This window comes from Quercus suber, unplaced genomic scaffold (genome assembly GCF_002906115.3).
Source record: "Quercus suber isolate HL8 unplaced genomic scaffold, Cork oak 2.0 scaffold_439, whole genome shotgun sequence".
In the NCBI taxonomy this organism is placed as follows: Eukaryota; Viridiplantae; Streptophyta; class Magnoliopsida; order Fagales; family Fagaceae; genus Quercus; species Quercus suber.
In genome coordinates, this window is record NW_027069890.1 from 563,382 (window position 1) to 635,470 (window position 72,089).

General features: G+C 34.1%; 1 protein-coding gene and 1 long non-coding RNA gene across 2 annotated transcripts; one reads left to right on the top strand and one right to left on the bottom strand.

Annotated features, from left to right (window-relative positions):
• Positions 1-10,822: 10,822 nt before the first annotated feature.
• On the bottom strand, positions 10,823-14,615 carry LOC136062678 (uncharacterized). Its single transcript, XR_010624406.1, has 2 exons — positions 14,133-14,615; positions 10,823-11,188 (listed from the first exon to the last, which is right to left on the bottom strand). It is a non-coding gene; the product is annotated as an uncharacterized LOC136062678 (long non-coding RNA).
• A 4,200-nt stretch (positions 14,616-18,815) lies between these two features.
• On the top strand, positions 18,816-31,912 carry LOC112025305 (ABC transporter F family member 3). Its single transcript, XM_024057957.2, has 18 exons — positions 18,816-19,249; positions 20,277-20,492; positions 20,672-20,861; positions 24,359-24,567; positions 24,713-24,871; positions 25,919-26,047; positions 26,143-26,244; positions 26,375-26,521; positions 27,082-27,144; positions 27,366-27,412; positions 27,541-27,600; positions 27,889-27,971; positions 29,357-29,451; positions 29,793-29,879; positions 30,381-30,468; positions 30,722-30,807; positions 31,372-31,434; positions 31,560-31,912. The coding sequence occupies exons 1-18, from the start codon at positions 19,046-19,048 to the stop codon at positions 31,677-31,679; spliced, it is 2,148 nt and encodes a 715-aa protein (XP_023913725.1). The 5' UTR covers positions 18,816-19,045; the 3' UTR covers positions 31,680-31,912.
• The last annotated feature ends 40,177 nt before the right edge of the window (positions 31,913-72,089 follow it).

Here is a 72,089-nt window from a genome sequence, read left to right on the forward strand (position 1 = left end):
CATATGAGAAGAGAATAAATTAATCAAGTAGCACATGAATAGACTTGAGCTTGTTAACAAGAAAATAATCCAACCTTAAATATGTAATCTTGTTTAGTATAAGAAGCTTGAACTCAGCTCATGTTCAAAATAAAATTAAATAAACAAATCTTAGCTTTTAAGACTTGGCTTGACTCAACTCATTTACAATCCTACTTTGTGACAAATTGAACCAATTTTTTTAATTTTAAATTGGACTCTCTTAGTAATAGCAATCTAATCCCTCCATCCATGACTAAAAACTACTAAGAGTCTTAAAAAAAAATGTAGCTTATTTTACTTGAGGAAAATTTTCGTGGGTATCTATCATACACAAACAACAACATTGTCTTATGACCAAGATACTTTCTAATGTTTCAATTGAAATGTTCATAGTTCAAATCATCTCTCCCCAATTATCATATTAATAGATGTATATATTGATGTGATTGATTTGGAATACAAAACACGATAAATATAAGAGATAATATGAGAGAGAGAGAGAGAGAGAGAGAGAGAGAGAGAGAGAGAGAGCCTTTAGTCATGGTTGTTATTGAAAAATATATATATGAAGAGAGTGAGCGAGAGTGTTGTAACTTAAGTAGCATCTTTTGATATTTTTAACTAAAACATTCAAAGTTCAAATCCTCACTTTCCAATTATCGAATTAGCAACAAAAAATAACATGGAGAGGGTGATTAGATTATATGCCAAGAGTTTTGTAACTTAAATGTCACTAAATATTTTTAACAAAGATGTTTAGGATTCAAATCCTTCTAATCCAAGTTGTTTAAATTTTTTTTTTAAATGGTTTGATTATAATGAATATAAAATATCAGGTTTAAAATTGTAAAATTAAAACAGTTAAGGATTAGTTTCTCTGAATTTTGTCCTAAATTGTATAAAAGGAATAATAGGGGCGATATGGTGGGTTATTACAGCAACAAGAGTCTGTTGGTGCGATGTAATTATATTACAGCAGTACTTTGGATTGGACGTCAACATTTTTGACGCTTTTATAAGTCTCAGTTTTTTTTTTTTTTTTTTTTTTTTTTTTTTGAGAATGTTTACGAGTCTCAGTTGATAATATATGACTTCTGACTTCTTTTTTTAATTGAATTTCAAGTAACTTTCCTAAAGTTGTTTTTTAGTTAAGATTCAAAGTCTTTTATTTCCAAAATGAATTGTGTTGAAAAGACTATGAAACTTTCCAAATGGTGAATGAATTGTGGAATATCAAATATGGAATATGGAATAGAAACCTGCTTGAGTGTTCGGCAATGACTTGTGGCCGGGTAAGCGTATAGTGTCCGACGGGTTCAGATTCTTGGAAAAGCAGCAAAAAATATTTTACCAATAAAATAGAGGCGATTTTTTTGGCTATTTAATGAAATTAGCGAGTGTAAAATTCGTTACCAAAGATACCATTATTGCAGCGATGCTTTGGATTTCATCTTTAAAATGCAAATTACTTTCTAAACCCCATATATAATATTTAAATCATTTTAAAGTTTAAACCCCGCATTGAACAATTGGTTTTAAATTAAAATCTCTATTTTACTATAAATTTCAGTTAGTTCAATATGATAACGTCTCTGATAGTTGAATAAGAGATATCATTAAGACTATAGGAGCACTAGCCAAGGCACATGAGAGTGCTGACGTGGCTAGATCCAGACCCTACACGTGGAATAGCTGTGCAAAGGAAAGGAAACGTTGACTAAAGAAAGGGATCTTTGGCCCAGTCCAATGGCGTGACCATCTTAGGGAAGAGTAAGATTTGCACCTGATATGGACACCCAGTACTTGCACAAAAGGGAGATAGTGACCTTCTATGGTCAAATGCTATAGAACACTCCTTATTGGTTGAGCCTGTATTGGATCACTGTTGAGGACATGTGTATCACTCTTAGTATCCCTGATGTTCTTTTTCCTTGTTCAAGGTTTGCTCCCCACGTAATAGTAGAGCCATCCATCGTTCCACTACCATGACATTGGTGTGCTTTCTCTCTATTCCGACCATAGCATAGTACAATAGTATATTAGGGTTTGAAATCAGTGAATAAGGGTTTGACACCTGTCTTAATGTACCTCACAACATTCCTCGTATTATAAGAGGAACATGTTGTTGAACAATTAGGGCAAGAACCTAGGGAAAACAAGAGAAAGAGCAAAAAGTTTGTATAGGAAAGTGAGGTAGAAAAAAGGCTTTCTTTAGGAAGAATATCACCCCTATTTTAAGGCTTTCGTTTTCACATAATAGAGAGCTCTAAAGAGTAAGGGACAATCTCCCCTTACTCACTTGTGGTTTTTCATCCCTTCCAAAGGGGTTTTCATGTATTTTCTTATGCCTTCTTTACTTTCCATGTTATGCTTTACATTTCTCTATATGTTAAAGTGACAAAACTTTCATTTTTATTGTTCTTAAGCTTTTCCACTTAAATGTATTGTTAGATGCATCATCCTCTCTCTCACATAGTCTTAAAAATCTAACTTACACGTACAGATGTCATAGGTTGAAACTCTCTAAAAAAAAAATCCCCATTTTACTCAATCCAAAACTTTTTAATTCAAACTATAATCAAATATACGAAGAGGCTATCAATGAAATATTCTTAAAAGAAAATAATAATGTATAATTATTTTTATGGATGACAAAAATTCTTTGTAGATGGTAATTTAAACCCACACTAGTGGGTACCCGTCGCACCCGTCCTTACTGGACGGATTTTACCCACCCCATATAACAAATTGGGCGGAGATGGGGGTTAACATTTTCCTCCGCACCTGCCCTGTTTATATTTAATTAATTAAAAAATATTTTTATAGGTTTTGTTATAAGACATATGTATGTGTTTTTAGATTTCTAACTTTAAATTTATGGGTTTTTATTTTCTTTTTATTTTTTATATTGTACTATTGGATTTATAATTTTATGTTTTAATATTTACGTTGTTTATATTTTTTAATTGTTGTATTGCTATGTATGAATTGTTTTTGTATTTCTTATTACTTGAATTGTTGTATTGTTAGAGCTTAGAAAAAAGTTTTATGAGTTTAATTTAATGTGTTTAAAATAAACTTTATAATATATATATATATATATATATATATATATATATATAAATTTGGGTGTAGTGGGATGGCAACAAGGAGGGGAAAAAACTCTGCCCAAAAGCGGAAGTGGGGCAGGGGTGAGGAATAGAATACCCACCCCATATCCGCTTTGTTGTCATTCCTAGCCGCGCTTGACATGCCCTATCTTACTCAAGTTTATTTATTTATTTTTAGAGTTATTTTTAACGAGGCAACTAAAAAGTTGCCTCAATTAGATTGATTTTTTAAACCTTTGTTGGTTTTCTTTTCAAATGGGTTTTAAAATAAAGAAGGGGCATAATAGGAACAGTAGTAAATTAATGACTTTTAATTTTATAAATAGGACAATATTTTGAGATATCCCAAAATTGAATAGAGAATAAACAAATTGGGACGGATGGAATATATTTTTAAGTCATACTTTAATCTCTCTTATACACATTCTATATATAATTTTTTTGGCAATTTCTATTAATATCCTTTAAAACATTTGCTCTTTGTATAGTATTATTATTATTATTATTATTTTGAGGAGTATAGTATTATCTCAATTGTCTATCTACCTTTTTTTTCATCTCTACCTTATTAATATTGAAACTATAAGTATGACCAAATACTTTCAATTTGACCCCAAACCCACTATACCTCACATAGATTTTTCTTGCTCTTAAAAGAGAAGGAGGGACTCATGAGTTTATGATCCTACCCTATCCAGCCTCATTGTCATCCCTAATATTTTCAACACACACATATACATTGGATATTATTTCATTCCAATCGACACAAATTATATTTAGAAGCATATACTTTATTTAAAAACTTGTGAAAATTGAAAAACAATATGGGGTTTAATTTAAAACCATTGCTAAATTATGAGATTTGATAAAAAGAGAAAGAAAAAAAAAGGACAAATAGAATTAAGGCTATAAATTGTAATTATAAAAGAAGAAGAATACTCGTAGGGCTGTAAATGAACAAAGTCATTCATAAAAAAGCTTGGGTTTGATTCAATAAAAAGATTTTTCACGTTTGTTTAATTATTTATAAATAAGCCAAGTTTAAGACTTAGTTTTAGGCTTGTTTAATAGATGAGCCAAACCCAAGTAAAAAAAATTGTGAACAAGTTTGCGAACAAAAAGACTTGATAAAAAACAACACAAGCCTAGACTTGTTCATGCCTGGTAATAAACTTGACACGAGACTGAAAAATAAACTCATATCTCACAAATAATTTAATTAATTGGGATTTGGGGCCATTTGATCAAACCAAATGAGCTTAATAACATGCTTATTATGAGCTTGATAATGTATTTATGCTGGATCTTGACATTAAGAGCTTGATGTCGAACTTGTGCTCGACTTAATTCACTACTCAAGTCGAGCTAAGTTGAGCTAAAGGTTTTTGATTTTTTGATGAGTTCGAACATTATTTTAGGCTTTCAACATTTTATTTTTGATGTCAAACCGAGCTCGAGCATTTAATACTCGACAAAATTTGGGATTTTTTTTTCCAATTAACCTTAAATTCCTAACAATTTCGTTAGTTGTCACGTTTCAAAACTATCTGGGAAACTAGCATCTCGAGTTTTTAAAACTCGAGATCAATGTAGAACTCAAGTTACTAATACTCGAGTTCTGGATTTTTTCATACAATGACGTGGACAAATTTTCCACATGGATGGAGCCACTTTACCACATAGAAATCGAGTTTATAATACTCACTTTTAAACTCGAGTTATAGAAACTCGTTTTCTGATCGATTAAAATCAAGCTTTCAAACCTTACTGTCACTCTCAAACTTTCAAACCTCACTCGTCACTCTCAAACTTTCAAACACAAACTCACTCTCAAACACCCAAATTAGTCACTCTCACACTCACTCTCAGACACCCAAATCAAACACTCTCATTGTCAAACACTCTCCTCCCTCAGACACTGAAACCCACCCAAATCACTCACTCTCACCCTCAAACATTGAAACACTCTCACCCTCAAACACTCTCCTCCTTCAAACACTCTCCTTTTTCAGACACCGGCGGCCACACATTCAGACACCCAAACACCGGAGACGCTCACTCACTCTACTGGAGAAGCTCTTCTCATCGGTAGCCCGAAGATCCTTAGTCAAAATCCTCATTTCAACATCCCACCAACGAAAGTTTAGATTTTTTCCATAGAGTTTAAGATATGTTTTTTCATTTCTATGTTCATTTATAATTGGACCCAATTTCTTTGTTCTTCTAATGGATTTTATTTGGTTTGTACCAATTTTTGTTTGGCTGTTGTTAATTGGTGTGTTTGATTGATGAAAAAAATGTTGGAAAGAAATGATTTTGAGTTGGGTATTAGAGTTTCTTAAGGTATAGTATTGAGTTAGCTTTTTAATTTTCATATTCTTTATACTTTTTAATTAAATTAAGGTTTTGGTTGATGAAATATTGTAGGAAACAAAAAGAAAATTATTTAGATATTAGATTCTTAGGGAATAGATGCGATTATGTGTTAAGTGCTAAGTATTCAAATAGATTGGAATCATCTTTGAGCAAGACTACAAAGCTCTACTCTACTAAAAAAGAAAGCTGGGATTTTTGAAGTGGGTTATGCTAAGATAATGGAGTGCATGAATAGGAGTTTATGTGTGGTGGTCTGTATTGGGTTGGTGTTGATTTCACTGCCACATTTTGTGTTGGGCTCACTGACCCAACTGATGGTAAAGTGCAAAATCACATTTTTCTGTTTATGTTTGTTCATAGTGTTCTTTTAGTTTGTTTGGTTCTCGGGAATGTGAAAAGGAAAGTTACTTGCAGAAAGTTATCTGCAAGTAAGCATAGAAGCAATTTACCATGTGGGGATCAAGAGAAACTTAAGAATTCATTGTGGGAATTGCAAAACTAACTCAAGGATAGTAGTTCAAGATGTGAAGGAACATAATAAAAAAAAAAAAAAATCTATTCAAAGCTGTGTTTTATGTTCCTTGTGGAGAATTCTCTTCTTTGTGTTTGAATCCTAAATGTATAGAAGCAGTTTGTTGCCTGATAAGGTAGGTCTGTAGCTAGTGCTGCTTGTTTTTGAATATTTGTTGCTTTATTGTGTTGTATGAATAAAAATTTTTAATATAAAAACTGTCTACATTGATTTGCTAAAATGCCTTTATGATCCCTAATATAGTAAACATTACTATGAATTTCATGAGTTACAATTGCCCAACTGCCGTGCAGAATAAATTAGATGCTTGCAACACGAATCTTATTGTTTTGCATGGAAGAATCTGGGCAACTTGACTAAAAATAGAATTCAGAACAACTATCATAAAATGTAAGTCATACTTTATTCAATATATCAGACAACTCGAGTAACTTGTAATCAAGGCACACAAGATTTCTCCTTACAGAAAAGTTTAGTATTTAGCATGTTGAGTTCCCACATTAAGCTTAACCATTTTTCCTCTACATAAGAGTACATCTCTTTAAATTGATGTAATTAGCATAGTCTTTCATTTTTTAGACATTCTCCTTACTTTGTAAAATCATCGATCATTAATGTTACGATATGTTTATATGATCTCACACTAGCACTCTTTGCAATATGGATCCTTGGATCAGTGAAGAACCAAAGATTGTGCACCCTGGTTCCATTGATGCCTCAGTTGTTGGAAAAACATGGTTTGTATCTCATACAAAACATATGCAGTGGAAAATTAACAGATCTACTTCATTCGCAATTAATAACATGTAGTATGTAAATTTCAAAATATAAGAATAAGAAAGTGTACCTTGGTGCGGTGAAATTTAAAATCAAATATTAGAAGTACTTGGGAACACTTTTAATCTTCACTCCAATTCTGCTTGTGCTTAAGAAGTGTGATCTCTCAATCAGTTTATATGTGTGCGTTTAAGGGAGAATAAGAGAATGTCCTACACTCACATACAAAACCATTTCATTTTCTTCCAAAATTCTGTATGTTTCTCTCTTTATAACTAATTATCTAATTAGACTAGCCTTTTGGACTATTCCAATTGGGCTGTTGTATGTGGCTTAGAGTGGGACCAAAAGGAAACAAATAAGACACTAGCTCCAATGAGTTTTAGGTTTTTCTGTCAACTATTGACAAATCAAAAATTACCATTAATTATATTTAATACCAGTATATAAATATAATTGCACTCTAAGCCTTATTAAAAAATTATATCCCAAAACTTTATTATACATACAACTCCTTCATAAAATATTCGTAATAATACAAAATTATGAATGTAGACTGCCACTTTGAAGATTATTACATCTTAATCCTTGATAACCCGATTTAATCCTTTAAATTATTCATCATATATTTATGAAATCTAATTTCATAAATATATACTTTTATAACTTCTTACTAAAGTAGTTAGACCTAATATTCTGAATAACCAAACCTATTAAATTTATCTTAAGGGAATATTTTATATATCCATTAAGAAATTATCAATTTCATCTTGAGAATATATGTTCCATTAATGCTAAATGTGGTTATCCAATATACTAAGATTTTGATCGTAACTTTAGACCTCACTACTAATATATCAAAACAACCTACACTTCATGATCAAGTCCATTATTCTCTCAGGATTAAGAGTTCATGTAAATAGAAGTCGCGATATTTATTATTCATTTGACAGTCGTTAGGAGAATAATAAATCTCACAACAGTCCAGTTCAATATATCTTAACTCTTAAAACATATCAATATATCTTAACTTTTAAAACATATCAATATATCAACTAAAAGTCTCCACTTCCATGATCAAGACAAATCATCTTAGTTGATATGTTATAGTCTTCGCAGATGAAATACCCAATTTCATCACTGACTACGAACTAAAATTCTGAGTTTACAAAAAACTTGTGATTTATATTTTCTGTGACTAAATCACATAAATCACATACTATATATCTCATGAGCTATATGATAATGTCCAAATATTCATGTTACCATTATTTTAGATAATAATAAAACAACTTTATTAATTACAACATTAAGTCATACATAATGTCATACATAGCATCATACAATAGGATTTAAGGACATTAATCCTAACAATCTCTCACTCACCCTAAAGACTATTATGCACTAATCTAACTCCCATTCCCTCCAAATGTGACTTAAAAGTCCTTTGGGGCAAGATTTTGGTAAAGGGATCTGCTAGATTATTTGCATTATCAATCTTTGCTACTACTACATCTCCTCGAGCAATAATGTCTCCTTTCTTTCAATATGCTTTCCTTTTTTGTGATTCCTTGGATCTTTGGATTGTGAAACCGCTCTACTATTGTCACAAAACAATGTGATAGGGTGAGATTATGGGTTTAAGACTATGGGTATGTGCTTATTTACTAATTTATAAGAAGTTGGGGGGGGGGGGGGGGGGGGAGGTTGTAAAATGGAAGATGAAACCATGGGTTTCAAGAGAAACCTGGTGCATGTGTAAACTATTATTAAAGAAAAAAAAACTGTAAATGTAGTAATAGAATTTTCCCTCAAATATTTTTGGTAATGAACCCATTAATGATTCTTGGTGTATCTACTGCCTATTAAACTATAAAGTTAAGTTGGTATTCTATATCAATACATGTTAGATTTTTAATGTAAGTTGTGATTTAGGTCATTGGTATCTGTCTTCTTAATAGGGGTGGCAAAATTTGACACGACCCGCGAACCCGACACGACATGACACGAAATTAGCAAGTTATGGGTTAAGGCTTAATGGGTTCGTGTCATATTCGGGTTGACACGGCTGACCCGTTTAATAAATGGGTTGGTTAGTGTTGAACACATAGAACCCGTTTGACCCGTCTGACCTGTTTAATTAAATGACATTTTACCAATATACCCTTCAAACTCTAGGTATATAAACATATTAGTTGTTGTGATTTATTTTCTTTGACAAATTGTGATTGATTATTTGTGATATTGGGATATACTTTAGTTTTGAATGATTATTTGCAATACAATTATTCGTTAGTTCTGAATTTTATATTAAAAATATTTATTTGTTTGTTTTTTTGTAATTTTTTTTTTCATTTTAATAAAATCCGATAAAGAGGTCGACACGACTGACCCGTTTAATAAATGAGTCGTGTTAGGGTTGAGGAATCTTGACCCGTTTAATAAACATGTCGGGTTAGTGTTGACCTATGTAGTCGAATACTCATGACTTGACACGACACGAACCCGACACGCGAACACGAATTGCCACCCCTACTTCTTAACCTGCCATATGTTTGCTTACATATGCCATTATGTCATCATCTACATCTACAGCTAAAAATATCCAAAAAATTAGAAAAATATCAACATTCTCAATGGGTTTCTGATTCAATTCTTCTATCCACACCTTTTTTAGAATATCAACATACATACCTTTTTACTCAAGTGCTTATTGCCATAGACGACGAAGTTTACTGTTGCATTTTTTTTGCTGAATTTTGTTTCACATTTTATGATGTTATCATAATTGTTTTTTTTTTTCTTTTCTATTTTAGGTTATGTGGCAGCCATATGAGGCAAACTTAGGCCACCTTCCTGCCTTCTGTGTTGTAGGGAGGGATATGTGGAGGGCAAGGGTGCTACTTGTGTGTTTTTACATAGTAGAGACACATCACCCAAACTGTGTCCTTCGATAGTTTAGATTGGTGTAGGCGGAGCCCGTTCATGTTGACACCAATGCAAGACTGCATGCAATAGACTTGTGTGGGAAGGTGGACAAAAATTTGGAGGGAGGTACATGCAGCGTATATCCAAGAATGGGATACTTGACAATAACGAGTATCCCATGCAACTCCTCAAATTGGTGAGATGCCTAGCGGTCGAAAGTATGTCGACCGCAACAGCCCTAAATTAGATAGAATGGTAATGTGTTCTAATTAGATTTTATTGCCTTTTTTTTTTCTTCAATAGATGTAGAACGTAGAATCAATTGATTTGTTTCTTTGGATTTGGAATATTACCAATATTATCAATTAATAAGTACTAATATATACATTCTGTAATTGATATATAAATCTTTCGAATCTAATCCTACTGGTTCTTTTTCTGTTTCAGATTGAAAGCCACTTAGCGCTGTTGAAGCTGCTTCCTGTAGGCAGCCCAGGACACATGCACGTCTTGGATGTCCTAAAGGCTGTGGATGAGCTTGGCTGTGTTGCTGTAGCAAATGCGCAGGCAAACAATGGGCATGAGACTGAATCAATAGCTATTGCAAGCCTAAGCACAAATGCAGCACCCGTAAGTAGGAGCCATGGTTAGCGTGCTATTGCAAGCCCAAGCACAAGCACAACACCCATAATTATGGGCCGTGGTCGGTAGGACTGTAAATGAACCAAGCTCAAGCGAGTAGTGCCTATTTGAGCTTGGCTCGTCAGTAAAAATAAAATGCTCAAGCTTGGCTCAAGCTTAAGACAAGCCTAAATATAATGTTTGAACTCAAGCTCGTGGAAAAACCCAAAAGCTTGAGCTCAGCTTGGCTTGGTTTGATAAATTAATCAAGCCAAGCTCGAGCTTAATATCAAGCTCAAGTCAAGCTTTTTTGCTTGGAATCTAACAAAATTGCATTATCAAGTACTCAAATCTGCTTAAATCTCCAACAATCAAGTAAACAATAATAAGAAAATAATATAATATACTCATTTGTTCATGCTTCTAATTCCACCTGTGATTAGCAATTGCTCAAATTAAAGCTTTACATAATTAAATCTATCCATTCATACTTCCTTGTCTCTAGCTATAATATTTGTTCAAAATACAATTCACAAATATAATCTTCATACTTCCTTCACAAATATACTTGTCATCTGTGCAGTTATATATAATCTTCAAACAAAAAAAGAAAGACCCTCTTGACATGACATTTCAAAAGTATGCATATCACCATATGCTAAGTTATCATATGCACCATGCCATTAACAAAAAGAATATTTAGTTTTTTTAAAACAAATGACCATCTATCATTCACAAATCTAGGTCTTTCACTTTCTGCACCAGATTAGAATATATTCCACCACAAGGTCTTTAATATCCACTAGATCAGAAAACCAACAACCTACATACAAAACAACCAAAAATAATAAAATGGATATTAAAAATTATAAGGGAAGATGATAATTATAGTTAATATTCAGTAAATTAAGAGTAAATCAACTTTACATTATTATAGTTGTATTATCAATAAGCACCATATCAACATAACATGCCATTTACAAATATAAGAAAATCATAGATAAAAAAGACTATTATCAAATAACAAAGCACATACCTTACACCCTCTTGCAAATACAAAAAACTAACATCCACAACAAAAAATCCTTCAACTCATTATACTTCCAATTGCATGTAAAAGCAAATATAAGCTTTCAAGAACATTATTTAAAAAAAAAAAAAAAGAACTATAAAAAACATTTAATGAAAAAAAAAGACACATACATACTAAACAATATACTTAACATAGCATCATTTTGGAAAAGGTATGGCTATCTCCATGATGCTAGTAGACCCTAGTTCAACCTACAAAAAAAAAAAAAATTAGAAGCTTTAGATTCCAAGTCTTTTTTACAATAGACAAAAATTAAAATAAATTTAAGTTGTTTTTCGGAAAAGAATTAATAAATGTGATGAACACTTACTTTTGATTGTTTCTTAGTTTTGTTGATAAAGAAGCTCGATACACATAAATTACTCTACCCCCTGTAGAGAATGCAGATTCTAAAACTACTGTGGTGATGGGAATGGAAAGTATGTCAGATGCCATTTTTGAGAGAATACGAAATTTTAGGTTGTTAGCCTTCCACCACTCTAAAGCATCAAAGTCTAAGTCTGTATCATCCGAGCATAAAAAGACACCTTCTCCAAGTACACATCCAAATCTGATTTTGCTGGTTGTATGTTATCAATATTTCTAACAAATTAATTAAACTCCATCCTACCTCTAGTTTTAAACTTTGAATTATTGCCACCAACACTTCTACTACCTTCAGTGGATTTAGATGTACTTTGTCCAGCATTGCTTGAAGTATAGTCCACAACATATTGATTATAAAGTTGATATAAGGCATCATGAACACGATCAATGTTTCTAGCTACTTCAAACCCTTAATAAATCTTTGAAAAGGAAAAGTTTATCAAAGTCATTTTGAACCGAGGATCTAACACAGTAGCTATGGCCATTGCAAAGTTGCATTCACCCCAATATTTGTCAATCACCCCAATATTTGTCAAACTTTAACTTCATCTTACATGCCATAGCACTAATGTAATCATTTTCATCAAGTGACTTCTCATTTAAAACTTCTTTTATCTTCCAAATATCAGGAAGGAATATATTTGCAGTTGGATATTCACTTCCTGATATGACATTTGTGACTTCTTCAAAAACTGATAAAAAATTGCTCACATGTTCTGTCCTATCCCAATCTTCATTACTAGGCAGCCAATTATAACCCGCATCTCTATTTTTGTACCTAGGGAACACCCCTCTAAACTCCAAGGCAGCAACCAACATTGCATATGTTGCATTCCAATGTGTGGGACAATCTAAGATCAACTTCTTGGACGGTAATTGCAATTGCTTTGCAATCTCACCAAACTTTATAAGACGAGTTTTTGATGCAATTAGATACTTCACACTTTCATGGACATTTTCAATCACCGTTTCAATCTCACTCAATCCATCTTGTACCAACAAATTAATGACATGTGCACAACAATTTACATGAAAGATCTTGCCACCCAACATGAGCTTCCTTTTGATAGCATCTTTCAAAATTCTTATAGTTGCATCATTGTTGTTAGCATTGTTCAAGGTTATTGTACACACCTTGTTTTCAAGCCCCCAATCAAGTAAAGACTTAAAAATAGCACCAGAAATTACAACTCCAGAATGTGGAGGTGGTACATTACAAAAATTTATAATTCGCTTTTGTGATTTCCAACTAGAGTTAATAAAATGACAGGTGAGACACATATACCCAATTTTTTGTCCAAATTTCCAAAAATTTGTAGTAAGGCTAACTCTATTAACACTACCAAGCATAATCTTCAATTTTTTCTTCTCTAACTCAAAAGTAGAAATGCAATCATTCCTTGCAGTATTGTGTGAAATTTTCTGGTAATATGGAGTAGTAGTTTTCGTAAAAACATTAAAAACCTCATGCTCCACCATATTAAAAGGGTATTCATGCACAAGGATCATATGTGAAGCCTTTTCCCTGACCTTGGCATGGTCATTCTTAAAGTTTGCTATTGCCACCTCACTTTCCACCCCACCTTCATTTACAGTTAACAGTTTTTGCTTCTTATCAGCTAGTTTACGACTTAAACAACCTTTCAAGTGCTTATGGTATTGTGTTGTTGCACCATTATTACTGTAGGCAAGTCTTTTAAGGCAGTGAATACATTAAACCTTTTTTGTTCCATTAGGAAGAATAATTTCATTTAAGTCATTCCAAATCACAGAAGCCCTTTTTCTTTTCTTTTGTTTGAATGGATTTTCTTCAAGTTTGACATCCTTATTTTTTATAGATTCTTCATTCTCATCAATATTAATTACTGCATCTAGATTTTCAGTAACAGGAGCATCCATTTGTTGACTCTCCACTTTACAAATCTAAATAAATTAACATTCCAAAACATATATGAATAAACAAGAAATCAAATTTGATATCCAAAAACACATAGCACATAGCACAAAACAAAGCTAAGTACAAAGAAACTATAACATTTTTAGTAGCTAACCACAGAGGACTCTGCACCTCAGGAAAAGAAAAGTACAAACCCATTCCAAACTGCATACCAGACTCCACAACCACAATCCACTAATTACAAAGTTAAGTTACTATCAAACGAATTCAACCAACAAGATTTTTCTAAGTTATATAGAAATTTCATAAACAACCATAACTTGGAAATCAAAACGATTTTGCAATGTCAAACAAACTACAATGCAAACAACTATAAAAATATATAGAAAATTTTTAAATATGAAAATTTACCTTTGGTGAAAGAAGGCTATGAATGTTTTGGAGGATGGAGGTAGAGAGCGAAGATGGTAGTGATGCCAAATACTACACCAGATCTAGAGTTGTTGTCTGAGCTCTTTGCACACCCACTAGAACTCTTAAATTACATGGTGATTCGGTAAACACAAGACTCTAAATCCTCTTTGCTAGCATCTAACTCTTCCAAATCTAGGACTTGTTCATTTGTTGCAAAGAGAAATAGGGCAGATTTGGTGGAATTTTTTGGCCTTATGAGAGAGAGAGAGAGAGAGAGAGAGAGAGAGAGCTGATCAATTCTTTATGAAAATTTGTGGAAAAGAAAGAAACTGATGGGAAAAGAAAGAAACTGATGATAAAAGAGAGAAAGATTGAAGCTTCTCAAAGAAGCTTCGGTCTTTCCAAGATAGCCTAAGAGTTTTAGGCTGTAGACTGCATAGGATTGATATGGACTCATTGAGTGACAACTGAAAATTTCAGTTTGAATAAAACTGAATTGGGTTTTTTTTTTTGTTCAATGATAGAACTAAATTGTGAAGTTTCGGTAGAAAGAACTAAGAAGAAACTAAACTGTATTAAGATATAGAGTATTCAAATGGAAACGAGTAACTAAATGACTAAACTAACACATGAAAATAATATGAAAATACAATAAAGGGATACGATAGTGAAGTCCAGCTGTATATGAAGTATTGAAGCACTACTGTATTAGAGTATTTAGGGAACTCTAGAAGGTAGAAGTGGAGTGAAGTCCAGTTGTATGCATGAAGTACTACTGTACCAGCTAGAGAACTCTAGAAGGTAGAAATGAAAATTTAAAAAAGTGTGAATTAGAAAGTGAAGTCTCTGGTCTTTTTTTTTTTTTTGGCTAAAAAGGTTTTTTTTTTTAAAAGGGAAAGAAAAAAAAAAAAACTTAAAGTAATGGGTACTGAAAAGTTATCTCATGTGGGAAATTTTATTATTAAAATATGTGTAATGTAAAAATATTTAGTTTATTTAGTAAATATATATCAAGACTTTTATCAAGCTATATACGAGCTTAAGCTTGGCTTGTATTGTATTGAGCCTAATTGTTCACGAACAAATTTTTTTGCTCAGGCTCGGCTTGTTTATCAAATAAGCTGAAAACTAAGGTTCAAGCTTGGCTTATTTATAACAAACAAACATGAACGAGTTTTTTATCGAGCCGAGCTCGAGTTGTTCATAATCGGCTTGGTTTGTTTACAGCCCTAGTGGTCGGCGTGTTGCAACCCCTCCGGTTGTAACTAGTCCTCGGATCCTTGCAGCCATCCTGCATGCATCTCATCAGCTCGAGGTCCCTTCACCCATCCTAGATGCATATCCTCAGCTCAAGGTCCCTCCACCCACCCCACCTTTGCAGCCCAGTTTTGACCTTGGTATTGAATTCAATTTGACCCCTCCTATGCACCCCGAGACACCTTCATACTCACCCACTAGCTCTAGTGCACCCACTTTGCCCATAAACCCACCTCGTACTGAACCCATGACAATGATCCCTTCTTTTGGCTTCTATACAGAGCTACATGACCCACCTACCTCATCCTTAATCGACCCTCTAGGACCTCTAGTTGGGACTGACACTCTACAACCAGAGATTGATGTACTGGACAAGCATCCCCCTCATTAGCCCTCACCCCCACAAGGTAAACCACAACGCCTTAGAAGAGCACCCACTTGTGGGACAGGTGGACATAAAATAGGACATAAAGACAGCTCTATGGTATGATAATATTAATTACAATGTAATGATATATTTTCTAGTTGATATTATTGTTACCATTACACCAAAAATTGATTGTATGCACTAATGTCTTTGCAACATGATGATGAGGTTGAGGATGATTCCTCACAGCCTCCTCCACTGCCCAAACATTACATGAGGCTTAAAAAACGCAAAATTGGTTAGTCTACAATCTAAGATAAGGATTCATAGGTATCACATCCCTTATCGTATCTCTGAGGCATTCTAAAAACCACCCCCAATTGGATCCTGACTCACAATCCACAACGGTAAAGGAGAGAGGGAATACCTTGTTGTTAGCATTGGTTGCCATTGTGATCAACAACTTTCCTTAATATTTACCATACAAATGGGTCCCATCAATTCTGATAACTGACTTGCAATATTTGAATCCATCAATGCATGAACCGAAAGACTAAAACACATAATGCAAAAATCTAGTGTCATCTACACTAGTGGGTATGGTATGATAGAACACTCGGGTATCTGGCTCTTGATCAACATATGCCAATAGCAACTTTTACAACCTTTGGTAAGACTCTTCCCAATTTTCAAATATCTTCCCAATCGTCTTTTGTTTCGCATCCCATACCTTATAATAAGAAGACTTATGGCCATCATATTTCGACTCCATCATAGATCTAAGATGCTTACTTGGGGTAGTGTAATTCTCACCTATCTTCTTAAGGATGTTTGATACAATAAAATTAGAATCCATCATTCTACCATCATTTTGCAACCCAATTCGGTATACATGTGTAAGGACCTACATACATGGTGACCATCCATAGTCTATGGAGTTTGGGCTTCATGACTGCCACAACATACCACTTGCATGACTCATCCATGCATTTCACACAAAGTTTGACCTTCGTCGACTTACTGATTACAAAATGTTTGTTTTCCTTGTGGGCATAAATTGTTAATGCGCGTTTCACCTCCACTTTATTGTCAAAAGTCAACCCTTTGCTAGGATTCATCCCCTCTTTCCAAGTAGACACAAATGGTACCTCAATATTTGAGAGATTAACCATATTTGCCCAAGTATTTGTAGAGAAGGACAAGGTAGGAGGTGTGTAGGCATGATTGTGTTCGTAATGTTTTGGACACTAATGACATTGTCTGCATTAGTTTCACTACAGTCAAATATCTCATTGTCATGAATGTCTCTCTCAAAGTCCCCTCGTTCAATCCTTTCTTCATACTCATCTCTATCGAAAAAATCTTCACCATTAATGGCAGTCTCATCAATATAGTCATCATCATTGTCGTTGTCATCATCATCATGATCATCATCATCCTCTACATGTGTAAAATACTTATATTGAGCATTTGGAACTGTAACCTATAAGCTTGTGATTATTTATTGGATTTCCTCGACACCAACGTCTGCACACGGCTCCAACTTTATGTATAACTCAATAACACTTACTTGGGTTATTCTCTCCATCTTGTCAAACATGATCTTTACAAGTTTGTCTGCTTTTATTGCCATATACTTGTAATGAATCCGGTGCTTGAGGACTCCATGTGGAGAACGATAAGTAATTTGTATGTTGTGCATAACAGGATTCACACACAATTCTTTCATAACTATCATCTTTAATTTATCAAGAGTCTTCAACCTACGATCAATTTGAGTATAATAGCACTTTATACCCAGCCTTTCAAATGGCAATCCCTTGTTCGCATTGACATTGTTAAGCGGCCCACTGTGGTATAGGATTATATCAATTATAGTTATTGTGAACCTGTTAGAGTCAACTATACTCTGTTAGTTACAAAACATTTTATCTACTCAAAGTATACAACATTTTCTCTACTCAAAGTAAAAATTCCAATTCATTCAAAGAGCATGAATTTCATTATACATTCGTACGTTAGACAAAAAAATGTCTTTAAATTAGTTCTGATAAGACTGCACATTTCATACCCAATACAAAAAAAACCATTTCATTACACATTTCATACCCATAACATTTTATTACACATTTTATCTAGTTACATACCAATTTCATACCCAATACAAAAAAAGCTATTTCATTACACATTCAAAGGGCATGAATTGTATACCCATTTCATTACAATTCATTCAAAGGGTATGAATTTCACTACCCTTTTCGTACCTAATACAAAAAAAGAAGAAGTCAAAAACCTTGTAAGATCATGATAAAAATACATTCTTGATAAGAGCCTAAAAATGATGAATACATTTTGCTAACAAAAACCGTGCAAATAAATAGTCAAAATATTTACACTAACAAAACAAAGTTGTATATATTCACAATATCATGGTATCTCAACTAAGGTAAGTATCTACCAAATAATAGTCAAAGTCTTTAACCCATACCTAACAACGAATAATACCCAATTACAATGACAATAAAATCCCAACCCTTACCTGAGATGTTAATTTGTTGAGAGGGAGGAGCAGTGAGCCAGTGATAGAAAGAGGCAATGTGGTGTGAGATTAGAGGCAATGTGGTGTGAGAAGTGTGGGTGTTATGGGTGAGTGAGGCAATGAGTTACTGAGGAGTGTGGGGAGAGTTAGAGGCCATGAGTGTTATGGGTGAGAGTGTGTAGTCTTACTGAGGAGTGTGATCTATGTTTATAAAATTTTGCCTGACGAAAATCGAGTCTTAAAAACTCGGTTTTGCTTTTTAGAACTTGAGCCTATAAGACTCGAGATCCATGTGGCATTATACTTCCAAATCAGCAAGCTAAAATCGAGTCTTTGAGTCTCGATTTTTAGATGAAAATCGAGCCTATAAAACTCGAGATGCTAGTTTGCAATATTATTTTAAATGCATGTTAACTTCTTTTTTTTTTTTTTTTTTTTTGGAGAAGGAAATGCACGTTAACTTATTATATTCTTTCCCTCACATTGTGCAAATTACCTCCAAAATTTGGCTAGATTAATGCCTTTGATAGAATAACCTTGCACCTGCAAACAAACAGTCACCATTGCCTAACCCTTCACCTAAACGCCGCCGTTTTCGTATTCCACTCCTTCACTCACACAGAAACAAAAGGTGTAATCGGAATTCACAGAGCCAAAGCCTTTGCTTTCTTCTGGTTCTCCTAATCTCTGCAAAAACACTGCCCTATATATAAATCGGAAAGCCATTATAGGGAGGTGGTGAAGAAAATGACGGAGGTGGCGAGCTCAGTGGTGCACGAGGTCCTGGGCCAGAGGGCTCAGGATGTGGATGAACCTATCATCGACTACATCATCAATGTCCTCGCCGACGACGACTTCGACTTTGGCCTCGAAGGTGAGGGCGCTTTCGATGCCGTCGGCGAGCTTCTAGTCGCCGCCGGATGTGTCTCCGACTTCAACGAGTGTCGCTCGGTTAGTTCGCTCTCTCTCTTCCATTTTTGTGATGGATTTTCTCTTTTGCTATGTTTGGTTGCTCGGGAAGTTTGGGAAATGATGAGAATCTATAGGTTTATGATGATCGGATTTCGAATTATTTGCTCTTTTATGGTTGTAAGGATTTCGCACATTATAAGAAACTATTAGGTTTTATGATTATCGGATTTCACACATCGTTCGACTCATTTTTGCTTTTGGTCCGTTAGGTTGCTCAGAAAGTGTAGGAAAGAGCAAGGAAATTGGATTTAGGGATATCGGATTTGTGTGTTTAATCTTTTGCTATTGGTTCGTTTGGTTGAGAAAGATAAAGAAATTATAGGTTTATGGATTTGCTCAGCAGAGTGTAATCTCTCTCTTTTGTGTCTGTTTGGTTGCTGTAGTAGAGAAGGAAATGAAAAAAAATTGAATGGTGAAATGTTGGATAACTCATGATTTTCGCTATTAAGGGCTGTCTTTCGCTTTTGGCCAAGTTTAGTTGCTAGGAAATTGTAGGAAGATGAAATATTCTTTTGCTCGGTTTTGGGTCAGGGGTGGCGTAATTTTCTGAATACTATGTCCTTTTGCTTGGTTTCTCAGATGGTTACTTTGATTATAATTGTATGGTTGTCCTTGCCGGGGGTCTTAACTTTACTTTTGAGCATGCTATTCAACACCTGATTCCACAGGCAATTTTGTCCCTATATTTTTTCCATGAAACTGAATTTTTATTTTTAATTTGAATTTTTGGCTCTATATTTTTTTCGCTAAGTCAAAATTTTGTTGTTAAGTGCAGTTAAGATTATGCTCTTTTTTTTTTTTTGTTTTTTTTTTTGTTTCTAGTATGGAATAATTGAATTTTCAGGATTCAGATTTCTGAGTTATTTTTTCATTGTCTATGATTTCTTAGCAGCTATATGAAAATAAAACTTATTGTTACAGTTGTTCTGTTGAGCCCATGAAGAAGTTTTATACTTTTCTTTGCCATTCAATATTTTGATTTAACTTTTGTGGAAGTTTTTGATAGGTTTGCAGCACACTGTGTGAAAAGTTTGGAAAGCATGGGCTGGTCAAAGATAAACCAATCATGCGAAGCCTTGCAACACCATTAAGAATGAATGACGGAATGGATGAGGAGGAAGCGCCGAAGAAGAAACCTGAGCCAATAGAAGGTCCTGTTCTAACAGAACGTGACAAAGCGAAGATGGAAAGAAAAAAGAGGAAGGAAGAACGCCAAAGAGAGGTAAAAATTTAATATTAAGATACAATTATGTTGATCTAACTATTCTTGATTATCTTGTTGGCAATGCCTGGTTTTGGTATTGTCTAGGCAGAGTTTTGGCCACATTGTTTAGCCTTGTTGACACAAATTGGGTTATTAGTTTTGCACTTGTTCTAATTATTGTCTCCTTAATTATCCAGTCAGAATTCCAAATGCATTTAGCAGAAATGGAAGCAACCAGGGCAGGGATGCCTGTTGTTTGTGTAAATCATGATGGTGGTGGTGGACCGGCTGTCAAGGACATCCATATGGAGAACTTCAATATCTCTGTGGGTGGTCGTGATCTCATTGTGGATGGTACAGTCACACTGTCATTTGGAAGACACTATGGTGAGTTCTCTTTTGCTCCCTCACAACTCTTGCTGTCATTCTTAAGAGAAAAAAAGGAAACCAAAATAGAGGTATATATACATATATGCTAGTATCTTAGTTATTGCTAACTTATTTGTAATTATGTTAGCAAAGAAAAAACAAAACTTACGTTCCCAGATCTCACAATTTAAATTGATCCGAATGGGATGTGTAGTTGAACTCAGGAAAAATGATTGCAGCAGGAACTAGAACATGGGATAATGCTGGGAATTTGATACAGGTGACTGTGAAGGAGGAAATTAAAAGATTCATATTTTCATTGAATGGTAATGACCATTTTAAACAGATTAATCTGGTGTAAACCAGTTGCAGGAAATGTGGAGACTTAAGAAAGAGAAGGAGATAAGAGAGGGAAGGGTATCTGTGTGTGGATAAATGAGACTTAAGAGAGAGCACCTGTAATTTTGGGAAATAAAAAAGATTTATGACATGGTTGCTGCTTTCTTTTTTAACTGTTAGATCTAATTAGATCCAATGCCGTAAAAAAGGTGTAACTCTTAAGAGTTACATCAGTTGTAACTTAAACCTATCTCATATTATATATATATATATATATATATTCTCTCCCAGGTCACAACTGCAAGTTGGTTCTGTTGGTTCTTTATAGCGGTAAGGGGTACGGTCAGCCAATTGCCAATTTATTTTTTTGTGTTGGGGGTGGGGGCTGATAAAGTTAGTTCCAGCTTACCTTTGGTTACGTGACAGTTTTCTTCTGTATTGTTATTGCCAGTTAGTGCATTGCTAAGATCAGTTTACAGTCACTCTTGAAGAGTTGACATTTTTCCTCTGAGATTATAAGATTGTTTGCAGTTTCTAAGATCTTGTCCATGGAAGATTAACACAGTTTCTCTTTCATTTTAAAGATTTGTTTAGGCCCTGTTTGATGGAAAACATTTGGACTATTACCTTTTAAGTTGATATCTCAATATCAACTGTTGTGATGGTGTTTTAAGCATAGTTATTAGAATTGTGACTGGATTGTAGGATAGTACAATCCTACAATCCCTCTTTATCCAAATGATCCAAATTGCATGAGGATTGGCGGAGGAGTAGAATCGGAGGTTGGAGCAGGATTAGTGGGATCGCACTGATACTATCAATCCACACCTTTATGGGCTTCTTCTTTGGCTTCGGGCTAAATAAATTTTGGACTGTGTTGACTAGGTTATACTTATTCAGGTGATTTTAGCTCAAATACAACCCATTAAACATTTCTTAAACAAAAAAGAGTCATGGATGAGATCATCTTTAGCTGATCATGGAATCTCACTTCATTTTTCATCTTTGGTCTTCTGCCTCCACAGTGCAACTCCTCCAGTTTTAGTTGATTGAATTTTAGCTATGCTTTTCTTCTTCTTACATATTTCTAATTACAGCCAAATTTTTTTTGTTAATGGGTTTGGTCAAAATTCCATAATTCAGAGTCGATTCATTTGTGGGTTTGGGATAATTCAATGTTTATAGTCAAATGCGTGTAGAATATGAGCTTATTTACATGTGGGTTTATGAGTTTTCTACTTTTCTAAAGTTTCTTTATGGTGACTGCACAAATTTTTAAAGTTTGAACTTTTATGTATTTGGCTCAATAATTTGTGCAATATTTTTTCTGGCTCCTTCAGGTCCTCGTTTCATTTAGATGAATTAATATATAGGTGCTCACAAATTGGGTTATTCTGCTATTTTCCATTGATTGTTTGGTGTTTATTTTTCCCTCATATAAATCTATTTTAGTCCAATTTTTCTTATAAATTTAGTTAGGCATGTAGTTAATTTGAAATATATTTTCCTTTGCTTATGTATTGGTAATTTGGCACTTTTTTGGTAACTAATGACCTTTTGGCTAATTTTGTTTCCCAAAAAACTGTAGATAATTTAGTTAATAGAAATGTAGTAAGATAAAGTATACTTTTGGACTTATCAAAAACAAAAGTATACTTTTCGATTTTTTTTTTTTTTTTTTTTTTGGGTTTAAAAAAAGTATATCAATTTATATCTACATTTCTATTAACTAATTTTTATAGTTGTAAAAACAGTTAAAATTTTTCAATGTAGTCATATAAAGTGCCTATCAAAAAATGTAGTTATATATAGGCGGAAAGTGGTTATTGTGGATTGGTGTTGTATGTGTAAGAGGAATGGGGAGACTATTGATCACCTACTAATACATTGCCCGGTAGCCCAAGAGTTAGGGAATATGGTGTGCTCACTTTTTGGGGTATGTTGGGTCATGCCACGTGGTGTTGTGGATCTCTTAGCAAGTTGGTTAGGCAAGTTTCACAGACACAAAACTAAGGTGCTTTGGAGTATGATCCGTCATTGTCTTATGTGGGTCATTTGGAGGGTAAGGAATTTACACACCTTTGAAGGGCGTGAAAAGTTGATTCATGAGTTGAAGCTTCTCTTCTTCCAAACTTTGTTTCACTGGGCAAATGCTTTGGGTGTTTTTACTTTTAACTCTCTGCCTGATATGCTTGATTTTTGTAATTTTTTTGTTATTTAATTTTTTCTGTTTTGCCTCTTAGCATACTGCCTGTGTGCTTTGTTTTTCCTTGTAATTTCTTTTAACAATTTTCAATGTAGTTTATTACTAATCAAAAAAATAAAAAGTAGTTATATAAAGTATAAAAATACTCTATATTGAATTTGAAATTTTTTTTATGGATGATTTAATGATTATTTAACATACATAATTATTACCAATCTTCTTTTACCTTTTTCTTTAATGAAAAATCGGATCTTACGATCCTTGATCTGATCTGTAAAGCCACTCCACCAATTCTACGTAGAATCCTGATTCTAACAACGTTAGTTTTAAGTTCTTTTTATTAACTTTTCTTCCTAATGTTGTTTTTGACACAATCATGCAAAGCACCTGCACCGATGCAACCCATATCTATAATATCTGATTTATGGGTTGGACTCTATCTTGCCTTATTCATGACCTTCTACCTTTAGTGAAGTTCACCAACAAATTTAGGATTAGAGTATTAAACCCAAATCATGTAAATTAGTGTTCGATTAGTGTGGTTTATGTTTATGATTTCTTTCCCATCTAATTTATCTTAACATTACAACCCTAATTCTGAAACTTATCATGATATGGATGCTTTAAAAGGATGAAAATATCATGATTCATAGGCGGACATCTCGGAACATGTCCGAGGCATGTACCTTTATCAGAATCCATTTCAATATTTTGAGACAAATTTTACAAGAAAAAGAGAAAGGAAAAAGAAATTTAAGAGAAATCCAAAATTGTTCAGATTCAGGTATTGAAATAAGAAAAGAGAAATATACTTGTAAATAAATATTTGATGTGCTTACAACCTTTGGAAACTGTATTTGAAGTAATATATAGCTGTTGGATTGCAACTAGTTTCTTAACTCTGAGTTTGTCTGACATTTTTTCTAGGTGTAATAATTATTAAGCTTTTAACACTTCAATTTGGATGCAGGTCTTGTTGGAAGAAATGGCACTGGGAAAACAACTTTCCTTAGATACATGGCTATGCATGCCATTGATGGTATCCCTAACAATTGTCAGATATTGCATGTGGAGCAAGAGGTGGCTGGTGATAATACAACTGCATTGCAGTGTGTTCTTAACACTGATATTGAGAGAACCCAGCTTTTGGAAGAAGAAGCTCGATTAATCGCCCAGCAGGTTGAATACATACTGTTTCAATTTCGAGACCAGCATTAGTTCTGATTTTTAGCTTTATAACTGCTGTTTCTTTGTTGCTCTGTTTGCATTGAGGTTTTTGTTCTCCTGTAGTGGACCTACTGACAATATTGTGGTTGTCTTGAAGAGAGAATTGGAGTTAGAAGATGCAACCAGAAAGAGCAATGGGGAACTGAATGGGGTGATGGACAAAGATGTTATGGCACAAAGGCTTGAGGAGATATACAAAAGGCTTGACGCAATTGATGCTTATTCTGCAGAGTCACGTGCAGCCACCATTCTTGCGGTCAGTTACACAAATCTTTTGCAATTATCATTGGCTTTATTTTTTTGGGGATGAGTAACACATTTATTGAATTAGAGGTGTATAGCCCAAATACACAGGATGTGTACAGTAAGTACACCCACAATTAAACAATTAAGTTACATTGATCAATCAAATCTAATAATTAAGTTTGAAAAAAGAAAATAATCCTGACACGTCCATGCAATTATCATTGACTTAAAAAAAAATCCAGATTGACCTAAGCTTGAACTAATAGCTGGGCATATTTGGAGCTGGCTTCAGCCCTACCAGAATAGAAAAAAAGACGCAGTAAGGCATGTTTTGGACAAACAATATAAATATATATATATATATATATATATATATTTTTTACTTAGCCCCTTCGCAGTGAAAGAGCAAATTAAAAAAGGATAATGATTCAACCTCAAACCCACTTAAATGTAGCAGATAACAGCAGGGCCTGACTATTAATAATGCATATTCAAATCATAGGAGTTCATAATTGACGATATGCAAGGTGAAAATTGAAACCAGGCAAGAACAGTAGGTTAAATATATGTATAGATAATGAAATTATGAAAAAGTAGTGGGATGTGGGGTGCATAGTTGCTGTATGTGCCTGGATGAGAGAGAGAGGAGTTGGATCAAGCCGTTGTTGTTGAACTGTGGTGACCAGATGAATCACTTGAAATTCTTGACTTTCCATTAAAATCTTATGGTTGCCAGCTCTGCTAACACCTGATTAGTAAATGACCAGGAAGATCCTGCCTTTTGGTAGATTAAGCATGCCATTCAAATTCAATTGGCTTACTAGGTGGTTGGGAAGCAATAAATACATGTGTGTTTCTGTCCGTGTCCATTTTTGGTGTGTTTTCAATGTTTTATTCATGAATTATTCTCTTATGGCGAAAATGCACTTTTGGTCCTTACATTTTGGGCCGATTCTCGATTTGGTCCCTAAAAAGTGCATTTTCTGTTTCAGTATATTATCAAGACCATCAGCTCTTTTTGTCTGAGATACTATAATTTTTATATATACTATTTCAGGGCCTCAGTTTCTCTCCAGAGATGCAGCAGAAGGCTACAAAAGCTTTTTCTGGAGGATGGAGAATGCGAATTGCTCTTGCTCGTGCACTGTTTATAGAGCCTGATTTGCTGCTACTAGATGAACCCACAGTGCGTCCTGTGTTATGTTTATCTTTCATGATATTCATTCTGTTCTGTTGGATTTGGGCATACTTATTAGTTAAATTTAATTATTTTTATTTCAGAACCATCTTGATCTTCATGCGGTTCTATGGCTGGAAACTTACTTGATGAAATGGCCAAAAACGTTCATAGTTGTTTCTCATGCAAGAGAATTCTTGAACACGGTAGTACACCAGCACACCTTGTTTCTTCTCATATTAAGATATTTCTATAATTAGTTAATCTGTTTATTCTGTGTAACTTGAATCGTACAATTGTTTGAGTTGTCTCATTTTAACATCACTATATTCCCAGGTAGTCACAGATATTCTTCATCTACAAGCGCAAAAATTGACCGCTTACAAGGGGAATTATGATACATTTGAGAGGACACGGGAGGAACAGCTTAAGAACAAACAGAAAGCATTTGAGGCAAATGAACGCTCCAGATCTCATATGCAGGTATTTCCTGACTCTGATGATATCTATATATGTATTTGTGCTTGTTGGGTTTTGTTTGTTGGTATGTATCTGTGATTGTGAAGTTTTAATGATGTCTATAATTATCATATCAAGTTCAAGTTATTCTTTTGTATCCATCTTACTATTTCCATGTGCCTCTTATTTGCTTTGTGTTGATGAGAGCTAGCGTTGTACTTCTCAGGTAGTCAGTCTATGTTTATTGTTGAACAAACAGTTCTCTGTTACATTTGTGGTTTTTGTTTTATATAGCTCTCTATTCTGTTACTCTGTAAATGGACCTAATTATTAGTTCAAGAGACATTCACTTGTGTAAAGATGCATCACCACCATATTACCATGTCATGGCCAGTTGATTGCCAACTTACCCTTCCGACAGGTGTTCACCTTGATTTTTGGTTAAGTTGGAAAAATTTTCAGAATACACTGCATCAAACTTTCCATTTATAGCCCATTGTTGCTCTCTCTCTCCCCCTCCTGCCTGTGTTTTCAAAATTAAAGTAGCCATTGTTTGACTTGGAAATTATTTTCTTTTCTGGCAGGCCTTTATTGACAAGTTTCGCTACAATGCAAAGAGGGCATCTCTTGTGCAGTCAAGAATTAAGGTACTTATTATCATTACTAGTATCCTGTCTCTCTTTAAATCAAATTCTGACTCCTTTTTTTCTTTTACTTTATTTTGTTGGGCCTGTTGTGTATCACTCAAACGGTTTCAAAAGTTGTTTGTCATAATTTCCTTATGTTTCTTAGTCCATTCATCTTGGTTTTAAGCTTTTTGTGTCTTAAAGAATTTACATGTCTACGTTCTTTCTGTTGGATTCTACAGGCATTGGATCGGATGGGTTATGTGGATGAAGTTGTCAATGACCCTGAGTATGCACATCTGTCCTTTTATAGTCAATTTTCACTGATGCATGTAGAATCAATCTTTATATGAGTTTGCTCTATATCTCTTTGTAGCTTTGTGTGCTTAAAACTTATTCAACATTTTTTGTCTGCAGCTACAAATTTGAGTTCCCAACTCCAGACGACAGACCTGGCCCTCCTATAATAAGCTTCAGGTTTGCTCAGCTCATGTCGCAAAGTATTGAATTTCTGTTTTAAGTGATAACTTTCTGGGTTGTAGATTGCCTACTATGTAATTATTGTCCACATTAAATCCTTTGATTCAATATTGTTGAAGTGTTTTTAATACAATTCCGTTATTTTAAAAAAAAATATTGTTAAAAGTATTTTAAACATTAACTTTAGATTATATAGAATGTTTATTGTATAACCTTCGGAGATTGCCACTTAGTTAGATAGAATTATTGTCGAATTGTTTTGATGTTTCTCCAATGTTATTGCAGTGATGCATCGTTTGGTTATCCTGGAGGGCCCTTACTGTTTAAGAATTTGAATTTTGGAATTGATTTGGACAGCCGCATTGCAAGTAAGCATGCTAATCCTAATGAATGCTTCTATTTCTTCTCTTGTACCTCATCTATTTATGCGTTCTATGGGTTATTTTAATGGTATTGTTATTGTTATTATTATTATTTGTGGTGGAAGATGAAAATGCCATTCTGATGGTTCTCTCTCTCCCTTATCTTTTGGTACATGTAGACATTTTTGTCTGAGTGTGATATAATTATGATAAATTTGCCTTCAGTAAATNAATTAAGGTACTTATTATCATTACTAGTATCCTGTCTCTCTTTAAATCAAATTCTGACTCCTTTTTTTCTTTTACTTTATTTTGTTGGGCCTGTTGTGTATCACTCAAACGGTTTCAAAAGTTGTTTGTCATAATTTCCTTATGTTTCTTAGTCCATTCATCTTGGTTTTAAGCTTTTTGTGTCTTAAAGAATTTACATGTCTACGTTCTTTCTGTTGGATTCTACAGGCATTGGATCGGATGGGTTATGTGGATGAAGTTGTCAATGACCCTGAGTATGCACATCTGTCCTTTTATAGTCAATTTTCACTGATGCATGTAGAATCAATCTTTATATGAGTTTGCTCTATATCTCTTTGTAGCTTTGTGTGCTTAAAACTTATTCAACATTTTTTGTCTGCAGCTACAAATTTGAGTTCCCAACTCCAGACGACAGACCTGGCCCTCCTATAATAAGCTTCAGGTTTGCTCAGCTCATGTCGCAAAGTATTGAATTTCTGTTTTAAGTGATAACTTTCTGGGTTGTAGATTGCCTACTATGTAATTATTGTCCACATTAAATCCTTTGATTCAATATTGTTGAAGTGTTTTTAATACAATTCCGTTATTTATAAAAAAAATATTGTTAAAAGTATTTTAAACATTAACTTTAGATTATATAGAATGTTTATTGTATAACCTTCGGAGATTGCCACTTAGTTAGATAGAATTATTGTCGAATTGTTTTGATGTTTCTCCAATGTTATTGCAGTGATGCATCGTTTGGTTATCCTGGAGGGCCCTTACTGTTTAAGAATTTGAATTTTGGAATTGATTTGGACAGCCGCATTGCAAGTAAGCATGCTAATCCTAATGAATGCTTCTATTTCTTCTCTTGTACCTCATCTATTTATGCGTTCTATGGGTTATTTTAATGGTATTGTTATTGTTATTATTATTATTTGTGGTGGAAGATGAAAATGCCATTCTGATGGTTCTCTCTCTCCCTTATCTTTTGGTACATGTAGACATTTTTGTCTGAGTGTGATATAATTATGATAAATTAGGGCCTTCAGTACAATGATAAGTGCATCATTTTTCTGCTATATTGTTAATTCACATTCTATATTGGTTGTTTGACAAGTTACTCTCTTTGATTGGTTTTCCAATTTGTTATGCAGTGGTTGGTCCAAATGGTATTGGCAAATCAACTATACTCAAACTAATTTCAGGGGAACTACAACCAAGCATGGGGACTGTTTTCCGTTCTGCTAAGGTACCTTACACTCTTTTTCTTTTATCACCAGTAGTAATTAGTAAATGCCAATCTTAAATTCTACCAACTTCAGGTTACAAATAACATATAACAGCATTGCTCATCAAGTGATGGTAATAAAAAAAGGTCACAAATAGGATGTTTCCATGTATCCATAATCCATGTTGCTTTATTAAAGTTTTATTTGATTTGATTTTTGTTATAAACAGTTGTGTTCTTCTCATCTTTATCACATTCTTTGTAAGGCATAGAATACCTTATATTCCTCTCTGCAACTTCTTGCAAGATTGCAGTTAAGTTTATCTGCCTATATCTAATGGGGACTAATGTTTTGTTTGCAGGTTCGAATTGCTGTTTTTAGTCAGCACCATGTGGATGGGCTTGACTTAACTTCAAATCCTCTTTTGTACATGATGCGCTGCTACCCAGTGAGTTCTCAGTAAGCTTTATTTTTTTTTTGGGAGCACTTTAGTTGTTTCCCTATGGGGGGCGTTTGTGGATAATTTTTGGGTATGGGAAGATTTACATCTTGAGTATTTCATCTTATTATGTCCATTACAGGGGTCTTCAATCCAAAAACTTAAGGTTACAAAATGAATTGTATTATCCAAGGGCAAAATTTTCTTTTGTTAGTGTTTTGCAATAGACGTTAGGTTTAAATTTAGACTGTGGATTCTCTCTTTTTTTTCTTTTTGGGGGTGGGGGTGGGGGGGGGGGGGGGGTGTGTACTGTAAGGTAAGTAGTTTGTGAGGTTCATTCTAGACTAAGCTCAAGATTGGGTTTGGGTGGGTCTCTGGTGGGTTTTGATCAACCCTCGATATGCTTTAGAGTTCCTATAGAAATCATTTTTTTTTTGGTTCTTGCTATTCAGAATATCCATGCTTGCAATCTTAAGATCAAATTTCTTATTTAAAGTTTTCTTCTTGCAGGGTGTGCCTGAACAGAAGCTCCGATCTCACTTGGGTTCTTTAGGTGTAACTGGAAATCTTGCACTTCAGCCAATGTACACGTTGTCTGGTATCTTTCCTTTTTCTATCTTTGTTTTTAAGATAGATACTATAGTAGTGATGGGACTTGATCTTCTAGATCCTAGATTTGACTTCGACCTCAAGTAGGTCTAACTACTGGTTGATTAAATTGAAGACCTGCAAAACAAGCATGTGAACTTAATGCTAATTTTGGACGTTGGTCACGGAGCTAATCTCAACAGTGTCCTTAACCATTATTCCCTAAATACTAACTTCTGTAATTGATCTGAATGAAATATTAGGTGGTCAGAAAAGCAGAGTTGCATTTGCTAAGATAACTTTTAAGAAACCACACATACTGTTGCTTGATGAGCCATCCAATCATCTGGTAAGTAAACGTCTCTTTCTTAGCCTGATTTGTCTTTTCCATTCTTCAGAGAAATATGTCATTAACAAGTTATAATGAAATTGTGATGATCATACATGTAAAACAGCATGAAAGCTTTGTTTTCCAGAAGTTGGTTTTCTTTGAGATAAGTGGAACTTCTTGGTACGTTTTTGTAAAGGGGAAAGTTAATTTAGGAAGAAATCCCAAGGATTTTGCTGTAGGATAGGTTTCCAGCAAAAGGAGATTAATGCTTTAGTTAATGAAATTTGCAATTTTTCTTATCTGTTTTGTGAACTTTAGTGTTTTTTCTTCATGGTAAATAAGCTAGCTACTTATCTCTTGTTCATATATCATGCAAGTGATCAATTATTAAACATGCCCTAGGTCACATTTTAATGGTAGTATATCTCACTGAACAGCATATTATGCACATTCTCTTGATTTGAATTTCTATTGTAACAATTGAGGCCTCGTAAAGCAAATGCAGTTATTCTGGATTCCAACTTTTGAGTCATACGAAAATTCCAACAGCTGACCGGGGATTTGTTTTTAAATGAACTGTAGGATTTGGATGCAGTGGAAGCACTAATTCAGGGTCTTGTTTTGTTTCAAGGAGGCATTCTCATGGTATTATACATCTGCCCTTCATGACTCCCATTTGCAACTTCTAAGTTATTTAGTAAGAAAATATGAATTTTGCATTTCTATCTTTCTTGTGGGTGTAAATTCTATGTTTGATTGCTTGCTTACAGGTTAGCCACGATGAGCACTTAATCTCTGGTAGTGTAGAGGAGCTATGGGCGGTATCGGAAGGAAAGGTGACACCATTCCATGGCACATTCCAGGATTACAAGAAGATGCTGCAGTCATAGAAAAACTTGTCCAATTCAATCTTTTTTGAGATGTAGTCCTTTAATTGATTGCAGCAAATTATAGGGATGTGAACACGTTCCAAAAATTGTAGAAACGATTTTGAAGTTTGTCCCAGTCGTCTAGTTGGTAATCTATAAAGATAAAAAATGCTAAAAGAATGAGAGATGTAGTTAACTGGCCAGTGTATTTTTGATTGTACAATATAATTATATTGGCTTCAATTTTCCATGAATTAGCATACCCATGTACTTGATGCATTATTTTTCATCAATAAAACTTATTATTTATCTGAAAAAATATTATGTCTACACAGGATGAAAAAAATGGGCAGAAGAGCATGCCAAAATAGAACTTTTATAATTTTTGTTTACTGTTCCAAGCATAGTTAGTATTATACAGAATGGAATATATATGGTACAAAATAAATGTATGTTTTATTCGGTTTAGGATTTGAAAAAAAAAAAAGTATTCTTAAAATATGACATAAAAAACAGAAATGAAGAAAAAAAAAAATTATGTACAAGTATAGTACAGATTTGAACAAAATAATTGACAATAAAAGAGCGGTTGTATAAATTAAGTTATTTCTTTTATTATATTTTAATTTATTATTTATTTTATTTTATTTTAATATAATTTTATGAGATGTTAGTAGCTAATTGAGCATATAATATATATATATATATATTTATAAAAAAACATTTTGCTATGTTTTTAAGCAAAATACATTACAAGTGAATGAATGAGATGAGGATTAATATAGCAAAAATAAAAATGATTTATTATCTCATTTGTTATTATTTAAAATAATTTTATTGTGTTTATTTTATTTAAAATTTAATATACTTACATATTGTGTATGGCAATAAGAAGCAATCATTTAAATCATAGAAAAATCTTAATAGATATAAAAAAAATCATATTATAATTAAATAATGAAAATGTTGCTGTTTAATAATATATATATACACACACATGGAATTAAAAAATTGATGTTGAAATTTTCATTGATGCTTATAAAGAACTCTATTGCCAATGAAAGTATTGAATTTAATTAAGTTAAAATATTTTTGTATAAGTATTATAGTTAGCTCTATGCACTTGTGTTATTCGCATGAGTTTCTTATCCATTCTTATTTAAACACGACAAGAGAGGAAATTAAAAGAATGTCAAAAGAATAAATCTAAAATCACATCCAATCACACATCCAATTTTACAACTTATTGATTTGTGTGACTGGAATGGTGGACATTTTTTTGCCAATTATTGATTTTTGAGATTCACCATTTTTATTTCCGATCACTCACAGTTATACAAATTAAGAAACTGTGAATAAGTATGGAAATGGTTTAGTTTGTAATATCATTCCCAAGCCAAATTAGGGGAAAAAAAAAACAATATTTAAATGGAGTGGATATAGAATATTGAGGTTGATATATTGGTCTCCCTAAGTCAAGCTAATTTTTTTTTAAGGGCATATATTATGCTCTAAGTACCTAAAATATCCAGAACTCTCCCACCCCCTCACATCAAATTCAGGACTTCATGGTAAATTTACAAAGGAAACTAAACCAGGCCAAACCCAATCAGAGCTCACCTCTTGGTTGTGTCAACCAATCAGGTTATCACCTCTTGGCATTGAGTTCTCTGACTGTAACTAACAAGTAACAACCCATCCCCAAACCGCCAAAACTAACAAACCCCTCTATCCCACGCTATATAAACCCCTTCCCATATTCTCTCATTTTTTCTCACAGTCACAACAAATTTCCAATTCTCTCGAATTCCAAAAGCAGAGCAATGGCTGGTGCGAACGAAAGGGTTTACACAAGGTGCCTGCCTCACGAAGAAGACACTGGTCCCGTGACCCCAGTGTGCACCTACAACTACATAGGTGAAGTCTACAATATTTACGTTGAAGCTGCAGGTGCCACTCCTGTAAACACCACTGTTTCCCTCAACAATGTAGCGCCGTATGAACTGACTGTCGAAGCCGTCGTACAACGTCCCAACAGGGGAGACCGCCACTACCGCGCCTTACTTCCGATGCCGCGCCTTTTCTACCTACCCCGCAGATACTTTGGCAGGAGTGTTTCCAATGGCCTCATCCATGCCTGGTTTCCTTTCCAACTCCTCATTAAGGTATCCATCATTCTTATCATTTTCAAGATTTATCTTTAAGATTGCTTATGCTGTATGGCTTGTTCACAGGTCATGTCTTTGAAAATTATGAGCTTTACACTCTTCAATGTTAACTTATAAACAAGTTCAGTTAATAAATTTGTGGGTCTTTAATTGGCATTTTTGTTGTGCAATTTCAATGTGTATGGAACTATACATGAGCAAGGTTAGTAAGTGTTGTTCTTGCAGAGGACAAGCATTTTTTTCCATGTAAGTTTCTGTCATTTTCTTTTTAGGTTACTGGCCGGTTTGTCTTTTGATTTACGAATCTTGCTCACGTTTTATAAACACTAGAACGTGCCCTGCCCTGTAATGCATAAGAATAACATGTTAGACTGTGGCTACAAGGAATGCCATTTTATGTATAAGATATTGACTACAGTACAGATGTGTCTTCAAATTGGAGTAGATTCTTTCACTGATTTTAATACATGCTATCTCTCTTGGTGCCATCCAAGAAATTAAGCTTAATTAGGTGCTGACTGTTCTCCATTTTAGGAACCTATCAGCAGCTTGACTTAATGCGATCCAGATAGTGCATCGATCATGAGGAGAATATGCAGCACCAGTAACAACAGCAGCGCAGCATCAACACTTGGTTCCAGACAGTACCAGTTTATTAGTAGAAGTTTTGTATCAAAAAAAAAAAAAAAAAAAAAAAGTAATTGAAGGTTAGAGTCACGTGCTTATTAATTGATTTCGTCATGTGCTTAATTGTTGATCCGTTAGAAGCCATGTGCTTAACAGTTAGTTAGTTAGTTAGTTAGTTAGACTATTAGATCAGTGTAGCCAGCTGGCAGTTAGTGTTAGTCAGTTAGCTAGTTGTGACCAAGGATTGTAAGAGGCATGCAATGAGAATTCAGTCTGTTCTTAATCCTATTCTTCTCTAATCCCTTGATTTTTCTTTTCTCTCAATCCTATTCTTCTCTAGTATTAATTATTAAAAGAATGAGAGATGAGGTAGTTAACTGGCCAGTGTATTTTGAATGTACAATATAATTATATTGGCTTCAATTTTCAATGGATTAGCATACCCACGTACTTGATGCATTATTTTTCATCAATAAAACTTATTATTTATCTAAAAAAAATCTCATCACTGCATAAGATGAAAAATGGGCAGAGAAGCATGCTAAAATAAAAATTTTACAATTTTTTTTGGCAGTTCCAATCATAGTTAGTATTATATGGAATGGAATATATATGGTACAAAATACAGCATAGTACAGATTTGAACAAAAAATTTGACAATAAAAGAACAATTATATATTTTAAGATTGAAAAAAATTATGTACAGTATAGTACATATTTGAACAAAAAATTTGACAATAAAAGAACAATTATATATTTTTAAGATATTTTTTTATATTATATTTCAATAAAAAAATTTGACTATGTTATTAAGTAAATTAAATACATTACAAGTGAATGAATGAGATGAGGTTTATTATAGCAAAAATAAAAAGTGTTTATTATCTCATATTTATTATTATTTAAAATGCTTTTATTGTGTTTTGTTTAAAATATTGTGTTTTGTTTATTTGAAATTTAACATACATATTGTGTATGATACTATGCAATCATTTACATCGTAGAAAAAACTTAATAATAAAAAATTCATATTACAATCAAAGTATAATGTTAATTGTGGGGTCTGTTAGTTAAAAAGATATAGGAATCTTCAGAAGTGGGCTCATGGCCCAATGGCCCAATCCGAGAACGCTTAGTTATCCGAGGATAGCTTAAAAAATTTTGTTAAAGGGATAGTATAGGAGAAAGGAGTGGATATTGTATATAGTGGCATAACGCACATCCGAGGACACCAAAGTCCGAGGTGAATGTAACTTTCATTTTATTCAGGAGACTTCGCAAAGTTGTATCTGAACTGGAAATTGGGTATAAACCTAATGAGGAGTCGGGGAAGGTAGCAAATATCTTCCAGGGCCATCTCCTCCACATTAAATGCTTTCCAGCTAATCCTTTGGCCGCATTATTGTGGAGGTGATACCTGAACAGTGACTAAGCAGCTTTATGGCCACTGGGCAAAAATTCCGGTAGGTGCTGGATGGGACAGAAAGGAGCTCCAAAGATAAGAACTACACGTGTACGATGGAAAAGGAGGAGAGAACGGAGTATATAACATAGAAACGAATGAGATAAAGGGGGATTTTTTCCATAACAAAAGAAAAGGAGGAGAAAAAAGGAGAGAGAAAAGCGGACTGAAACCTAGCCGAGGAGAATTTTTCTCATTCAATCAACCTAAAATATCCCTTGTTACTTGATGAGTATAGCCTTTCCTGTCAAACGGTACTAGTTCTTGTACCCATGCTCTAAAAATTTATTGTTTGGGCTTACAATCCAAATTGAATCCCTACATTAATATATATATATATATATATATATATACATATACATACATATATATATAAATGGAATTAAAAAAAATTAATTTTGATAATTTCATTGATGCTTATAAAAAACTCTATTGCCAATGAAAGTATTGAATTTAATTAAATTAAAATATTTTTGTACAAGAATTATAGTGAGCCCTATACCCTTATGTCATTCCCATGAGTCTCTCATCCATTTTAATTTGATCATTGTAGGAGAGCAAGTATAAATATAGAGACAACCAATCGCACACCCAATTTCATAATTTATTGTTTTGTGCAACTGTGATTAGTGGACATTTTTTTGCCCATTATTAACTTTTGTGATCCACCATTTTTCATCGATTATTCACAATTGTGCAAGCAAGAGATTGTGAATAAGTGTGGGAATGGTTGTGCCAGTAATATTGTTCAAGCCAAAATAGAAAGAAAAAAGAGAGAGAGAAAAAGATTCAAGAATAATCCAGCTTTAATGACATCTACCATATCAACGAGTTACATAAAAAAAATGTCAGTGTATATTTTATACAGCTAATTACCAAAAAACACACATTCTTCATAATAATTTTATTTCAAACAATAAACAGTAGTTTTTAAAAATCTATACCTAATTGTATATATAATTATGATTATGGTATAATAATAAGCTTATTTACTAATTTTGCCTTTCTCGCTGTAGCTAAGTTCACAAGAGATTAAAAATTCAATCCAAGCCAAGCTAGGTTTACAAGAGATTAAATTCAATCTGAACCTAGTGTAAAAGGTCTTGTTTGTACCTCCAATAATAACATGATGATTGTGAGTCTAACTTACAATTTTGTAATTGAAAAAGTGAGTTAAACTTGTGATTTTAGTGTTATTTAATACTTGTGTCAGCTGTGTGTACACACACTAGTGTGTAATAAGTTTTACCCTAACATGACATATTAGAATTTCACACAAAGAAAAATAGAGTACGATATACAATCACATCTTCATAAATACATATGTGTGCATTTGGGATTAAATTATAAGTTAGCTAATAGTATTTTCTACCCTACAGTTTGCAGGTCTCACTAAAAAGGATCTTTTTTTTGGTAGTTTATTTTTTGCGGATCTCACTTTTATGTTTCTGGTGAAAAATTCAATACAATTACTTAATGTGGGTTCCATGCTATGGTTTTTCTGAAAATGCCAGTCACTTTTTACTTATTGCAGATCCCATTTTATTTTATTTTATTGCTACAGCATACAGTATGTTTAGCAAAAAAAAGAAAAAAAAACTAGATAAATTGTTCTAAAATGAAATACATAATATAATAAAAGTGAAAAAAATTTGAGTACAATACTATGTGTATTCCTTAGATTCCCCCCACTTATATTTTTAGCCATGTGTGGACGGTTAAATCAGCACAATGCATAAAATGCCCAAGGACTCGCCCTCGCCCACCCTCACTCTTAAAACTAAGCCGCGAGCCTCATGGTAAATTCACAAAGAAACCATACCCACCACCGGAGAATCTGAGAGAAGCCAAAAGCCCAGAGCCCGTACTCTTCTTTCTACCTCTTCGCCTTCCAACTTCCAACGCCCAAACTAACAAACTCCTCCATTCCATTAATTCCACCCTCTCCCGCCTAAACCAATCTCAAGTCTTAACAGTCCTTAATTCAAAATCCAACGCCCCATAAAAACAAACATGGAATTAAAAAAAATATTATTTTGATAATTTCATTTACGCTTATAAAAAAATCTATTGCCAATGAAAGTATTGAATTTAATTAAGTTAAAATATTTTTGTACAAGTATTATAGTCATCCCGGTGCCATCATATCATCATTACTATGAATCTCTTATAAATTCTCATTTGATCATTGTAGGAGCTCAAGTCAAAAGAATAAATTAATTTAAAAACACGTCTAATCACACACTTAATTTTACAACTTATTGCTTTGTACAACTATGAGTACTGAAATTTTTTTGCCCATTATTTTAGTTTTGTTATCCACCATTCTTGTTGATCACTTACAATCATACCAGTCCAGAAATTGTGAATGAGTGTGAGAATAGTTGTTTTTGTAATATTGTTCCCCAACCAAATTAGAAAAAAGAAAAAAAAAAAAAGATTCCGAGTGGATATATATAGAGTATTGAAGTTGATATGGGTCTGTTTGGATATCACTTATTGTTGCTGAAAGTTGCTAAAAACTGATTGTTGCTGAAAACATTGTAGCAAAATAATTTTTAAATATATAAATAGTGTTGTGGGACCCACTTTTAATATTTTTAATGCGTGAACAGTACATGAACAGTATGTGAGGAGTACATATACAGTAAAAAAAAACACAAAACGCAACTTTACTTTGAGTAAGAAAAATTGCTATCCAAACGCAGGCATAGTAGTCTCTCTAAGCTAAGTACACAAGACTAATTCTAGCATCCCACAAAAAATCACAAATTTTGCTATAATTATCATACGAGACACTTTCAAATGAATCCATTATTGTTTTCACCGTTTACAGTTTACCGCATAAATAATTAAGAAAAACTGATTTTTTTCCATGATCGATTCACCAGGAAACTAAACTTGTAAAACCACCAGAAACGCCAAAAGCCGAAGCCAGAACCCCTACTCTTCTACCTCTTTGCCTTCCGATCTACACAACCCAACCCGCCAAACTAATAAACTCTTCCACTCCATTCCACCCTCTCCCGCCAAAACCAATATCTCAAATCTCAACCGTCATTAATCCAAAATCCAACGCCCCATATTCAAAATCCTCAAACGATCCGCGTGCATGTTACATAAACCAATCAGAGCTCACCTCTTCGTTATATCAACCAATCCATCTCTCTCACCCCTCGGATAATTCATTTCCCTCTCACTCACACTACTATATAATAATATATACCCCTTCCCAATTCTCTCATTCTTTCACTCACTCACACAAAAACAAAAATCGATCAATCTCTCAATTCCTTTCTTCGATTCCAATTCCAAGAGCAATGGATGTGAATGATTATGTCCACACGGTGTGCCTGCCTCACGAAGAAGACACTGGTCCCGTGACCCCCGTGTGCAGTGTGCACCCACAGCTACGTAGGTGAAGTTTTCCATGTTTACATTGATGCTCCGGGGGTCACTCCTCAAAACACCACTGTCACCATCAGCAATATACAGCCGTTTGAAGTGACTGTCGACGCCGTCGCACAACGTACCAACAGGGGAGACCGGAGCTATCACGCACTACTTCTAATGCCGCGCCATTTTTACGAGACCAGAAACTTTGGCAGGAGTGTTTCCAATGGGGTCATCCATCTCTGGTTTCCTTTCACAACAAGAATCACTTCCGCGGGTTATCCAGTAAAGGTATCATCATTGTTATCAATTTCAAAAAGTAGCAAATACAATGGTAAAAGTAATAAAACCAATATCCACACTTTGCAAATCTATGCCTGCTGATATATATGCTTTGAAATTGGCTAGATGAATGAATATAAATATTGCAATGTCAAATTTCCCTCCTCTGAATTTAACACTTTCTCGTGCAATTTAGTTTGACTCCCACATATTTTTGTCAATAAGTTCACCAAACAACTACATAGATTGCATGCACACGCGCACACAAGAAAACTGTGAGCTTTGAGCAATTAACCACATCTCCATTTACAACAATGCAAGCACGTACACTGTACATCTGCCAAAAACAAGCTACTGCATCAGGTAGTGGGTTTACAAAAGAAGCAAACCAAAATAAACGTCAAACAGAAGATGAGTAACTGAATGAATGTAGTAAAGAGGCAAACCAAAATCACATCCTTGGTGATTGCTGTATATATATGCAATCCCCTCCGCAAGTATTTGTAGCACGAATTTCAGACGAACATCAAGCTTCCTTAGTTGATGGTGATGAGGAGGGAACAGGACTATAAAGCTCTTCACAAACAAGGGGAAAAATATATAACTGAACAAGTTCAGTTAATAAATTTGTCAATTAAGACTCTTAATTGACATTTTTGTTGTGCTTGTATATGATAAAGTTGAATATTGTGTGCCTTGCATTTTCTTTAATTTTTATTTTATTTTATTTTATTTTATTATTTAAGCTGGTCGCCTTTAAAACCTTAGGTTTCTTTTAGTGTTCCAAGTATTAAAAGTCAAAACCATGGCATGCATGTAAACATGAAGCGGATTGACCAACTTACAGATGATAAACTAAATGGTTCAATGAAAACGTTGCTGTTTAATATATATTTATATACACATGGAATTAAAAAATTGATGTTGAAATTTTCATTGATTCTTATAAAGAACTCTATTGCCAATGAAAGTATTGAATTTAATTAAATTAAAATATTTTTGTATAAGTATTATAGTTAGCTCTAAGCTCTCGTGTTATTCACATGAGTTTCTTATCCATTCTCATTTAAACATGACAAGAGAGGAAGTTAAAAGAATGCCCAAAAAAAAAAAAAATCTAGAATCACATCCAATCACACATCTAATTTTACAACTTATTAATTTGTGTAATTGGAGTGGTGGACATTTTTTTGCCCATTATTGATTTTTGAGACCCACCACTTTTATTTTTGATCACTCACAATTATACAAATTAAGAAACTGCAAATGAGTATGGAAATTGTTATGTTTGTAATATCATTCCCAAGCCAAATTAGAACAAAAAAAAAAACAATATTTAAATGGAGTGGATATAGAATAATGAGGTTGATATATTGGTCTCCCTAAGTCAAGCTATTTTTTTTTTTTTTAAGAGCATATATTATGCTCTAAGTACCTAAAATATCCAGAACGCTCCCACCCTCTCACATCAAATTCAGGACTTCATGGTAAATTTACAAAGGAAACTAAACTAGGCCAAACCCAAAACCAAAAACTAGTACTCTTCTTTCTACCTCTTCGCCTTCCTCTCTACCCAACCCGCCAAATTAACAAACTCCTCCATTCCATTCCCGATTCCACCCTCTCCCGCCTAAACCATTCTCAAATCCCAATCGTCCTTTATCCAAAATCCAATGGCCGATATGCAAATTCCCCATACGATCCGCGTGCTGGTTACATAAACCAATCAGCTTATCACCTCTTGGCATTGAGTTCTCTGACTGTAAAAGTAACAACCCATCCCCAAACCGCCAAAACTAACAAACCCCTCTATCCCACACTACATAAATCCCTTCCCATATTCTCTCATTTTTCTCAGAGTCACAACAAATTTCCAATTCTCTCGAATTCCAAAAGCAGAGCAATGGCTGGTGAGAATGAAAGGGTGTACACATCGTGCCTGCGTCACGAAGAAGACACTGATTTCGTGGCCCCAGTGTGCACCTACAACTACATAGGTGAAGTCCTCCATATTTACGTTGAAGCCGCAGGTGCCACTCCTGTAAACACCACTGTTTCCCTCACCAATGTAGCGCCGTATGAACTGACTGTCGAAGCCGTCGTACAACGTCCCAACAGGGGAGACCGCCACTACCGCGCCTTACTTCCGATGCCGCGCCTTTTCTACCTACCCCGCAGATACTTTGCCAGGAGCGTTTCCGATGGCTTCATCCATGTCTGGTTTCCTTTCCAACTCCTCATAAACACGTTTCAAATTCCGCAATATATCTGTAATTAGAGGTATCCATCATTCTTATCATTTTCAAGATTTATCTTTAAGATTGCTTATGCTGTATGGCTTGTTCAGAGGTCACGTCTTTGAAAATTATGAGGTTTACACTCTTCAATGTTAACTAAACAAGTTCAGTTAATAAATTTGTGGGTCTTTAATTGGCATTTTTGTTGTGCGATTTCAGTGTGTATGGAACTATACATGAGCAATGTTAATGAGTGTTGCCCTTGCAGAGGACAAGCATTTTTTCCATGTAAGTTATGTCATTTTCTTTTTAGGTTACTGGCCGGTTTGTCTTTTGATTTACTAATCTTGCTCACGTTTTATAAACACTAGAATGTGCTCTGCCCTGTTATGCATAAGAATAACATATTAGACTCTGGTTAAAAGGAATGCCATTTTATGTGTAAGATATTGACTATGGACGTGTCTTCAAATTGGAGTAGTTTCTTTCTCTGTTTTTAGTACATGCTATCTCTCTTGGTGCCATCCAAGAAAGCTTAATTAGGTGCTGACTGTTCTCCATTTTAGGAACCTATCAGCAGCTTGACTTAATGCGATCCAGATAGTGCATCGATCATGAGGAGAATATGCAGCACCAGTAACAACAGCAGTGCAGCATCAACACTTGGTTCCAGACAGTTCCAGTTTATTAGTAAAGTTTTGTATCATTTTTGTAATTGTAGGTTTTAGAGTCACGTGCTTATTAATTGATTTTGTCATGTGCTTAATTGTTGATCAGTTAGAAGCCATGTGCTTAACAGTTAGTTAGTTAGTTAGTTAGTTAGACTATTAGATCAGTGTAGCCAGCTGGCAGTTACTGTTAGTCAGTTAGTTGTGTCCAAGGATTGTAAGAGGCATGCAATGAGAATTCAGTCTGTTCTTAATCCTATTCTTCTCTAATCCCCTTATTTTATTTTCTGTCAATCCTATTCTTCTCTAGTATTAATTATTAAAAGAATGAGAGATGAAGTAGTTAACTGGCCAGTGTATTTTGAATGTACAATATAATTATATTGGCTTCAATTTTCAATGAATTAGCATACACTTGTACTTGATGCATTATTTTTCATCAATAAAACTTATTATTTATCTAAAAAAAATCTCATCACTGCATAAGATGAAAAATGGGCAGAAGAGCATGCTAAAATAGAACTTTTATAAGTTTTTTTTGGCAGTTCCAAGCATAGTCAGTATTATATGGAATGGAGTATATATGTTACAAAATACGTATATGGTTTTTTCGGTTTAGGATTTGAAATATATATATATTTTTTAAACTATGACATAAAAAACATAAATGAAAAAAAAGTTTTAATTATGTACAGTATAGTACAGATTTGAACAAAAAATTTGACAATAAAATAACAATTATATATGTTAAGATATTTCTTTTATTATATTTCAATAAAAAAAATTTAGCAATGTTTTTAAGTAAAATACATTACAAGTGAATGAATGAGATGAGGTTTAATATAGCAAAAATAAAAAGTATTTATTATCTCATATTTATTATTATTTAAAATGCTTTTATTGTGTTTTGTTTATTTGAAATTTAACATACATACATATTGTGTATGATACGATGCAATCATTTACATCGTAGAAAAAACTTAATAATAAAAAATTCATATTACAATCAAAGTAAAATGTTAATATACATACATATACATACATATATATATATATATATGAAATTAAAAAAATTAATTTTGATAATTTCATTGATGCTTATAAAAAACTCTGTTGCCAATGAAAGTATTGAATTTAATTAAGTTAAAATATTTTTGTACAAGAATTATAGTCAGCCCTACACCCTTATGTCATTCCCATGAGTGTCATTCATTTTCATTTGATCAGTGCAGGAGAGCAAGTATAAATTTAGAGACAACCAATTGCACACCCAATTCCATAATTTATGGATTTGTGCAAATGTGATTAGTGGACATTTTTTGCCCATTATTACTTTTACGATCCACAACTTTTCATTGATTGCTCACAATCCTGCAAGCAGGAGATTGTGAATGAGTGTGAGAATGGTTGTGTCAATAATATTGTTCAAGTCAAAAAAGAAAAAAACAAAAAACAAAAAACAAAAAATTAGATTCAAGAACAATCAAGCTTTAATGACATCTACCATATCAACATGAATTATATATATAAAAAAAAAATGTCAGCATATATTTTATACATCTAATTACAAAAAACACACACTTTTCATAATAATTTTATTTCATACAATTTTTAAAAATCTAAACCTAATTGTATATATAATTATGATTATGGTATAATAATAAGCTTATTTACTAATTTTTCCTTTTTCGCTGTCACCTAAGCTAAGCTAAGTTCACAAGATTTTAGAAATTCAATCCAAGCAAAGCTAGGTTTAAAAGAGATTAAATTCAATCTGAACCTGGTGTAAAATGTCTTATTGTACCTCCAATATAACATGACGATCGTGAGTCTAACTCACAATTTCAAAATTGAAAAAGTGAGTTAAACTTGTGATTTTAGTGTTATTTAATACTTGTGTCAGTTGTGTGTACACACACGAGTGTGCAATAAGTTTTACCCTAACATAACATATTAGAATTAACCACCAGTGGTTGTGGTACAACTGGTAGGTGACTGCTAAGACTTCACCACATCCTAAGTTTGAGTTCTTGTAGGGACTGTAATCACAATTTCTAGTAAGTTCTAGAACTCGATAGAGCCTGCATTGTGTGTAAGTTCGGGGTCTCTGAGCTCCGGTTCGAGCTGGTAGTACCCATGGGCTTACCCAAATGTACTGTGAGGCATGGGACAATGATTGCCACACATGAGTCCCTTTTTTGTTTCTCAAAAAAAAAAAAAAAAATCACACAGAAAAATAGAGTATGATATACAATCACATCTTCATAAATACATATGTGTGCATTTGGGATTAAATTATAAGTCGGCTTATAGTTTTTTCTGCCTTACAGTTTGCAAGTCTCACAAAAAAGGATTCTTTTTTATTTTTTTATTTTTTTTTTATTTTATTGGTAGATTATTTTTTGCGGAAGTGAAAAATTCAATACAATTAACTTAATGCGGGTTCCATGCTATGGTTTTTCTGAAAATGGCAATCACTTTTTACTTATTGCAGATCCCATTTTATTTTACTTTTTGCTACAATATGTTCCAAAAAAAAAGAAGATAAATTGTTCTGAAATACCCATAATATAATAAAAATGAAAAAAAAAAATTGAGTACAATACTTTGTGTATTCCTTAGACTCTCCCCACTTAAATTTTTAGCCATGTGGACGATTAAATCAGCACAATGCATAAAATGCCCAAGGACTCGCCCTCGCCCACCTCACTCTTAAAACTAAGCCAAGAGCCTCATGGTAAATTCACAAAGAAACCATACCCACCACCTGACAATCTGAGAGAAGCCAAAAGCCCAAAGCCCGTACTCTTCTTTCTACCTCTTCGCCTTCCAACTTCCAACGCCCAAACTAACAAACTCCTCCATTCCATTCCACCCTCACCCGCCTAAACCAATCTCAAGTCTTAACAGTCCTTAATTCAAAATCCAACGCCCCATAAAAACAAACATGGAATTAAAAAAAATTATTTTGATAATTTCATTGATGCTTAAAAAAAATCTATTGCCAATGAAAGTATTGAATTTAATTATGTTAAAATATTTTTGTACAAGTATTATAGTCATCTCGATGCCATCATGTCATCATTATTATGAATCTCTAATCCATTTTCATTTGATCATTGTAGGAGCTCAAGTCAAAAGAATAATTTAATTTAAAGACATATCCAATCACACACTTAATTTTGCAACTTATTGATTTGTGCAATTATGAGTAGTGGAATTTTTTTGCCTATTATTAACTTTTGTTATCCATCACTTCTTATTGATCACTTACAGTCATACCAGTCCAGAAATTGTGAATGAGTGTGACAATAGTTGTTTTCGTAATATTGTTCCCTAGCCAAATTAAAAAAAAAAAAAGAGAGAAAAAGATTCCGAATGAATATAGAGTATTGAAATTGTTGTAGTGGCCTCTCTAAGCTAAGTACATAAGTCTAATTCTAATATCACACAAAAAATCGTAATTTTTTTCTATAATTATCATATGTGGCAAATTATAATTAACTTACTTCAAATGAATCCATTATTGTTTTTACCGCTCATAGTTTATAGCATAGATAATTGTGACAAAATGATTTTTTTCCATGATCGATTCACCAGGAAATTAAACTTGTAAAACCACCAGAAACGCCAAAGCCAGAACCCTCTACTACCTCTTCGCCTTCCGCTCTACACAACCCAACCCGCCAAACTAATAAACTCTTCCACTCCATTCCACCCTCTCCCGCGAAAACCAATCTCTCAAATCTCAACCGTCATTAATCCAAAATCCAACGCCCCATATTCAAATTCCTCAAACGATCTGCGTGCATGTTACATAAACCAATCAAAGCTCACCTCTTCGTTATATCAACAAATCCATCTCTCTCACCCCTCGGATAATTCATTTCCTTCTCACTCACACTACTATATAAACCCCTTCCCAATTCTCTCATTCTCTCACTCGCTTATTCACACAAACACAAAAACTGATCAATCTCTCAATTCCTTTCTTCGATTCCAATTCCAAGAGCAATGGATGTGAATGATTATGTCCACACGGTGTGCCTGCCTCACGAAGAAGACACTGGTCCCGTGACCCCAGTGTGCACCCACAACTACGTAGGTGAAGTTTTCCATGTTTACATTGATGCTCCGGGGGTCACTCCTCAAAACACCACTGTCACCATCAGCAATATACAGCCGTTTGAAGTGACTGTCGACGCCGTCGCACAACGTACCAACAGGGGAGACCGGAGCTATCACGCCCTACTTCTGATGCCGCGCCATTTTTACGTGATCAAAGAGCAATGGATGTGAATGATTATGTCCACACGGTGTGCCTGCCTCACGAAGAAGACACTGGTCCCGTGACCCCAGTGTGCACCCACAACTACGTAGGTGAAGTTTTCCATGTTTACATTGATGCTCCGGGGGTCACTCCTCAAAACACCACTGTCACCATCAGCAATATACAGCCGTTTGAAGTGACTGTCGACGCCGTCGCACAACGTACCAACAGGGGAGACCGGAGCTATCACGCCCTACTTCTGATGCCGCGCCATTTTTACGTGATCAAAAACTTTGGCAGGAGTGTTTCCAATGGGATCATCCATCTCTGGTTTCCTTTCACAACAAGAATCACAACCACTTCGGCTACGAGTACGATTCAAATTCCGCGGGTTATCCAGTAAAGGTAGCATCATTGTTATCAATTTCAAAGTAGCAAATACAACGGTAAAAGTAATAAAACCAATATCCACACTTTGCAAATCTATGCCTGCTGATATATATGCTTTGAAATTGGCTAGACGAATGAATATATATATATATATATATATTGCAATGTCAAATTTCCCTCCTCTCAATTCAACACTATCTCGTGCAATTTAGTTTGACTCCCACATATTTTTGTCAATAAGTTCACCAAACAACTACAAAGACTGCATGCACACGCGCACACAAGAAAACTGTGAGCCTTGAGCAATTAACCACATCTCCATTTACAACAATGCAAGCACGTACATCTGCCAAAAACAAGCTACCGCATCAGGTAGTGGGTATACAAAAGTGGCAAACCAAAATAAGCGTCAAACAGAGGATGAGTAACTGAATGAATGTACAAATTACGATTTACCATGGTAAAGTAAAGAGGCAAACCAAAATCACATCCTTGGTGATTGCTGTTTATATATGCAATCCCCTCCGCAAGTATGTGTATCACGAATTTCAGACGAACATCAAGCTTCCTTAGTTGATGGTGATGAGGAGGGAACAGGACTATAAAGCTCTTCACAAACAAGGGGAAAAATATATGCTTCCCATAACCAAAAGGCACTTTTTTTTTTATTTTTTTTTATTTTTTTTTTTTATGGCCATATGCATGTAACCAAAATATTAAGGTACTCAGAATTTCAACAACCCATGTAAACTGAACCAGCAAAATAAGTATGCATGACCTCATTTATTGACTCATTTGCCTATTCCAATAACAACCTTTTGATTCTACAAGTCATTATATTGAAGATGTTTATGGCATGAATGGCTCGTTCAGAGGTCAAATGTCTTTGGAAAAAAAAAAAAAAATTTATGAATGGTTTTTCAGGTTTATATTATCAATATTAACTGAACAAGTTCAGTTAATAAATTTGTCAATTAAGACTCTTAATTGACATTTTTGTTGTGCTTGTATATGATAATGTTGAATATTGTGTGCCTTGCATTTTCTTTATTATTATTTTTTATTTTACTATTATTTAAGCTGGTCGCCTTTAAAACCTTAGGTTTCTTTTAGTGTTCCAAGTATTAAAAGTTAAAACCATGGCATGCATGTAAACATGAAGCGGATTGACCAACTTACAGACGATAAACTAATTGGTTAACTGAGCAGAGAAATGGTAGCTACATGGGGCAAAAAGAGTAGGATATGGATTAAGGGAGGAACCCTGCGTGCATGTTGTGTCGAGTTTATGCCTAGATTGAAATTTGGTTTAAGATAAGGGAAAACGCTTTCCTAAAAAAAGTGGATGTTGGAACCGTGAGGTAGTGGGAGTTGATGGAATGACACTGTCAAAGAATGTTTTCGAACAATGTAATCAGAACTAAATTTACTCATTTGGTTTATAAATCCTGAAGTTATTTTGATTTTAGACCCCCAAAACATTCCATTTCCAAACATTGGAAGTGGATTCCAGCCTAGGTTCACTTGTTTTAAGTCAAAAAGATTTCCGAGGTTTTTGCTTCAATAAAAATGGACGGTTCATGATTGTGGAAATGACTTATTATTTGACCTTAATACACTGCTAGAATTTGGGCAACATCAATCCGGGACATACTATTTGCTTCATTTCAAGTAACCTATGTATTATGAAGTTCAGCTTGGTTTGGTATTCACTGTAGATGGTAGCTTCTGAGTTGGTTGAAGTCACTCATTGTTCAGTCCTCCTTTGCCTGATGCATCAAAGCACATACTCCACAAGGCATTCTTTACTATCTACATTGTCTTTTTTAGCTATTGATCCTAGGGGAGGGAAAACCGGAAAAGGGAGGAACACCTTTTTGCTGCATCTAACAAAAGTTTTGATCTACCAATAAACCGTAATTATAGATCATTGTATCAATTAGGATACAACTTGTAAGATATTTGGTTGAAATGGAGAAAACAGAACTCATCAACAATCAAAGCACAACTACAAAGAATTCTGAATGGGTGCCACATTTTATAAGACATGAATTTCGCATATATTACACACAGTAGCTTTTAAGTTTGATATGGCAATAGTATAACCATCTACAAAATAAAGTACTAGCAATGCTATGGTAGCATAAATGGACATTACCTTGAAATTGATTTTTTGATAGGAAAAGGACTAAGTGGCTTCATCTTAAAACAATAATCTAGACCAAAAGCAGCAAAAACAAAAAGAAAAAGATAGACACATATACAGCTCCATCAAAAGCACGTATTTAGTTCCAAAGGTGGTCCGCTGCCCAGCATGGCAAGACCTGCATTGTGAATTTTTTTTTTTTTTTTTTTTTTCAATCGGAACCTAAACTACACATTGTCTAAACTCTAGAGTGCCAAGTTTTAAAAAATCATAATATTCATACCTTTAACAAATCCAAATGCTGCAGATGTCACTGTCTTAAGCTGGATATTGTCCAAGTCCCTTCTTATTGTGTACCGAGAGGTTACTCCAAACAATGCGCAGCTGATAAAGTTAATTGTAAGAGGAAGTATGAGTTGAGTACTGCTTGTTTCCTGGGTGAAGGAGATAGGCAACCCTGCAAGGGTGCCAACAAGGGCAGAAATAAAAGCTGCTTTTATGGACTCCACTCTCTCCTCGTTTCTGTCAATTTCTTCGCATTCTTTCTCCAAAAAAGCATCTCCATCTTTAATTCCATCCACATCTAGCCCTAGAGAGCGCTTTGCTTCTAATATTTGCCTTTGACATTCTGCAATCTTAGCGTGCACAGCATTTAACATTGTTAGCAACAAGAAGCATCTCATTAACTCGAATCAAAGAATCAAACAAAGGGCTGTCAAAGAAAGTAGGTAGTTTGTTGGATTGAATTTTGCCACATTCCCTACACCTGATAAGTGCTTACGGTGCAAGAAACGAAATGTATCTGCTCAGCTCTTGGCATTCATTTCCCTCTCGTATAAACCCCTTCCCATGTTCTCTCATTTTTCTGAGAGTCACAACACAAACACAAAAAATTCCAATTCTCTCAGATTCCTTTTCTTGAAATCCAAAAGCAGAGCAATGGCTGGTGTGAATGAGAGGGTGTACACAGCGTGCCTGCCTCACGAAGAAGACACTGGTCCCGTGACCCCAGTGTGCACCTACAACTACATAGGTGAAGTCCTCCATATTTACATTGAAGCTGCAGGGGCCACTCCTGTAAACACCACTGTCACCATCACCAATGTAGCGCCGTAAGAACTGACTGTCGACGCAGTCGTACAACGTCCCAACAGGGGAGACCGGAGCTACCACGCCCTACTTCTGATGCCGCTCCATTATTACGTGACCAGAAACTTTGGCAGGAGGGTTTCCAATGGCCTCGTCCATATCTGGTTTCCTTTCCAACTAATCACAAACACGTTTCAAGTTCCTCAATATATCTGTAATTATTAAAAGTATCCATCACGTTTTAGACTGTGGTTAAAAGGAATTCCATTTTATGTATAAGATATTGACTACACGTGTCTTCAAATTGGAGTAGTTTCTTTCTCTGTTTTTAGTACATACTATCTCTCTTGGTGCCATCCAAGAAAGCTTAGGTGCTGACTGTTCTCCATGTTAGGCACAGCAGCTTGACTTAATGCGATCCAGATAGTGCATCGATCATGAGGAGAATATGCAGCACCAGTAAGTAAGCACCAGTAACAACAGCAGTGCAGCATCAACACTGGGTTCCAGATAGTACCAGTTTATTAGTAAAGTTTTGTATCTTCTTTTTTTGTAATTGAAGGTTAGAGTTTTTGAAAGGTTTAGGGATAATCTAGCTCAAATAGATGACATTTACCATGTCAAGGTGATGCTCTATCTTTAAGCCATATTGAAAAATGTTTTGTGTATATATATATATATATATAATTTATATATTTAATTACAGAAAACATAATGTAGTTTTCATACGATAAACATAGGGTTTTTTCAATAAAAAAAATACACAAGTGTAAATATGGTATATTCTGCAAAATGAAAAAGAAAAAAGTGTGCATATTGTATAATAAGCATAGTTTCCTAATTCTGCGTATTGTCTTTCACCTAAGCCAATCCCATCTTTTTTGGCGGGCGTTGGAAGTTCAGTCCACAATCTTCCGATGCTTAATTAGCTCCTTTTAGGCAAAGCATATGCGCAAAGTACCTAAAGTACCCATAAACTCCCCTACCTCATCTGTTCAAAGCCAGGGACCTCATGGTGAATTCACTAGGAAACTATACAGCGGCCATTAACAAGCTCAACCTTTTTGGCATTTCTCTGTAACAAACAACCAATCCCCAAACCGCCAAAAACTAACAAACCCGCCAAAACCATTCTCAAATCTCCACCGTCCCTTAGTCCAAAATCCAACGCCCCAAATTCAAATATCCTCCAAACGATCCGCGTGCTTGTTACATCAACCAATCAGAGCTCACCCCTGGGATAATTCAATTCCCTCTCAGTCACTCACACCCCTAGCTATATATATATATATATATATATATATAAACCCCTTCCTATATTCTCTCATTCTCACTCTCACACAGTCACAACACGAAACCAAATATCTCATATTTCTTGAATAATTCGAAATTCCAAAAGCAATGAATGTGAATAATGGTGCCCAACAATATACTCAGTGTCTACCTACTTCTTTTGATCCGGATGCCACTGTTGCTGTGACGCCAGTGTGCAGACACCTCTACATCGGTGAAGTAGTCCATTATTTTGTGGAAGCTGCAGGGGTCACTAACCAAAACGTCACTGTCAACATCAATCGACAGCCGATGGAATTGATCATTGAGGCCGTGGTACAGCGTGAGCACAGGGTAAACCGCGAATACTACGCGCGAATAAGAATGGATAGGCACGACTACTTACTTGAAAATGCGGGCTGGGATGTTTCTGACGGGGAGATTCATGCCTGGTTTCCTTTTATATCATCATAGTTTCATACTATTAATTCATGATTTGAATTCTCAGGAGCAAACTCTCTCTCTCTCTCTCTCTCTCTCTCTCTACAGTTCATATTTTTAGAAAAGAAAATGAAAAACAATGAAATAAGAATGTAATTTTTTTTTTTTTGGCTTAGTCCAATTACTCTTTGTAAGAAAGCTGGATAAATAAATGAATGAATAAGCATTAGATGTTTATGATTGAGCTCTTATTAGATGATGTAAATGTACTTTGAGCAATTTATCTCATGTGAAGTTAGATCTGAATCCGATATTAAATTATATAAGTTGTCATTAAGATTCCTGGAGTTATTTACCATGGAATTTTGAGTGTAATGGTTATTAATGGAGTGATTTACATTAGGTACTGTTAAATCAGTTACTTGCATTGTTAAATGGTTATGGCCTGTTGAGCTAGTGTAATTAGTTGCACAATTAATCAAATATAGCACTTGATTGATTCAAATTGTTGAGTTTGAAAGGGTGGCCATTATTCTTACTACGATTTTGTACTTAAAGCTACGTTGTATGAATTTGGATAGCAATATAGCATGCCCATTGCCAATTTCTATTATCTTATATACCGTCTTGTACCTATTTGCAGAACCCCGTTGGATCTTGTTGAATACATTGTAGGGTTTTGAGAGGTCAATGCAATCTGCTATATTGCCTTTGAGCCTATAGGCTAAAACTGGTCGAAAGAAACAAATTATTGTAAATATAATTCACTATATGGCCTTTGCAGTCTACTGTACCCCTGTTGAGTCTTACATATGCATATATAGAAGGATATTCATGATTGTTTTATATGCAATTGGTATCTAAATTGCAATACCACGGTGTTGAAAAACTTCTGATATGCTTTAATTTTCATCAATTTAATGTGGTGGTAGATGAAGGTGGGCTAAATCGTCGTATTTGATTGGTAATGCGTACTAGCTAGACCTATGTACTTGACTACTTGATGCATAATTTTTCATCAATAAAACTTATTATTTATCTAAAAAAAATTCTTTATCACTGCATATATAACATGAAAAAGGGGCAGGAGAAAGAGCACACTAAAATAAAAATTTTATAATTTTAATTTGCAGTTCCAAGCACGGTTAATATTATACGGAATCGAATATATATGGTACGAAATACATACATGTTTTTATTCAGTTTAGGATTTGAAAAAAATATATATATTCTAAAAATATGGGAGAAACTAAGGCAATGAAAATGAGAAGCCATGAACTTGGAGTCCTGGATTAAGTGACTGAAGCTGGATAGGGAGTGCGTAGGACCTTGAAGCTCAATAGCTGAATCCCCTGGCCTTCAAGCATATATAGCACGGTACATGTCAATTTCCAATGCGAATTCCAATTTATTAGCGTATTAATTTAATTTTAATATAATTTCATGAGATGTTAGTAACTAATTGAGCACATAATAATATATTTAACCTATAAAAAATAATATATTTAAGATTTTATTTTAAAAAATTTAACCATGTTTTTAAGGAAAATATATTACAAGTGAATGAATGAGATGAGGTTTAGTATAGTAAAAATAAAAAGTATTTATCATCTCATATATATTTATTATTATTTGAAATAATTTTATTGTGTTTTTTTTTTTAATTTAAAATTTAATGTACTTACATATTGTGTATTACAATAAGATGCAATCATTTAAATCGTAGAAAAATATTAATATGTAAAAAAAATCATATTATATAATTAAAATATGAAAACGTTAATGTTTAAAGAAAAAAAGAAACATGGAATTAAAAAATTGATTTGACAATTTCATTGATGCTTACAAAAAAAAGAAAGAAAAAAACTTTATTGCCAATGAAAGTATTGAATTCAATTAAGTTAAAATACTTTTGCACAAGTTTATTGTTAGCCATACGCCCTCGTGTCATTCCCATGAGTCTCTTATATGTATACGTTCTCATTTGATCTCAACATGATATCAAGTCAAAAAAATACATCTACAGACACATTTAATCGAACACCCAATTTTATAATTTGTTGACTTGTGTGATTTTGTAGTAGATAATTTTTTGATCATTATTGACTATTGAGATCCACCACTTTTCGTAAATCACTCACAATCGTATAAGTCAGGAAATTGTGAATGAGTGTGGGAATGGTTATGTTTGTAAAATTGTTCCCAAGCCAAATTTTAAAAAAATAAAATAAAAAAAAAATAAAGGAAGGAGAAGAAGAAGAATAAGAAGAAGATTCAAGAGGAAAAGTAATATTTAAATGGAATGGATATAGAGTATTGAATTCACAAGACTAATTTTTTTTTTTTTTGATAGGATCACAAGACTAATTCTAATACCATATAAAAAGTCGTAATTTTTTTCACAATTATCCTATATAGCAGATTGTGAATGACTGTTTGTCAATTTTAAATGGACCCACCAATCATAATCTACCACATGAACAGTTATGGTAAAAATTGTTGTTTGTTATGTGATCCTAGAATTTTTGAGTTCACAATCCTCCATTTTATGGCATTTTTTTTTTGGCCAAATATTTATTTTTGTAAAAATAAAAAATTACTAAAAAAACCTATGCTCAAAGTTATTTAATTATGTAGTCTCTTTTGAAACTTGATTTTGCTAAAATTGAGTTTTTAGTAAAAATCGAGTTTAGTGAACTTATATTATAATCAAACAGGTGCTCATATAGATTGTCTGATGTGGCATTTTACATTTTTACATGGAAATTTTTCATTTACAATGCTAATAAACTCTATTTCACTCCGGATATTGGCTTTTCAATTTTCAGTAATATTTGTTTGCAAAATCTGAATATATAAGGGCATATATTATTCCTAATTCCTGAAGAAGCATATATTATGCGATAAGTACCTAAAATATCCACAAGCTCCCCCCCACCCCCCGGCCCGCCCGCCGCCCTCGCATCAAAATCAAGAATTCATGGTAAATTCACAAGGAAACTAAACCCGTAAAAACACATGAAAAGGCCAAAGCCAAAGCCAGAAACCGTACCCTTCAACTTCTACCTCTTCGCCTTCCTCTCTATCCAACCCGTCAAACTAACAAACTCCTCCGTTCCATTCCATCCTCTCCCGCCAAAACCATTCTCAAACCTCAACCGTTCTTATTGCAAAATCTAACGGCCGATAATCAAAATTTCCCCAAACAATCCTCGTGCTGGTAATATCAACCAATCGAAGCTCAGCTCTTGGCATTTCTCTGTAACAAACTAACCATTCATTCCCAAACCGCCAAAACTAACAAACTAACAAACCCCTCTATCCCACACTATAACCCGCCAGAACCATTCTGAAATCTCAACCGTCCTTAATGTAAAATCCAACGCTCCAAATTCGAATATCCCCAAACGATCCGCGTTCTTGTTACATCAGCCAATCAGAGCTCACCTCTTAGATTATTCAATTCCCTCTCTCACTCACGCTACTATATAAATCTCTTCCCATATTCTCTCATTCTATCATTCACAGGCCACAGCACAACACGAAATCAAATATCTCATATATATATTTCTTGAACTATTTCAGATTCCAAGAGCAATGAATATGAATAATTTTACTCCGTGCCTACATGCTACCGTTGAGGATGGCAGTGTTCCCGTGAAGCCAGTGTGCATATACACCTACATTGGCTCCGTCCTCCATTTTTTTGTGGAAGCTGCAGGGGCCACTCGACAAAACGTCACCGTCAAAGTCAATCGAGAGCCGACGGAATTCATCGTTGAGGCCGTGGTACAGCGTGAGCACAGGGCAGACCGCTGTTACTACGCGCGAATACGATTATGGCATACCAATTTCTACAAATATTCATATGAAAACATGGGCTGGGATGTTTCTAACGGGGAGATTCATGTCTGGTTTCCTTTCGAATTCATCGCGTCTCATCCTCAAATTCCTCTACGTAGTCTCCTTTAATTTCTTAAAGGTATCTATCATCATATATAATATATAGTTCGTACTTGTTAATTCATCACTCATCACACTGTTATTAATTGATGATTTGAATTCACAGGAGCATATCCATCACTTGCAAGATCAGGAAACAACTCTCTCTCTCTCTCTCTCTACAGTTTATATTTTTAGAAAATAAAATGAAAAACAATGAAATAAGAATGTAATTCTTTTTTTTGGCTTCGTCCAATTACTCTTTGTAAGAAAGCTGAATGAATGATAATGGAATTTGATGATTGTGCTCTTAGATGATGTAAATGTACTTCAAGGATTTTATGTCATGTGAAGTCACACAATCTAGCATGTGCGTGATGCTAGATGTGTAAGCTACAAATGATATATGTATCGATTAATAATCGGTGAAAGTGTTGATGTTCAATCGGCGAGTTTGGTGTTCCCCTAGATTTGTAGATATTAAATTTTATAGGTTGTCATTAAGATTCTTGGAGTAATTTAATTTAAAGTGTAACAACAGCTATCACTACAGTGATTTATATTGCTGTTAAATCAGTTACTTGCATTGTTAAACGGTTATGGCCCGTTGAGCTAGTGTAATTAGTTGCACAATTAATCAAATAAAGCACTCGATTGAATTAAATTGTTGAGTTTGAAAGATTGGCCCTTCTTGATACTGTTTGGTACCTAAAGCTACGTTGTATGAATTTGGATAGCATGACTGGTGACAATTTCTGTTATATCTTAGATACCATATTAGGGAGTAGGAGAATAAATCTTGTACCTATTTGTAGAACCCTGTTGGGTCTTGTTGAATACATTATAGGATTTTGGAAGATCAATGCAATCTGCTATATATATCGCATTTGAACTTTTCTGTTTCTTGAACCTATGTTTCATTTGCCAAATGCAATATGTTGCAGCTTTTTCATTCGCTTTAGTCTCAGTTTGATTTTTATGAACTGGCAAAAATTTCTATTCAACAAATATCATGATTTTGTTAAATCAAATTGGCCGCTTGTGCTACTATGATGTGAGACACTGGGGGTAATAATTAATAACCCGTAGTGTGTGTGCTTTAGTAAGGAAATTGAAAAAAGGTGAGTTTTTTTTTTTTTTTTTTTTTTTTTTTTTTTGTGTGTGTGTGGCTAAGTATTGCAAAAATTTTCAATAAGTTGATGTGGGAAAACTCATAATGTAGACTAAATAATTGAGAAAGAACAACCAATAGTATTCAGTGAGTGAGAGAGTAGTTGAAGATTTTCTCAAAGAAGTAAGAAGATCAATCTCAGTGTTCAAATGTGATTGAACCGAGATTAAAGATTGTTTGTGTAAAGAGAAAACACAGAAAAGAAAAGAAAAGAGTAACAGAGAAGAGAGAAAAGAGAGAAAGAAAAGATTAGAAACTGAATTATATTCTTCAATACATAATCTGTGATTACAATCCTCTATTTATAATCATAATATGACTAAGCTATGGAATAACAGAATTAGTTCTAACAGAATGGATCAGTTCCGTGAATTCAGGTAAGTAACTAACTGCTGGAACTGATTCATATCTTGGCGCCAAATACGGTTGAATTAATCCCAGCTCTCAGACGACGTCGTTCCACTTACTGAAGTTTGAATATCAACACATACGAAACGGTGCGTTCTTGGTTTAGTGAAACTGTGCGTTTCAACTCCAACGGTCATCCCCAAATCTGGTCTTCTTCAACCTCACGCCTTCAGTACAATTTACACCAGGGTTTGAGATTGAATCTTGAATCAACCATTTTCAATTTCTTGTATCTTCACTGAAGTAGAAACTCCATGATTGTTAACATCCCCCTTCAAACTTTTGGGGGAGGTATCCAACAGAAGTTTGCGCCGTTGAAGAAGAAATGAAGGAGAAGGCAATGGTTTGGTGAAAATATCAGAGAGGTTGTCCTTCCCAGAAACAAATCGCACACACAAGTCACGGCGCAGCACCTTCTCACGAATATAGTGGTAGTCAACTTCGATGTGCTTAGTGCGAGAATGGAATACAGGGTTGGCAGAGAGAGCAATGGCAGAAGCATTGTCACACCAAATGACAGGGACATGGGAGAGAAAAATTCTCAATTCCTGGAAAAGAATTCGTAGCCAAGACATTTCTGCAGCAGTAGTAGCCAAGGCACGATATTCTGCCTCCGTAGAAGAACGAGCAACAGTGGGCTATTTCTTGGAAGACCAAGAAATGGGAGAAGGACCAAGAAACACGAGAAGGCCTGTGGTAGAACGACGGTCAAATGGATCTCCAGCCCAGTCTGCGTCTGAGAAGGCTGTGAGAGTTAAAGGACCAGGGGAGAAGGAAATGCCATGATAAAGAGTGCCACGAAGATATCTGAGAACTCTCTTAGCAGCTTCAAGATGTATAGTTGTGGGATTGCTCATGAATTGACATAGTTGATGCACGCTAAAAGCCAGGTCTGGACGAGTGAAAGTTAAATATTGCAGAGCCCCAACCATGCTCCTATATTCAGTTGGGTCAGAAAGAGCAATGCCATCATGAGGGAGCAAACGAATAGAAGGGCAGCAAGGAGTCTTGGTTGGTTTGGAATTTTCCATGTGAAAACGATGAAGAACATCTGAAGCATATTTGGACTGTGTGAGATGAAGACCAAATGAAGTTCTGGAAATCTGGACACCCAAGAAGTAATTAAGGTTCCCAAGATCCTTAATGTCAAAAACAGAACTTAGAGCAGCAACAAGTGAAGCAACATGCTTGGAATTATTCCCTGTGAGGATAATATCATCTACATAAAGGAGAAGATATATGATAGAACTCTTGGATTGAAAGATGAATAAAGAACTGTCAGCAAAGGAAGCTTGGAATCCCAGATGGACTAGGTGAAAGGTGAACCTCTCAAACCAAGCCCGTGGTGCTTGTTTGAGTCCATAAAGTGACTTGTGTAACCTGCAAACATAATCAGGGTGAGTTGGATCAACATAGCCTGGAGGTTGCTGCATGTATACTTCCTCCTTGAGGTGACCATGAAGAAAAGCATTGGATACATCCAGCTGTTTTAAAGTCCAATTACAACTAACAGCAATGGCAAGGACAAGTCTGACAGTTGCTGGCTTGACCACTGGACTGAAGGTTTCTGAGTAATCAATACCAGCTTGTTGGTGAAATCCCTTTGCAACAAGCCTGGCCTTGTAGCGAGCAATAGTACCATTACTATGAAGCTTGATCTTAAACACCCACTTACAGCCAACTAGGTTGGCATGAGGAGGAGCAGGAACCAAAGACCAGGTTTGTTGCCTTTGTAAAGCTTGGAATTCTGCATCCATGGCTTCACACCACACTGGATACTTGGAAGCAAGCTTGTAGGAGGGTGGTTCAGTGAGTGAGTAATCCAGTACAGCCTTATAACAAAGTTTAGGATTGGGTTTAACAATACCACTCTTGGACCTGGTCTGCATTGGATGATGGACAGTAGCAGTGGATGTAGGGATAGGGATAACTGAATTAGTGGAGGAAGTGGTGGAATGTGAAAGATTAGGTGGTGTAGGATCAGAGTGTGGAGTGTTTATATGATGAGAAGGTATAGGAGCATCAGTTACAGTAGAATCAATGGTAGCAGGTGCATGAACTTCAGTGGCAATAGAATCAATGGTAGCAGGTGGTGAGGAAGTGATGTGAGAATTATATGGGCCTAATAAGGAGGGTTGATTTGATGCATGAAGATAGAGGAGATTGGACAACCAGAGAGCATGTGAAGTAGTAGAAGCTGGTGAGAAGGACTGGCTGACAGAGATTTTAGGTTTGGATGAAGGAAACTTTGTTTCATTGAACATGACATGCCTAGAGGTGTATATGTGGTGAGAAGAAGGGTCAAAACACAAGTATCCTTTTGAACTAGGGGAGTAACCTAAGAAAATACACTCCTTAGTTCTGTGATCCAGCTTATGATTAGAGTAAGGTCTAAGATGTGGGTAGCATGCACAACCAAAAACCTTAAGTTGAGATAGGTCTGGGAAAGTAGCATACAGTCTAGACCAAGGAGAGTCAAAATTAAGGACTGAAGTAGGAAGCAGGTTGATTAAGAAAGTGGCAGTAAGGAGTGCATAGGACCAAAAGGAATTGGACATAGAGGCTTGAGACAGCATTGTAATAGTGGTTTCAATGAGGTGCCTGTGTTTCCTTTCAACTAGGCCATTTTGTTGGGGTGTATATGGACAAGAAACCTGATGGAGAATACCATGTTGTGACAGAAATGACTTAAAAACAGTAGAGGTATATTCCCCACCCCCATCAGATCTGAAAGTTTTAATTTTGGCAGAGAATTGAGTTTCAACCAAGGCTTTGAACAATAGAAATTTGGAAAAGACTTCAGACTTGTGTTTAAGAGGATATACCCAAGTAAATCTTGTAAAGTGATCTACAAAGACAACATAATACCTAAAACCATTGATAGATGTTATAGGGGCAGGACCCCATACATCAGAATGAACAAGTTCAAAGGGAGAGTAAGCAACAAATTTAGATTTAGGAAAAGGTAAGTTGTGCATTTTACCATGTAAGCAATGAATACAAGTTTGAACCAAAGGTTTACACTTATTCATGACAGAACTATCATGAGGAAACACAGATTTGAGAACTTGATCATGTGGATGACCAAGTCTCATGTGCCAAAGTATCTTATTGAAACTACCAGTCCTAGACACAGTGTTACAGATTTGAGAAGCATGATTACAGTGTTTGGAAGACAAATGAAGATGTGAAGCTTTATGAGGGTAGATGGGGTAAACACCATCTTTACTCTTGCCTTGGTATAGAACCTTCCCCGTGGCCAATGCCTGAATGGAGAGAATGTTTTTGTCAAAATAACACCAACAATTGTTATCTTGACAGATTTTATGGACAGAAGCAAGATTGGAAGAGATGGATGGAACTCGAAGTACATTGTGTAATTGAAGAGTTGAAGAAGATGAAGGAATGAGGGTGTTACCTATGTGAGTAATTGGTAAATGCTGGCCATTCCCTACTGTGAGATGATCCTGACCTCCATATGGCTGAGCAAGGTTGAGTTGATTGAGGTTTGCAGTCACATGATCAGTGGCTGCACTGTCAGCAAGCCAAGGCTGCTCCTGTGCAAGGTAAGCATTGGATGCTGTGGCCATGGCAGCAAGTTTGGTTGGTGGATGCTTGCCTTGATAGGCATAGTCCATCCTATGATAACAATCTATAGCAGTATGGCCAAGTTTGTGGCAGATTTGGCACATAGGCCTATCTGATCTTGGAGTATAGGAGCTTGGACTGGACTGATTTGGGTGAAAGGAAGTGAACTGATTTGAATAAGGTGTGAAATTATTTGCACCTCTTCCTCCTCTTCCACCTCTATTATTAAAACTTCCTCTGCCTCTCCCTCGATTGTTCTGACTGTAATGACCACCTTGCTGACTGAAATTCCCACCTGGTCTTGGAGGCACAGTAGCTGCCATTGCAAAAACTGATTCTTTAGGATCTAATCCTTCATTTAAGGATTCTTCTTCACCACTAAGCATAGTGGACAGTTCATCAAAGCTTAAAGGTGTGCTTCTGGTCCTTATTGCTGACCTGAAGGCATTGTAGTCCTTTGGTAACCCCTTGAGTGCTATATGAAGCAACTCCTCATCATCCAAGATTACTCCAACTCCTAGTAGTTTATCCCTCACAACTTTAACTTTCCTCAGATATGCATCAACAGAATCTGTGCCCTTCTTCAGATTATGAAGTTCCCCCTTTAGGTTCATAACATGAGACCTAGAGATAGAAGAGAACCTATTTTCTAGAACCTTCCAAACTTCCAATGCAGAAATACATCCAACAGTGAGAGACAAAATTGATGGTGAGAGAGTAGAGCTAATGAAGGTTAGTAATGCTTTCTCTTTAGATCTCCAGATTGTATATTCTGGATTCACAATTGCATTGTAAGCTCCACTCAGATCTCTGAGAAATTTCTCTGGAGCTAATTTTGGTTCTTCAATTAGCTCATACAAGGAATAAGTTTCTAAAATCATTGTAATTTGATGTTTCCACACAATATAGTTGGTATTGTCCAACTTAACTGTCATCATATTCGACATATTCGAGAGAAGAAGAAGAGGTTGATTCATTACATTCATTGATGAATTAGCAAACGTTGAAGAGTTTGTACCTGTAGAAGAAGATGATGCAGCTGTTGAGTTTGTGGCTGCCATTGTTGAGTTTTGTACAGGAATCTGTGGCTCTGATACCATGAAGATTTTCTCAAAGAAGTAAGAAGATCAATCTCAGTATTCAAATGTGATTGAACCGAGATTAAGGATTGTTTGTGTAAAGAGAAAACACAGAAAAGAAAAGAGTAACAGAGAAGAGAGAAAAGAGAGAAAGAGGGAAAGAAAATATTAGAAACTGAATTATCTTTTTCAATACATAATCTGTGATTACAATCCTATATTTATAATCATAATATGACTAAGCTATGGAATAACAGAATTAGTTCTAACAGAATAGATCAGTTCCGTGAATTCAGGTAAGTAACCAACTGCTGGAACTGACTAAGATCTTCGCGCCAAATACGGTTGAATTTAATCCCAGCTCTCAGACGATGTCGTTCCACTTACTGAAGTTTAAATATCAACACATACGAAACGGTGCGTTCTTGGTTTAGTGAAACTGTGCGTTTCAACACCAACGGTCATCCCCAATTCTGGTCTTCTTCAACCTCACGCCTTCAGTACAATTTAAACCAGGGTTTGAGATTGAATCTTGAATCAACCATTTTCAATTTCTTGTATCTTCACTGAAGTAGAAACTCCATGATTGTTAACATTGCCAACAGCTCAAAGGCCAGTTCCCACAAGCCCAACTCCAGCACCAACACCACTTCCCACAAGCCCAACCCCAGCACCAAGACTGATGTCGCGGAAGCTTAAAGAAAAGCACACACGATGCTCTCTTGATGGAACAAAAACTAAACTGTTAGTTCCTGGTAGTAAACCTCGAATCCACGAGGGGTTTCTCGAATCCACGAGAGGTTTTTTGAATCCACAAAGTGATAAACTGGAATCCACCAGAAAAAGAATTTGACAAAAAAGTCTGTATTTTTATTAATCTGAAAACTGAATTGCCTTTGGAGGCTACAATGCGTTTAAATAGTAAAAACAAAACCTAGGGCAACTAGAAACCTTAAGGCGGCTACGAAAGAATATAAAACCCTAATTTGACTAAACAACATTAAAAACACCTAAAAACAAGGAAATAAATGCCCTAAACCTAAAATAACAAAAATTACATAAAAATACCAAATATAAAATATTACAGAAATTAATTAGAATATTTTGTCCTACATCAGACCCCTCTACTTGAAATAAACTCGTCCTCGAGTTCATTCTTGAAATTTGAAATCTTCCACTCCAAATAAACAAATACTTTGAATGTTTTAATAACTTGATCCGGTTTTGAAACTTGAATCTGTTATAAAGTGTAGCATAAAATTTCTTCTTATCAATCTTCAATTTATTTGCAACATCAATCAACAAAGGGTTGATAGTAAAATTAAAATTTTCTACTCCAAGAAAATCGACATATTGTGTAGTCATCTTCAACAAATCAACTGAAACCTGAGGATTGTGAGTTGTGGACTCATCCTCATATTTGACCTCAATTGAATCTTTCACAACGTTCTCAATAATTACCATCTCTTCATTCCTGTCACTATTCACAATCAACTCAACCTTCGTTTCTTTGACCTTTTCTTCAAATTTTTGACAAGTGGTATTTTCAATCTTCAATTCAATAACTTGTAGCAAATCTTGATCTTTTTTAACCACTTCAAAATTTTCTTTAGAAATAGGCTGCTTCTTCTTAACCCTCAAACCATTTCCTTTACTTGACACATGGACTTGGCTGTCATAATTTTGGTTTTGAATATATTGCTTTTCATATGAATACACAGATTTATAATCAATACTTGTATAATCTAGTATATCATAATAGTCATTAGGAAACCATAAATCAATTAATACTCTTTTCATTCTTTGCCAAGAGCGAATTGGATGCTTACCTCGTCACTTTCTATCAATTTGAATGTCTTCCCACCATTCTTCTGCTTCATTGTCTAATTTATTAGATGCAAGCCGCACCTTTTTTTCATCACAAATCTTCCAAAAATTAAAATACTCTTCTAAATCAAGAAGCCAGTCAATAAAATCCATCCTACACATATCTCCGTCAAAGAATGAAATTTTCTTGTAGTTAGGAGTGCGTCTTTGAATATATTGAACATTGTTGTTGTGAGATGATTTCCTAGCAAGAAGAGTAGCAATCTTTTGCTGGATTTCACCCATAATTTTTTGACTCTTTTCATGAAATTGTTGCTCATCACGAACCTCTTCACGAAACTTGAGGAACTCAGCCCTAGTGAGGATTGGGTTGTTGACGTCGTCATTGTCGTCATTGTTGTGGTGGTCACCGTCTCGCCGGTTAGCCATCAGACCAGGGTAAGTCAAGGCTCTGATACCAACTGATGTCGCGAAAGCCTGACGAAAAGCACACACGATGCTATCTTGATGAAACAGAAACTAAACTGTTAGTTTCTAGTAGTAAACCTCGAATCCACGAGGGGTTCCCTGAATCCACAAGGGGATAAAACTGGAATCCACCAGAAGAGAAAATTGACAAAATGTCTGTGTTTATTGATAATAGTCTAAAAACTGAATTGCCTTTGGAGGCTACAATGCGTTTAAATAGTAAAAACAAAACCTAGGGCAACTAGAAACCCTAAGGCGGTTACGAAAGCATATAAAACCCTAATTTGACTAAAAAAACATTAAAAACACCTAAAAATAAGGAAATAAATGCCCTAAAGCTAAAATAACAAAAATTACATAAAAATACCAAATATAAAAGATTACAGAAATTAATTAGAATATTTTGTCCTACATCAAAGACCAGTACCCACAAATCCAACACCAGACCCAACCAGTGTTGCAGCTCCGTCAACTGCATCCATTGTAATCCCTATAACTCCCGCTTCTTTCAGTTTCTTTCTTGCTTATAGGATCATCTTCTCTTCTTCAAGAGCAGCCAACTGCTCTTGTTAAATTCGTGGTATAAGACCTTAAATTAAAAAAATAACAATACCCTTAAATTGAAAAAATAAAAATAAAAATAAAAATAAAATTTTATGAAAAGAAGGGACAAGACCCCCCTGCATAGAATACATATGATGTGAATGGGAAATTTTTTATAATTATATTGCAGGCCTTTCTTTAACATACAATAGAAGAGACATCACGAATCAAAATGAGAAGAAATTTCTACCTTAATTGTAAGAGTCCCTCAATCCTTTTTATCTTTATTTTCAGCATGTCAAGTGATGGTTGCAGTCTCAAATCAAGCTCTTTCTCGGTTTCAGATTCCAGGTCATTCAAAGTTAGCTTTGCTATTCCCAATCTCTTGTCTTGCCCAATGTCCTCATCAAAGACCTGTTGGAAGAGTTCATGAACATTAGTTGCATTACTAGTAACAGAGGCATGAGATTTACAGGTTATAGGCAACTCATCTACATATAGAGATATATGGCCACACCATAACATGAAAATAGCAGAGTTTCTGTAGTAGGAACTGTTATAATTCAAATTAGGCACTTATAATTCAAAGTAGGCACGCATAAAATTGTATCTATGATGGTAAGCTGGTAACAGGTAATGCATTTTCCCCTTTAAAATTTATGTGTGACTGTGCAAGCATGAGTCTCTGTGTATGTAACAACAGAACTTCCACCAGATATGACAAAGACTTAAATCCATGAGCTCAAAAGATCCTACAATATAGTGTGCATTATATTTGCATGTCCATTACATCTCTTCTAACATTGTGAAACAGAAACCAATGTGTCCTGCAAGGACCAAATGCCACTCCAAACAATAGGTGAACCATAAAAAATGGAGGAAAAATTAAGAATAGAAAAAATAGGGGAAAAACATTCATATAGTTTGGATTCAGTCGTGAGGCACTGATATTCTGGCACATAAAAGTTTTGGGCTGCCAAGAGCAAGTGCACTGGTTCGGGATTTGAGAGCTGCTAATTCATTCAAAAATGTGTCATGAAAGTCAAATTTCCAATTACCGATTCGGTGCTCATTACCTGTGTCATGAAAGTCAACTTTCTTAAATCCGCATATGTTTCATGAGACTATAAAGGTGATTATGTATGAGTGCACATATTTTAATTGCTCCCCAATACTTATAAATAGTGTAATGCCCATATCTACCGGTTTTGACATTCTAAGTTATTAAACCATGTCAAATAGCAAGTAAAATTAAAAAAGATATTCTAAGTTATTGAAATGTGTCTGGTTGCATATCATATGCCTGCACAAATCTCATTGAAATGTGTTTTTAAACCAGGGCACACATATGTGAATTTACACACATTGTCCAATTTAGATCTATTCCATCTCTCTAAGATTGTGAGTCCCTTTCAGTGTTCTGTTGGCTAAAGAAGCCAGCATCATCAAAAGCTTCCCCCCACCCCCACCCAAGTGTTGCAATCATAGCTATCTCACTTGGCTAACCAATATATATCTCTATACGTGTGTGTGTGTGTATATATCGTCATAGCTAATCATGGTTCTAATCTAATTGCCAGCTTATGCCCAGATGAGAGACAAATTAAGAAGCCACATCAAGTCTTGCATATTTGAGCTTTAAAATTGGGTTTATTTTTGGTTTTTGAAACACAACCCCCTCATGATTAGATGTATGTGTCTGCGTAATATATATATATATATAATCATCTAATCATGAGTCTTATCTAATTGTCAACTTAAGCCCAAATGAGAGACAAATTAGTAATCCGTTTTGCATGTTTCCCTCAAGTCTTGCATTTGAGCTATAAGGTTGGATTTATTTTTGGCTTCCCCGAAACACAACCCACTTTCAAATTGTCTTTATGTTTGTGACAAGATGTTTTGTCAGATAATTAGGGACTAATCCTCTTTTATTTGAAAAGGAAAAAAAAAAAAAAAAAATCCTTCATAACAAATTTATAGGTTTGCACACACAAATTTATTGTAGTTGTCTGCCTTTCTCCTAATATTTGTACATAGTTTACCTTTTTGATTTAAAATATATAAAAATATCATATAGCAAGATATTAAATACACCTTATCTTTAAGGATAGTCTCTAACAAAAATCTATAAGCTATAATCTATATTAAATGAGTCTATTCAATAATAATAGAAGTTGCATGCATGTGGTACACGCAAATAATGTAGCTAGACAAACCTTAGGTTTAAGGATATGATTACGTACAGCAAGAAAGTGGACCAGAATAACTAATTGCATCCTTGTTTTCTAAGGTTCTATCTACTTTATTTATGATATCGATGGATGATGATAGTGAACTGGTGTTGATGAAGATATGGAGATTTTTTTTTTCTTTTTCTTTTTGAGGGAGGGGAAATATTTCTAAGCCTTATAGTGGAGTTTGTGTTGAAAATCTGTCTCCACAACAAGGGTAGCCAGTGGATCCTCGTCTGACAACATGGAAGCCAAACTAGATATCTTAATTCCTTTTATGTAACAAGAACGAGATCTTAGTTTCAAAATTTTGAGACTCATCAAACTAATCAAGGTCAATAATATGTTTTTTTTGCTATTATATTCTATCCGAAGTCACGTTTTCATAATAGTTGATAAAAGGAGAAGTGCATCATGAACTTAAATTGCCATAGGAAAGGTATCATTAGAACACATTAAAAGTATCTAATTTCATTCACACGTGTATAGGACCTCCCATTGAGCCGTATCCCATATTAGTGGTGGTCATGTAACTAATGTGGTAAGATAATTTGTTGACCAATCAAATTCAAAGCTTTCATAAAACAATACTCTAAGCATTTTTTTTCTACACAAAATATACGGACCTATTAATCCTTATTAATTGCATAATGACTACTTGTGATATGTGAAATTACATGTCAATGTCATTTACGAAATTTACACTTGTGTAAAATTACTATTTTACCTTTAGCGCTAAAAATGGTTGTAAAATAAAGTATATAACTATAAATGTTATCATGGTTTGTAGGGGATGGGTATATTTCTACGCAACCATGGAACTTGGTTTTTGATTAGCCTTTGCTAAGATAGTGACTTGCTTGTCGTATTCGAGTTGATTTGTGATGGTGTAATTGCGGTAGTTGGGTTCATTCACTTCATTGTGGGGTTACGGAGCTGGGCGGTGAGCATAGAGCGAACTATTCTTACGCCTTTTACTAAAAAAAGAAAAGAAAAAAAAGAGGGTTCATCGTGGCCTTGTGGGGTTGATTTGCATTTAAATTTTGGAGTAATGTGTGTGATGGGTGATTGCAATAGGCTACTATTTGATTTCATAGGCATAAATCGATCTCATGTAGTATTAATGTATTTCTATATAAATAAAAACCTTAGAATTTGCTAAGAGTTTAGTAGTATTTATTGATACTTTCAATTAGGATATTTTGAGTTCAAATCTCTTATTCTTAACTATCAAATCATATTATATTATATGTAATAAAAATTGGGCTTAAACGCTATAATTTTGACAAGTTGTGGTACCAAATTGCAAAAGTTTTCTTAGATTTTTAGATTTTAAGGAAAAAAAAAAGTTTTCTTCAATTATAATTTCTAAGTGGATATAATTTTTATTCAAATATAATTTCTAAGTGGATAAAAATCTTAATTTAATTAAAGTTGAATTACATTTGCTGTATTTATAAGTGGATAAAAATACAACAACGTAAGTGTTTAATTTGTTCTTTGTTTAGTTTATTTTGTCTAAGGTTGCAACATAGCATTTAGAATTTTAGTTTATAAAATTCTATTCAATTAATATTAGCTTTATACTTTTTGTTCATATAAAATTCTTCAATGTGGAGACCAAATCACTTTGAATAGCAAAGACTAAAATTGTTCATCTAAATCTTTTCTAATTTAACGTCTCATGGACCTTTTTTTTTAAACTATTTTTTTCCTTAACTTTTTTATTCTTTGGATAAACTCCAAAATTTAGTATAGAGTTGTATATGATTAACGTTGATATAGATATAAAGTTCTAAATACATGAAGCCTACGTTAATTGATATACTAAAATTGTTCATCCATATAATTTGTAATTTAACGTCTCTTGGACTCAATTTAAAAAAAAAACTACTTATTTTTTTCCTTCACTTTTTTATTCTTTGGATAAACTACAGAATTTAATATAGAGTTATTATTAACATTAATATAGATATAGAGTTTTAAATACATGAGGCCTACATTAATTGATATACATGAGACCTTTTAATCTAAAATATTTCAAATTAGGTGCCTGAGATGCATTTTTTTTTCATCTACAAAAGAGTTCTAGTTGATTGATATACATGAGGCCTATGTTAATTGATAATTTGATATACATCCTTTTTATCTAAATTTTCAGATTAGGTGCCTGAAATACAATTTTTATTTTTATTTTTTGTTTTTATCTACAAATTTTATGTTAGATGTTAGTTTAGAATATTTTGCTATTTTCTCTCATCACATAGCACAATTTTTTGCTCATATCAACTTCTTCAACATGGAGTATAAATATATGTGATAAAATTATGATTTTTTACTACCAACCGTACAAGTTTTTACTCTATTATTCTCCTACCTACATAACCTTGCAGAGGTATATATTTTTATTTGGATAAAGTTTAACTACAAAATTAGTTGCAGCCTTAAATTACAAACTTACTTAATATCTTTTTATTAGAGGTGAATTTTGACAAATCCACCATTGAATTACATCTTCTTCTTATATCCTCCATGCTTGCAAAATTTCAAGAAAATTAAAGATCAATAACTATGTCATCAATAATTTTTTAAATTGTAAGTTTTTGTAATTTAAAACTATGCAAAAAATGTAAATTTATAGATTATATAGTAAATAATATCCAATTGACACAAAAGTTAACATATGTATTAAGAACATAAAGAACATGTAATTCAACGGTTAGATTTTCAAAATATGTTGTAATATTTATTTTATTGAGTGAGTTTGTAGCTTTAAGCTACTACCAATTTTGTAACTAAATTTTGTCATTTTTTTTTTTAATCAAATTGAATAGAGTTTTTGTATTTTGTTTTGTCTTTTGTTAACCTTATTTCCTTAAGTTTTATCCAATTTATATGTTTATAGTTTGAGAATCAATCATTAAATATGGTTAGAGGTGATTTTATATTATTTAAAAAAATTTATTATGAACTTGCATGTAAGATTTTTCTTTTTATAATTCTTCTCTCATGATCTCCCATATTTTATTAATATTAAAGATTTTAGTTAAATACAAAGATAAAGTGGGTTCCAATTTTGTATATCATATATAAATTACATGTTTATGACATAGGTTCCAATGTTACTATGTTGTTTCCATCCCTTAATTTTGATTTTGAGGACAACCTTCTTTTTTAACTTTAATTTGATGGTAAATTGTTGATAAAAATTTATTTATTTTGTTTATATTACCCTCAATTTTGATTTAGAGGACAATCTTATTTTTGGGTTATTCATTACTCTTAGAATAGAAGAATCCACTCAATGATATTCTGGTAGAAGAAAACACAATAAAAAAAAAAAAAAAACAACAACTCATCTTTTAAGAGTTGGTATACAGTGACGTACATGCACAAACTATTATTTTTTTTCTTTTACTTTAATGGCTTAGAAAATCAATCTGTGGACAAACACCATCAAAGTGAGCACTTTTAACATTACCATGATATAAAGAAAAGGGGAATGCATCTCTATTGTATTAGTTATTTTAATCAAAGTACTTTTACATAAATATCATAATTTTTTTTATCTTGATATTAATATGATGATAAATTGTTGATAACATTTTGATGCTTTTATTTTTATTTTTATAATTTTTTATTAGAATGGTAGACAAAATTAAAGATATAACAAATGATTGGAATGTAGAGTAAGAGTCACAAGAATGTGGGAGGTACTTAATATTAAAGAAAATAATGAACTTATGAGACTTGATTTACATATTGTTAGTTTGGTTGTCTATACTATAGCCGTTTGCCTTTATTTTTTTTATTTTTGGGTTAAATAGTTGAACAATGCTGAAATAAAAAGAGTTACAAGATTAAAACGAATATCGATTATCTATTTACGATAATCAAGATTGGTATATTCAACCAAGAAAAGGCAAAGAATCATTATTCAAGAATCAACTATTCTTTCAAACAGACCATATAAGCAATGAACATTTAAAGGTGCCAATATGGTCATACTTTTATTTTACATAATGAATTGGTAGCAAATTGCAAACTCATTTGCTTGAATTGTGTACATTTATCTGATGATAAATTTGTTTTCAAGTGTTTTCAGTTCAATAATTAATATTTTTTGGTACAAACTTTTAATTTTTCTTAAAATAGTTGAACAACGTTGGAATAGCAAGAGGTGCAAGATTAAGACAAAAATCCATTATGAATGAATGATGCAAAGAGCTACAAATTCATTCGATCTCCAAAAGGCAAACAAATACTATTCAAGAATCAAATATTTGTGCAAGAGATCATTCATCCTAAAAAGAAAACAGTTTCCTTTAAAAATTTGTTATGCTGTGACAATAAAAAAGGAGTCAAGGATGTTCAGTCATGGCCAGTTATACGTTGCTTTGTCTTGAGTAACAAGCCCTGAAGAACTAAAGATTTTAATAAACAACAATGATAAACAAGAACAATGATACACTAAAAATATAGTTTACAAAGAGGAATTTAACAATCTCCCAAAGGTAAAAACAACTTCTAACATTTTCTTTTCATTATATTATTGTTAACAAAATTGCAAATTTCTTACAAAAATTAGTACTTATATTGTAGATCCAATAGATACAAAATTCTAAAGTAAAAAACTCGATACATGTAACTACAAGTCTCATTATAACACAATTAGTGTGTTAGAAAATAATTTTTCATTGAGGAGTTATCATTTATCTGATGGTTG

Bases quoted from the DNA above. Each gene is read 5' to 3' on its own strand.
- LOC112025305 (XM_024057957.2), top strand. From the start codon at position 19,046: ATGACGGAGGTGGCGAGCTCAGTGGTGCACGAGGTCCTGGGCCAGAGG. The intron at 19,250-20,276 runs GTTAGTTCGCTC...AGTTTTTGATAG, and splicing joins ACTTCAACGAGTGTCGCTCG to GTTTGCAGCACACTGTGTGA. The intron at 26,522-27,081 runs GTATTTCCTGAC...CTTTTCTGGCAG, and splicing joins GCTCCAGATCTCATATGCAG to GCCTTTATTGACAAGTTTCG.